Source organism: Eleutherodactylus coqui, chromosome 2, assembly GCF_035609145.1.
Source record: "Eleutherodactylus coqui strain aEleCoq1 chromosome 2, aEleCoq1.hap1, whole genome shotgun sequence".
Taxonomy (NCBI): domain Eukaryota; kingdom Metazoa; phylum Chordata; class Amphibia; order Anura; family Eleutherodactylidae; genus Eleutherodactylus; species Eleutherodactylus coqui.
Window position 1 is genome coordinate 102,803,959 of NC_089838.1, and position 72,089 is coordinate 102,876,047.

Below are 72,089 nucleotides of genomic sequence, written 5' to 3' on the forward strand. Positions count from 1 at the left end.
GGTAATTCACTTGTGGGTTTCCTATTTAATATAGTTTGCCCGCGCCCCTAGGACATGCCCCTGGTTACCCTTCGGGTGGGATACGGTAGAGCTACCATGACAAATGAACTGCTCTACCCATGCTGTCCCCTAGGCTGGAGCCCGCTTCGGGACGCTGCATAAGCAGCCCCCTAATATCTAGTAGGTGGGTGAATGGTTGCTTATCAGTATTTTTGCCCCTGTGCAATCTCCTCCTCTCCCTTCTTTTTTTAAAAAAAGGTTCTTCAGCAGCTGCAATGTGTACTGCACAGTACTGTGTCCTTGCTGTTACTAAACAATATACAGTAATATACAAGAGTTGGACTCTAAGAAAGGCAGACAGAAGGAGAATCGATGCATTCGAAATGTGGTGCTGGCAGAAATTATTAACAATACCATTGACAGCCAGGGTAACAAACTAAGAAGTTGGATTTCATAAAACCAGGGACATCGCTAGAAGATAAAGTCACTAGATTGCGACTAACTAACTTTGGCCACGCCATGCATGTAAGCTCACTAGAGAAGTCAATAATGTAGGAAATGACTAGTGGAACCAGAAGAAAGGGCCGATGAAGAACATGCTGGCTCGACAGCAGTTGGTGACCTCTATAAAACTAAGGGCCCTTTTACATGGTATGACTGTAGGCCTTTTTAGCACCTGACAGCTTTCCCAGCAATAATCACTCCTGTGTGTTGCAGTGGTTCTGGGATTGCTGCCTAGCTGATAAGTCTGGTGCTGGTTTTGGAGCTATTTCTACTCTTCTGGCTCAGGGCGTGTGCTACTTGGTGTGACGTGCTTAGTCGCACCTATTTAGCCTGCCCTGAGACTGAGCTGAACTGCGGTTGATTTTCAGTCTCTATCTGACTGGGCTGGCAGTCAGTAGTGTGCTCCTGCATTGCTCAGTTATTTGAAGTACTTCGTTTGTTTTTATTTCTAATTTTGGTTTTCTTGTGTTGGTTTGCCTTTCCCACATAGGGTCAACTAGGGGCCAAGGCATGCGGCCAGGGCCATCCTTATTGGGGCGATCGCATTCAGGCAGGACCCTTCCTAGTGTTTGGTTGTATAGGGACAGTGTTTCCCATATTTTGGTTCCTTTCTTATTTTGTCTTTATTTGTTTGCATTTGTGGGAGATCTGCTAGTGACAAATCCAGTGTGTCCAGGTTGGACATGACACTGTGCTTTCACAGGATCGCTTTCTGAACGTAGGCCCAGCTCCCCAGCCCACCCGCCTCCATTCCCAGTAAATAGGCCATCATCCATAAATGAATGATGGCCTGTTTATGGAGGCCGATCGTCATTTGATTTTTATGTCTGCAGAAACTGAACGACAAATGAAATATTGTTGGTCATTCAGTCACTATGGGCATTTACATGGCTCAATCATTGTTCAGATTCCCGCGAGCCAGTGAGAATCTGAACACTGATTGGGCTATGTAAAAGGCCCCAAGTCTATCTGGCCTATCAGGGCCTGAGATTATAAGGGCCCATTCACACTGGCGTATTTTCTGTTTCTATTCAGTCCGTATTTTTTACTGACTGATTACGGACTAGACACAGACCATTGAATGAAATCAGTGTATTCAGATGTGTATTTTTGACACAAATTGATGTTGTGTAGAAAAAAAAAATCGTAGCATGTCTTTTGGTCTGTATTCAAGAATTAAAAGTGTAAACTAACGTCTATGGGAGTGTTAAAAGATGCAATGAAAATGGATGTTACATACGTTACAAATGTTACATTTCTAAGATGAGTAAAAGCAGGGGGTGATTGACTTAATAGAGGGTGTCCAAGGAGGTCCAAATTCTAATCCTGAGTGTGATAAAGAGGACCAGGTAAATGAAAAAGCAAGTTTAGGGGCACTTACCATGAAGGGGGGGGGGGGGGGAGGGGAGATTGATTCTGTCTTTGGTTGACTTCCAAGCTCGATAATTCAGCAAAGCTGAATTTGTTCTTCAAAATGATTCAAAGCTACTGTGAGTGATAGAAGAAATGAGTGAAAGCAAAATGTCATGCACAAATAGAAGTAATTTATGATGGGTCAAGTTGATATCAATGCTGCAAATATTAGAATTATTGCGTATTTGGAAAGCTAAGGGTTCAAGTACCAAAACAAATATATGGGACAAGAATGAACCTTACCAGGTGCTACAAGTGATGGAAAAAGTGTTAGTTCATAGGTAGAGATGAGCGAGCGTACTCGGCCACGCCCCTTTTTCGCCCGAGCACCGCGATTTTCGAGTACTTCTGTACTCGGGTGAAAAGATTCGGGGGGCGCCGTGGGTGAGTGGGGGGTTGCAGCGGGGAGTGGGGGGGAGAGGGAGAGAGAGAGGGCTCCCCCCTGTTCCCCGCTGCTACCCCCCGCGCCATCACGCCTCCCCCCGCCCCCCGGCGCCCCCCGAATCTTTTCACCCGAGTACTGAAGTACTCAAAAATCGCGGTGCTCGATCGAGTAAATACTCGCAACGAGTATACTCGCTCATCTCTATTCATAGGTCATAGCCATTATAGTGGATAACTTCCTTAGGAGCACTACACAGGGTGGAAACTCACTAGTGGATTTCTAGGTGGACCTCCAGTGGGAAAGAAGAGTGAACAGGAAGGACCAAGACAGGGAATAAACAGTTTTTCTGCAAATCAACGAATACTAACATAGTGGGATTTTTCTTGATTTGCAGGCATGGTTTAGATGGGATAAATGGTTGAATGTTATTGGCCAATTGGCAACAAGGTATGAAGCTTGTCTGGTCCCTATCTATAGGGAATCCTAGAGCTCTGTTGAGTCTGGTAGTGATTATTTTTTCAGCAGTATGATGTTGATATTAGTGATGGAAATATGTTGGTAGTTAGACCACTGGGGTCAGATGTTTGTCAGGCTTGAGGGTCATACTGTAGATAACGCAGCTAGGAGTGTTGTGGGATTTGGGAGAGTGCTGGTTTTCAGTGTATTAAAGAATGAACGTTTTATAATATTTGGCTGTGTAGCCGTTTGGTGTAGGTCTTTTATTGACCTTAGAGATCCGACAGACCACTGGCAGGGAAGGAAGATGATTTGCATTCAGAAAATCTTCAATAGCCAGGATTTCAGGAGGAGATGACTGTGTATAAATTGGGCAAATGGGTGCAAAAGAAGTTATCTCTGGGTTATATTACCACTAGTTTTATATGAAGGGCTAGTTCATAGCTTTCCATGCTAGAAGTCACTATAATCAGTTAAAGAGAAAGAGGTTGTCACCATCGGAGGCACTATTAGCCAAGTCCAACTATTAGTCCATCATAGACTGGTAAACACAAAGCTTGAAGGTGATAACATAGTTGGGTCTTACTAGAATGGCAGATGCAGTGGCCAACTCAACCAACCTGTGAAAGAATAGTGTTCAACTCTCGAAGAGTGTGTGAAGAACAGACGTACTTACAGGGCTCATTTATAAAGTGTAGAGCAGTGATCGGAACTGGAGGCAAGGTTGGCTGGTTTGATGGCTTTTAAGGATCACAGGTACGGTTCTCCATCTGCTACAGCTAGAGAAATGGTGGTATAAAGGTTGAATCATAGTTATTGAAAACATTGCTTAGCATCATCCAGTGAGAGGTTGGCATATACTTATAAGTAGAGGTTAGCTTTAGGCCAAATGCACACAAATGGGTCGGATTCTGACTGTGAAATCTCGCAGTGGAATCCAACACTGTGCCCCGGTGGTGACCCCTGCGTACCTATCTGTTGTGTTCATATGCAGGCGGCTTCTTACTGCGGATGTTACGGCGGTCATGCTAGTGCACATGCGCAGAACAGATTGTGGAAATCTAGGAAATAATGCGAATACAGCAACCCTTCTGAAATGCTCATTACGGAAGGGCCGCGGGACGGACGGCTTCCATTGACTTCAATGGAAGCTGTCCCTGTGAGGCCCACACTAAAATAGAGGCGATTTTTCGCCCCGCGATCAGAAAATCGCAGTTGATTTCCGCTTGTGAGCAGGGAAAAGCAATTTTTCAATAGCATGTCTATGGGAGTATTTGCTGCGAGATCCGGAGTCAAACGCCTGCTCTGGATCCCGCAGTGCAAATATGCCCGTGTGCATTTGGCCTAAATGGGAAACCCCAGCTGTATTTAATGATCTTGGCTTGCAACACTTCTAAGTAAGGTTTAAAGGCTCTTTTCTTAGAAAGTATCATGTCTGTTAGAAAGGAAAGGGCATGTTTTGATCTAGGAAGTTGAAACAACTGTTTGTGGGTGCAGTTACTTCATTAGCTTTTATAGAATTATCTATGTAAAGTTCATCTTTAGAGATGAGCGAGCGTACTCGGTCCCGGTGTTTTTGCACTCGAGCACCGCTTTTTCCGAGTAACTGACTACTCGGACGAAAAAATTCGGGGGGCCCGGGGGGGGGGGGGGGGGGGCGGCGTGGTGGAGCGGGGATAGCAGTGGGGAACAGGGGGGAGCTCTCTCCGCCCCCCCCCACTCCCGTCTGCAACCCCCCGCTCACCCCCTGCGCTCCCCGAATCTTTTCGTCCAAGTAGTCAGTTACTCAGAAAAAGCGGTGCTCGAGTGCAAAAACACCCGAACCGAGTACGCTCGCTCATCTCTATTCATCTTTCATATATGTAGACATTTTTGAATAATCCCAGAAGTGAATGCGAATAACATGGCAGAAATGCTGAGAATTCCCTTGTTTCTTTCTGCTGACATGAATTTCCATAGCTTTAAATAGATCCACCTATAGAACATTATTCCTTGCGATCACACCTGTGTTCCGTCTCCAAATGCAGTCATGTGAATAGGCTATGATTATCATTCATTTGCATTTAATTTTCACTGTCATGATTTTAAATGTTGATGCTAACATCACAGTCACGTCTCCATACTACAACCTGTATCTCCATAACCTGCATATGCAGTAATATATTTCCTTTCCAACAGCTATGTATCTCATACATTGGATCAAAAGCAAGAAATAACCTAATCAAATCAGCGCACATTTGCAAGTCGTCTCCTCCAGCTGCGACTGTACATATCAGCTGCTGACTGTGAATAATCTTGTCCAGGGGATGGCTTGAGTGATGGGATCCCAATAGGTTACAGAAATCATCATCCCACTGCTTGGCAACCAAAGAACTCCGATTAGAAGACTGAAATGGCAGATGCAGTTATCAGGATGAAACAGCTAAACACACATCCGGGAGGAGAGCTTAAAAGTGTGTCACAGTATTTAGGCTAAAAGGATTTCAGCAAAAATACAACATATTTTATAGGAAGAGAGCCCGCTGCAATACGTGTGCATGGATTACATTACTTATACGGGCAAGGACTATATAGCGTATTAGGGTGATCATGGATGTTTAATCGATCAGTGATGATGCAGGAGTTGCATATTGCTAGGATGATATGTTCATAAGATCAGGGACCACCCCCCTAGTAAACTGTAATATTGTTGTACTACATATAGGACCTCGTGTGGCCCAGAGTGTTAAGTTAGCAGAAATGCAGTCCTAAGTTCTTGCTCATGACCTGAGGGTTGTGGGCTCAATCCCCATGCGGTTCAGGTAGCCGGCTCAAGGTTGACTCAGCCTTCCATCCTTCCGAGGTCGGTAAAATGAGTACCCAGCTTGGTGGGGGGTAATAAATAAATTACCTGAAAGCGCTGCGGAATAAGTTGGCGCTATACAAATAACAAGATTTTGTTTATATGAGGTCTCAGCTGAAGGTCTCCTTCACATGGGCGACAGTGATATCACCGCTGTGATATCTGCTGTGTACACACGATTTTGTAGTGTTAGTGATGCTTTTTCTTATGATAAATCTGACATTGTGTCTCTGCCACCCGCGATTTCATTACATGATTTTATTGTGAGAATCCACGGTTGGTGTCCACGCCACGAATCCACAACAAATACCGACCGTTACTTCCTATGGAGATCCGCTGCTTCCTACACACAAGCAGAAATCAATTGCGATTTCCGCTCGTGGAGGAAAAATCGCAGCATGCTCCATTTTCATGCGGCTCAACACAGACAGCTTCCATTGAATTCGGGATTCCGCATATGGAATCCAGCTCTGCTGTGTGCAGGCCGCCTTAATAGGAGTTTCTAACATTAAAAATGTATCACTTTGCTCGAAAATCACAAGTTCCTGCTATGCAATGAGAAACAAGGAGGCTCCATAGGGAAGCATGGCCTACAAAAAAGAGCACATCGCAGAAAGATAGAGCATGCCACAATTTTTTTTTCAAGCAACAGAGCATTTGTGAAAACATTGCTAATGTGAAGGGACCCATTGGAAAGCATGGGTTTCAAAAACATGCGTTTTATAGCGATGTCGCATCGCTGGAAAATCACACAATTTTGTAGCCCGTGTGCAAGCAGCCTAAAAGAAGTACTAGTAACTAGTATATCCTCGATGTCACAGATGAGCACAAAGACACTTTGGATTAACCAGCTTCCTGGACATAACACAACAGGAGTGGGATGAAAGACATACTCTACATCCGAGATCCTCCACCTTTTGTACCTTGTGAGCCACATTCAACTTTGAGGGATAGTCGAGAGCCACATTCAACTCAAAGATGGAAGAAAGACATATTAGCTCCTTCCCACTCCAGGGTGTACACAGTGAGAAACGATTTCCGCGAATGGGCATACACTTACATCATATGAATGACGCTGGCTCAAAAGCTATGCTATCTGCAGCAGGAGCCAGCTGTGACTGACAGCGGGCCTCCTACTGAAACAGCAGGAAATGGCGAGACGCCCAATTCCTGCTGTTAAACTCTTACATGCCACAATCAATGTTGATCATAACATGTTCAGAGATGGTTGGCACTCCTTCTGTGATGTTATTGCCCCCCCCCCCAATGTAATTGCAGAGGCCTGTTGTGTTGCCATGGTAATCAGACGCCAGTAAATGGTGTCCAGGTCTGCCATGGCCTCTGCTCGCTATGATAAAGATTGCATTATAGAAGTACTGTAGTGTATTATTAAAAAACCATAGTATCGCAGGTTCAAGTCCCCCAAAAAATTGTAAAAAAAACATGGAAAAAATATTCTCAAAAAACTTTTGTGCACTTTCCTCTCATTTTAAAATATAAAAAAAACCAAACACCATTTTTGGTATCAACACATCCATAACGACCTGTACAATAAATCAAACACACCTTTTAGTCTACATGACAAATGCTATAAAAAAAGCAAAAAAAATAAAGAGTACATTGCTTTCATAAGACCGCTCTTACACGGTAGCTTTTTACCGCAATTAGCACGGCGTCCCGAGGGCCTGCTGGTCTTGGTACAATGTTTCCATTGATTTTAATGGGGCCTTGCAGGCCTGCGCTCAAACGTGGAGTTTCTAACGCAGTCAATAGTTTCTTATACCATCAAAAGGCATTTGGAACCTGGAAGAAACTGACAGCAAAAAGGCTGGCAGACCAAAGGCCACTACAAAAATCAAATGGCAAGTCAACAGTTTGTGTGATTAACGCCTCACAGCGCAAAAGTTTCAAGCACAGCTTAATGCAGCAAAAAATAAACAAGTTTTTATTTTAACTCTGAAGAGAATACTTGTAGCTACCGGTTTGACAGGTAGTATCAGTAGGAAAACCGCTGCTAAGATTGCAAAATTAAAAAAAAAGAGAAAAAAAGACTTGCCCGGCCCAAACAGCATCTCTAGTGGATTACTGAAGAGTAGAAGATGATCTCATGGACTGATGAATCACAATTTGAAATCTTTGGTACATCATGCAGGATATTTGTACATCGTCCAGTAGTTGAAAGGATGGTTCCTGAGTGTGTGACAAGAAAGAAGCATAATGGTCTGGGGCTCTTTTGCTGGATCCAGAGTTGGCAACTTGTACAGGGTGACTGGCGCACTGGACAAAAAGGGCCACCACAACATTTTGATATGCCATGCAATACCCTCTGGTGTACACCTATTTGGTCAGGGGTTCATATTACAACGATACTTGTAAGTTATGTCAGAACTACTTAAGAAGACAAAAAGAAGTCAGTGGGCTTCAAATAATGTAATGGCCTGCACAGTCTCCCCATTCCACTGAAGTTTGTTGTAGGGGGTGGGCACGGAATTATTTGCCTGGCACCACACGCTTATAAAAGCTTTACAACCAATGATGATGATGATTGTGACACATAGCCTGTAGTTATATGATTCATACATGAGGGCAGAGTTGCTTTGATACCAAATGGCACCATTTCAGGCTAAGATGTGTATATTTTAGTTGGAGAAATCACAATACAAAAATGTCAGTTGCCAGTGCATATGGCCACAACTCAGAAATCCCATTGAGAGCCTCCCAGCAAGGGTTTACGAACTACATGTATCCTTTCTGAACCATTGATTGGAGATTACTGCTTTACAAAGAAAAATGGGCGCCATGGAAAAGGGGCTAAGTATGTTGGCTTAATCCTTAACCACCTCATGTTTTCTTGCTTTCCAGATGTACATTAGCAAGCCTTATGTGAAGAAATGTACAGACAGTCATTTTAAGAAGAGCAGTAGGTCTGCTTTTTTGACAGATACGTTGTACCAGTTTGCATCCATTTCTATCATTATCTGTTTTTTGTATTTTTATTCCCTAAGGTTTAATTTAAAATTCTGATTATTAAAAGTAAAACATATTTTAAAGTGGATGGTGCGATAGACAGAAAAATAAGGCAGTCTTATTTGTCTATCCTGTTGAAAAAAAAGCCCCTTGACAGACAGGAAGAGGAACTTCTAGAGGACTTGTCATTTGTATAGCGACAACTTATTCTGCAGTGTTTTCAGGTAATTTATTTATTACAGACAGAAACAAACAGTTTTAGGGCTTATTCAGCCGAGTACAATAAGTTCTGAAAAAAGTCAGAATTATTTGGATATGTAAAACCTTTACAAAATTATTCTCTATCACCAGACTTCCAAAATGTGGCTTGGTCCTTAAGGCACAAACAGGCGTGGTCTTGAAAGGGTTTAAAAAAATAAATAAGTAAAAAATCAAATAGTATAGACAAAAAGGATATGGACTGACTCTAAGGGCTTATTCAGACTAGCGTACATCGGTCAGGTTTTCACTAGAGATGAGCGAGCACACTCGTTTAAAGCTGATGCTCGAGCGGGCATCAGTCTTCTCCAGTAACTGATAACTTGTCTGAGCAAATGCGGGGGGGGGGGGGGGGGCGTCAGGGGGTGGTGCGGGGGGGAGTGAGAGATCTCTCTCTCCCCCCTGCCGCCCCCCCCCCCGCATTTGCTCAGATGAGTAATCAGTTACTCGAGAAGACCGATGCTCGCTCGAGCATCAGCCTTAAACGAGCATGCTCGCTCATCTCTAGTTTTCACGCCCGGCCGATATACGCTGCCCCTCTCTGCAAGGGGAGGGGGCGGGATGGGACGGGAGCTAGTGCACTGAGCTCCCGCCTCCTCTCCGCCCTCTCTCCGCCCCACGCCACTGTTTGCAATGGAAGGGGGTGAAACTTAGCTCTGCCGCTGTCCCAGCCGTCCCATTGCAAACAGTGGCGAGGGGTGGAGAGAGGGCTGAGAGGGGAGCAAAAGCTCAGTGCACTCGCTCCTGTCCCATCCTAGTTTTACACTTTTAAAATCTTAAAATTTTGTTTTTAGTTTACATTTAATTTAAAATGTTTACATAAGATCAAGAGACTGAAAACTGGTGGCTTGTCAAATCAAATTACTAGAATGATTAGGTTCAACTTCTCCTTTCTGTTACAGTACTGGTAGGGTGCACAGGTACGCACAGTGCGAGACTCCCTGACCCTCACCCACGCCAATGTCCCTTCCTGGAGGGATAAGTAACTTCAAAAGGAATTTATGAAACACCCTATGCATCCTCCAAGAACTCGGTAAATTCAACTCATAAGCTAGAGGATTAATGACTCGCGTTATGGCAAAGGGACCGATAAAACGCGGCGCAAGCTTTACCGAGAGGAGCTTCAATTTTAAATTCTTTGTGGACGGATAGACCTTCTAACCGACCTCAAATGGCTCCGACACAGTGGACCTTTTACAACTACATAGTTGCATACGACCACTTGCTTCCTCCAGATTCTTGTGCACACCATTCCAGACCTCCCGCAACTCACTAGTATCAACATAAACAGCGGGACAAGCTGTAGGTACTGGAAAGGAAGTCAGGAACTGTGGATGCCGATCGAACACTCAGAAGAAAGGTGACATCCCCGTCGCAGAACTGATATGATTATTTATGGCAAATTCGGCCAAAGGTAAAAACTCTACCCACAGACTGACCCTCTCGCCCACAAAAAGATGCAAGTATTGTACTAGGTCTTGATTTTAACGTTCTGTTTGCCCATTCGTCTGCAGATAAAACGCTGATGAGAAAGACAGAGATGTTCCCAAGTTGTTACAGAAGGCCCTCCAAAATTGGGCCATGAATTGCATCCCCCGATCCGAAACTATATTGAGCGGTATTCTGTGCAATCTTATAATCTATCTAATAAAAATCTTCGCTAATTCAGAGGCAGATGGTAATTTTTCCAAAGCAACAAAATGGGCCATTTTCGAGAGCCTGTCAACAACTACCAAAATGGTGGAACAACCTCGTGACAGAGGCAAGTCAGTGACAAAATCCATGGACACTTGCGATCATGGACTACCAGGTACTCACAGCGGCATTACTTGTCCCTGAGGGCTCTTACGGCAACTCTTACCACGTGCACAAGCTGAACACCGATTTACGAACTGCCATGCCGGGCCACCAGTAGAATCGGGAACATAGTTCAAGAGTCCCCTGGACCCCCGGATGCCCTGCAAAAACGGAGGAATGAGACTCTTCCAGAACCAACAACTGCAGAGACATTGGTACAAATAACTTCCCTGCCGGAACCCCCTCCGGGGCTTCTTGCTGATATTCCTGAAGCTGAGCCGGAAGGTTCCATGTCAGGGCTGCCACCATGACACCGGGCAGGAGGATGCCTTCCGGAGAAGAGTCCTTAACCTCCGGAGTCCCGAAACTGCGGGAGAGGGCGTCAGCTTTTACATTTTTATCTCCCGGCAGGTACGTGACTGTAAAATTGAATCTCGAGAAGAAAAGCACCCACCTGGCTTGCTGCACATTAAGACGCTTAGCATTCTCAAGATACACTAAGTTCTTGTGAACGGGGAAGACTATCACTTGGTGTCAAGCCCCCTCCAGAAGATGACGCCATTCCTTAAATGCCCATTTTATTGCCAACAGTTCCCTGTTCCTAACATCGTAGTTGCGCTCGGCACTTCTGAATTTACGGGAAAAGAAGGGACACGGACTATACCCTGAATGGCCCCCCAATTCCTGGGAGAGGACTGCCCCCACCCCAACCTCCGAAGCGTCTACCTCCACGAAAAAGGGCTTTTGAGGGTCCAGCTGAGCAAGCACTGGCACAGTGGAATAATCCCTCTTAAGTTTCTCAAACGCCTCTGAAGCTTCTGGAGACCATGACGTCACGTCCGCTCCTTTTTCATGAGATCAGTCAGCGGTTGTGCAATTACTGAAAAATTTCTGATAAATTTTCTGTAAAAGTTGGCAAACCCAAGAAAGTGCTAAAGAGCCTTTCAAATTATCTGGTTGAGCCCATTGTGCGATGGCCACAGCCTTGTCTGACTTCATACACACATCAGTTGGAGTAATGATATACTCAAGGAATGACACTCGTTTGACCCCAAATGAGCACTTCTCCAATTTAATATATAATTGGTACTCCCGTAGCCGCTCTAACACTAAATGGAGATGTCTGACATGCGTGTCCCAATCCGTACACCAAAATGTCGTCCAAATAGACAACCATAAAAACCCCTAGATAATCGTGGAAGACCGCGTTCATAAACCCCTGAAAAACTGCACGGGCATTGCATAACCCAAAGGGCACAACCAGAGACTTGAAGTGCCCCAACGGGGTGTTGAACGTGGTCTTCCACTTAATACGTATAAGATTATAAGCCCCCCGAAGGTCAAGCTTAGAGAACCAGCGTCCTCCCACCACCTGATTCAACATATCAGGGATCAGAGGGAGCGAGCACTGATTTTTTATGGTGATCTTGTTTAAAGCCCGATAGTTGACACAAGGCCGCAAAGACCCATCTTTCTTTTCAACAAAAAATAGGCCTGCTCCAGCTGGTGACTTTTATAGTCTGATATGTTCCTTGGCTAAAGCCTCTGAAATATAGGATTTAAGAGCCTCATGCTCCCCACCCAACAGATTAAATATGGCGCCCTTAGGGTTGGGACTATCTGGGACCAGATCAATCCTACAATCCCATTCGCGGTGCGGGGGTAATACCTCAGAAAGCTTCTTAGAGAACACATCTTGAAAATCCCGTAAATATTCGGGAATACTAATAGTATCGGTGGAGCACAATGTAACAGGCACTAGATGACCCTGACAGGACCCTCTCCCCCGAGCTAGCTCCAGAGTAGTCCAATTGAACTGAGAATTGCGCGTCCTTAGCCACAGCAATCCTAGAACGATATCCATGGACATCTTCTCTATGACCAGAAATGAAATAACCTCCAAATGTAATGCGCCCACGATGAACCGAAGTTCTGGTGTCCTCCAACACACTACCCCTGAGGACAGAGTGGTTGCATTGATACTGTAGAGTGGATCAGCCAACCTAACATGGTAAAACTTGATAACAGTGGTCTTACGAACTGCAAATGGATAAGGTTCGCGGCCAACCCAGAATCAATAAATGCCTGTCCCATCCTGTGAAAAGCCTTGTAAGACACACTACAAGGCACCAGTAATTTAGGGAGTACCTGACCTCCTAGATGACCCTCCCGACAGTCACCTAGGAGCTGAAGTTTTCCTTCTGCTTCCGTATCCGCCTTTCCTGACTAGAAGCAATGCGATGACCAGCCTTGCTGCAGTAGAAACAGAGTTGGTTTGAAACCCAGAACCGCCTCCGTTCTTCAGGACTCAACCGGTACAACTCCATACTACCATCAGCTCCGCGGGTTGACAATGTAGAAGTCGCCAGAGACTTAGCACCACGTTCTTGACGGTACTCTAGCTTAGCTTCTCTTCTAGGCCTAAGTCTACAAACAGCTCTGACTGCCAATTCCATAGCCTGATTCAAAGTAGAGAGTGACGGATGGGACAGCAATAGATCTTTTACTCCGTCAGACAGGCCTACCAAAAATAAATCTTTGAGCGCACAGTTGTTCCATGCAGATTCACCTGAATACTGCCTGAAACTAAAGGAATATTCTTCTGCTAACTGGCGCCCCTGGCATAGGTCCAACAACTTACTGACTGCATAACCTGCACGATCGGGTTCATCAAAAATATTCCCGAGCTACTGACTGCAGACAAGCGGATTCAGCCAGTAAAGAATAGGCCCATGACTGAGGCCCTTCTCTGAGCAGAGACATAACGAGGCTGCAAGCGAAAAAACAACTTACAAGCCTCCCGGAAGACGAAGATTTTTTTCCAGTCCCCCAAGAACACTTCGGGTAATGGGCATTTAGGTGCAGGTACTAGATCAGCGCTGCTCATGATAGCTGAGACGCCCCGACAGGTCCTGAACCATCCCGACCAGGTCACGAATCTGACTGGTAATCGTATTGTAGGACTCCATTTACACCGTGACTCCCACCTCAAAAAACCACAGGAAAATATTTTCTGGGCCAGTTATTATGTTACAGTACTAGTAGGGTGCACAGGTACGCACGGCTCGGGACTCCCTGACCCTCACCCATACCAATGTCCCTTCTTGGAGGTAGCCCCAAAGGTGGTCAGGTCCAGGCCGCCAACATTGACCCTACGCTGCCTAGTGGCTGGACAGGAAGGAACTGTCGTACCTATGCAGATGACAACTTACTAGTACCGCCAGGCTACGCCGATGGAATAAACCAACACGACAGGAAAACAACACAGGCAGAGCTTGAGCGAGACAAGGTAATTTTCACTGGAGCAGGACGGAAGTCAGACACACAGGGAACGGAACCAATAAATGGCAACTGCTATCAGCAGCTGGCAGACTATATCCAGGAGTCTCCGTCCCTTGGGCGGAGACCAATCAAGCCACCTGACTGGAGTTCTCAGCCATCCACTATAACTCGCACAGGTAGAGCACGCATGCCTCTCATAGCAAGCAAGCGCTGCGCCGACCCGACAGTGGGCGCAACACCATCCCAGAACGCTGTGGCGAACCGCGCCACTGCCACCCGTGATCCCTGACCGGCCTCATAGTAACACTTTATTTTATGATATAGACAACCAGCATTAAAATATGCGATGAAGGCGAAACCCCTTCATCAGTTCAGCTGGATTATATACTAGAAACAGACGATGATAGCTGAAGAATAATTTGATTGCTTCAAGCCACCTGTTTGTATGTCCATTCGCTCATGCCCACTTGTGTGGAGCAGTATCTGGTTGGCAGCACCTCCGTAATAACTTGGACCCTTCAAATGGCCCATATGGCCCTTGCCTTTTTTCTGTGCCACTGCTATCACACATGTTTTGCTCCACCTACTTTTTTATTTTGTATCTAGAATTTATAGAAAATGATATTGATGATTACATTGAATAATGTAATATCTAATTGATGTAATAAATTAATGTAAGGCTCCCACACACTTGCGATTGCGTTTTTTGTTAACGCGATTGTCAATGGGACTTTCTAATGTTAAAAACGCAACGCAACGCAATGCACCAAAAACGCAGTTGCGTGCGTTGCGTTTTTTACAATAGAAAGTCCCATTGACAATCGCGTTAAGAAAAAACGCATTCGCAATTTGTGGGAGCCCTAAGGGTATGTAGACATGTAGTAGAATTGGTGTGGATTTTCCACAGTGGATAATCCACACAAAAATTAGCGTCAAATTCCACATCAAAATCCACACCATTGGTGCAGATTTTGATTCCAATTTTCTCGCGGATTCACAGCAGACTTTATTCCTTCAATTGAAAAAGTGAAGTCAGTTGCGGATCCGCATCAAAAACTGCATAAAAGTCAACACCAAATGTATGTATTAATATACTCTATTAATGGGGATAAGTGATAGAAAGGGTTACCTTGGGGTCAATATGCTGCTTTACTGTAGGCTTAGTGCCATTTTAACACATGGGCTTGATAGGCACTTGCCTGTGGGCCCCACAAGCATAGGGGCCCTATGCTAATCTATGTATATTAACATTTTAATGCACCTTGTATTATATATGATAATGTTGTGTGGCGGGATATGAACTTGGCTCCAATCTGTCTATGCCATGTGTGAAGACTCTAATTTTGTCACTTTCTGTTTCACTTTCAAATTACCCATAATTCCTTTTGTAAATTAACCATAATTTCTATAATAAAAAAGAGAGATTTCCCGCCGACTAGATGTGTGGATCATCTTGTGAAGCTCAGTACATCGTCTTGTTACTTTCTAGTGTAAAGTAGCCTGGCACTATGAACAAACAGATGTCTACAGTGCAAGAGGGAAATGGACCCTAGAGACTTAGACTTCCGGCTCTCTGGGCTAGGTAGCCACTTACTAACTTGCTCGTCCGCTTTATTCCTGTGAGTAGTTGTCATAGGGGCCCCAGTTCACTGCTTTGCCCAGGGGCCCATAATGCTATTAAGATGACACTGCGTAAGCTATCCTTCTCTCTTCTCTGATCTTACAGGGACAGAAGACTGGGGTAGAGAGGGTTCTATAGGGCTCAAATGTTGGGAAAACTTGTTACTACAACAACTTTGCCATGTAGGTGCTCTGAGTAGCTGTCATTCTGGTTCTGAAATATGTGATAGAATTAACTCAGATATTCATTTCCCATCTTGAATTAAATGCAGAGCTTTAACCCTTTGCAATCCAATTTTGGATTCAGGGTTTCCTAGGGGGTTTTCTCCTGCCATTATACAATGGCGCCACCTGCTGGCTACAGTCAGTACTGCGGTATTGGACATGCTGGAGAGGCCCCCGACAACAGAGCAGCCAGTAATATACAGTAAGAATACCCTACCCGGACGTCTTCCAACTTCGGAAGCTGTACAGCCTTCAATCAGAATGTCTTTAGACGTCAGACAGTGGATTGGAAAGGGTTAAATTTATTGTCCAAGTTTCAAGAATGGAATGGACCAATCTCCAGTCAGGTTTTAGTGCTGTGAGCAGACTTCACGAGGGAAAGGGGAGGGGGGGGGGGTCGCACAATGGGAACCTTCGTAACAGCACCATAATTTAGTTTATTATGCTTTTTGGTGGTGACAGGTTCCATTTAAAAATTTCTTTTCTTTTGATCAATATTGAAAAATTCTTATATCTGCTATGATTAAATGTTGTTACACAATGCAACATGAAAAAATCCAACGGGGTGGGGGGTTTCCATAATGTCTTTATGTCTGTATCCCTATTAGTATATGAGCACAGGCTAATTTAAGATACTGCAGGGTCTGCAATGACATGCAGTCGACAACAAAGCTTCTCATTCATGGAAGGTCTATTTAATTGCTTAGTAGTCAAGTGTCTGGAGATTTAAAGCATCCCATCAATGTAAGGGCTGACCTAGGCCTACTGTTAGTAGAAGATCTCTGCTATCATTGAAAACAGGGAGATAAAAATTGTTTGATCTTTGCTCTTCAGTGATTGCTCAAGCACCAACAGAAAAAAACAACAGTGGAATTAGGACTGTGATGTACAAATCCCACTAATGGATTAAATAACCTTGCCTCTGCTACAGGCAATCTTATATTATGTGTCTGACAGCTGGACCTGATTGTTACAGTGCAGGATTATGTCTAATAAGAATGTGTAAAAAGAAGCAAGACTACAGTTTTTCATATAAAATTAGAAATTTAACACCATTTTGTCTTGAGAAGGAACACTGATTTAATATTGATCTGTGACTCCTATTATCTTAACTAGTAATTATTAGGAAATTATAGTACCATGTTGAAGAAGGATGCTTGAAGAAGACTCACTTACAGAGTCGCATGTACTTTTACTTGTATGAATAAAGCACCTGATACCATATGGGTGGCACCTCTAACTTCTTCCCTGTTGGATCTGGGTTGGATACTGTTTGGCTCTTCTGGATTAGGGGTGCATTCATCTGAGGCGTCCTTGTGAAGTGAGTTTTTCACAGTCTATGTAATTCTATTTGGAGCGCTGTTTTTTGAGGGGTTTTGACCTCCCTGTACCTTGTTGTCTTGTTCTATCTTCCGATACTGTCCAAATCAGTACCCCATTGATGCTGTCCTTCACCTGATGTCCTGAGGACCAGTGTATGTGAAATTTTATGTTCTGCACGCCAGGATCTTGGACGTACTAGTGCATCCTATCAAGGGTGACTCTGGTACACCTGGTGAGTCCATTTGTACAATATCATCCTGCTGTCTAGCACTATATCATCTGTGAGCCTTTTTATTCCACCATCCCTCTGGGGCACTCCCGTACTGATTTACTACCTTTTAACAAACTGCACAATGGCTCCTCCCACAGCAGTGATGTCACCGCAGGTCCTTTAGTCCACCAGATCTCTGTGGTGGCAGTAGGTCGGTGTCTTCTGTCAGGACCGCTGAATTGTGTCTGAGATAATAACGGCTTAGTTATATTCTCATTTTGTTATTTTTGTCCTCACCTTCAAAGAGCCCTAACGTTTGAGCTGTTGTTGTTCTGTCGGTCAGACTCTGTTTTATATATGTTGTAGGACCTGCGATAAGGTCACCAGGGGCGGAGCGATGACATTACCAGGAGCATGAGAAGCACCCACACACAAACATACATACTGACAGTCAAGTGGTTGTTGGTAGTTTGATTATATATGACACGGGTATCAGCAACTTATTCTGATTTCCATATCCAATCAAATATTAATCTAAAAAAATAAACATAAAGTGGAATGAATTGGCCACAACAGCCAATTTTATTTTCTTTAACATATAAACAAAACATCCATTGGTCGAACTTCCATAACCCAGACAATATGAGTCTTAGAAGCCTCAAAATTTGGCTTAGCCGACCCCTAATGGCTTATGCTCACCACCAATTAACCCCCCAGGGTCATTAGACCAATAAACAGGAGGTCCCAAGTAGTCAAACAAGATCATTCATGACAACTGGGGAGTCCAGAATCATTTTGGTTCTCTCTCTCAAACTCCATTAACACTCATGCTGCCATGGCAAGTTTAAATTATACCACTGTGCCGACTTGTACTACTTCCCCCTTTCTATTAAACATCTACCTAACCAACAAAAATGCACCACTGCATCAACCACCAAAAACACCTTAGCCCAGATAAGTCTCCTCATCAGAGGTGTAACTTGAAGCTACTGGGCCCCAGTTCAAAATCTGGAACTGGGCCCCCAACTAGAAAGCTTCATTGATAGTAATGGTTTGCAATATGGGGAAGAGGGACTTTATGGGCCCCCTAGGGCTCCTGGGCCCAGGTGCGACTGCACTCCCTATAGTTACGCCTGTGCTCCTCACATTTAAAAAGGTGGGTGGGAGATTGCACCTTTGTGGGGTATCATAAAATGGCTGACTCCCCACCCCAGACCACTCCATAAATATCCCACCTGAATGAAAACTTCCTCCATTTCCAACCAAACCTGGCATGCTTGACTCACCTTAGGCCTTACTGCTCCCAGTACGGCTCAACTTGTATTGTTTTCTGGGTACTGTTACATGTACAAGTTTTATTTCGATTTTGTATGCAGTTTTTGAAGCCAAAACCAGGAGTGGATTACAAAAACAGAAATAGTATGTTTTTTAGGCCAGTTTCACATGAGCTTCAACCGTAATATGGGTAAGTCCACTGGTCAGTCTACTGACCTGAACTCAGATTTGCCAAAGTAAATAAATTGGCATTTAATAGATACAGAGCAAGAGAGATAGAAGATTCTAACATATGCATGCTGAGAACCCTGATACTCTAGCAATTGGGAATATAGCAAATTGGACCCACTGATACACTAATCTATGCCCCCCCTCCGCTCAATGGTGCATACTCCTGCTCTCCTTCCTCAGGCCCTACTTGCCATTAGAACTACAAACATTTTGACCCATAAACTCACAAAAGATGCAGATATGATGGGGAAAACTTTAAAATATACTTTTATACACAGTTATCAGTTTAAGATTACTGGTCACAAAAAATCCAGCATAATTAAACAAAATTCGATCAAAACTGTCAAGGACAAATTCTGGCCTTGTTTTCCAAACCAACCAGCTTTTTGTGCATTTTAGAAAATGATAGCAGAGCTCTGATTGGTTGATATGGTCAAGAAGACCACCAGATTGCCTCTAAGGCTAAGTTTACACCGTCGAATCCTATGCTAAATTTTCCATCTGGATTGCGCCTGTAAAACAGCAGCAGAAATACAGATTTAGCCCTGTCAATGGAAAAATGTGTGTGCCTAATTTTGTTGCTTTTCCACGTGGATTAAAATATCACTTCTTGAAACCGTAGGATAGCCGTGGATTTCAGCTGCAGTTTTCCAGGAGGAATCGACATGGAAAGTTTCGTGGCAAATTCCGCTGTGTCACATAGCCTAAGGATGCCTTCACACATGGCGGATTTGGTGTGGGTTTTCAGCAGCGGAAAATCCCCACTAAAATTTGTGTCAAATTCCATGTAGATTTTGGCCACTGATAGGGCAAATTCTGCGAGCGAATCCGCATCAAAAACCGCAACAGAAAGCCGTAGATTTTTGACACATTTTTTAAAAGTCAAATTCATGCAGAAAATTCTGTGGTGTACTCTGGCATGTAAACATACCCTAAGGCTGCATTCAAAAAAATGTGCACCAAAATCTGCAAATTGTTGTTGCAAATTTCACCCATAGTAAATCCACAGCAGAATCTGCTGCAAATTTGTTGCAAAATACATATATAGGACATGTAGATTTTGTTGTAGATTTCCATATGATGGAATTTTCTGCCCTATGTGAAAGTACCCAGAGGCCCAGGTGACCAGACATCCTGATTTAGGCGAGACATTTCCCCAGTGTCCCAAGCGGGACAGCCATTTCAACCACTTTCAGTACATCTGTTCTTCTTTTGTCTCACTTTCAGGATGCAGGTTCACCATGAAGGTGATTACCAGCTGAGGAGCTCCCAGGCTGGTAATCACTCACTGGGGCTGCTGCGGGATGTACACACTGATGTCAGTGTGTGCACCCAGGATCCTCTTTTCCTGACCTCTCGTCGTTGGTTCCTCAGTAGGAGAGAAGAGGGGAGGAGGAGTCCAGGCGCACATATGTCTGCCTGTAGCAGCGCAGAGTGATGGAACAGCGGCGCTCTGAAGACCAGGAGAAGGGTGAGTATATTGGTTTCAGGGGGGGGGGGGGCTCTATTACTACTTGGGCTACTGTGGGGCTCAATGTTACTACAAGGGTCAATATAGGGCACACTATTAGTAATAGTGCCCCCTATATCAGCCCCAGTAGTAATAGTATTACTACTGTGGCCACTGTAGGGGTCACTATTACTACTGGGGCCACTGTGGGGGCCACTGTTACTACTGAGGCCACTGTGGGGGTCACTATGAATACTGGGGCCACTGTGGGGAACACTAGTTACTACTGAGGCCACTGTGGGGACGCTATTACTACTGAGGTCACTAAGGGGGTCACTATTACTACTGGGATCACTGTGGAGGACACTATTATTACAGAAGCCACTGTGGGGCTCACTTTTACTACTGAGGCTGATATAAAGGACACTATTACTACTGACGCCATAGCGGGGGTCACTATGGCCACAGAGAGAGCTCTGAGTGCCCCCTTTGGCATGATGTGCCATAGGTTCGCCACCACGGGAGTACACAGTCTTACAATGCACCAGATTTATCACTGCATGTATTTGAACTTTAACCCCTTAATGCTAAAGTTACGTGCTGCAGGTTCGGAGTATGTATGGAGGGGGATCGTGGGTCGATCCTGCTGCATACAATGTGGGTGCTGGCTGTTTCTTACAGCTGACACCCGCATGCGACAGCTCTGATAAGCCACGCTGCTTACCAGAGCTGTTAACCCTTTAAATGCCGTCAATTCTACAGTGGCAGTTAAATGCTCTGACCGATATTCAAGGGTCCTGCACTGCCCCCCATAGTAAGATCGCAGGTTGCCTTGAGGTTTCAATGGCAGCCAGGGGCCTTCTGGAAGCTACATCATACTGCAGGAGTGATCAAACCATTGCAGTTTTTTTTTCCCACAAAAAATGAGTCCTTGCATAACTATGTGGCCGGAAAAATAACGTTTTGGTTGCCAGAAAATGGCGACAAAAAATAATTTTTAAAAAATTGGGGGGGAGGAATAGAAGTAGTACAGCAAAAAAAAAATTATATATAAATTTGGTATTATAGTAATCGTACTGACCCATAGAATAAAGTTATCAGGTAATTTTTGTTGCAGTTTGTGTGCTCTCCACTTGAAATGTTTTAAAAGTTTTTCAGTACATTATATGGTACATTTTATACTAGCATTGAAAAATACAACTCTTCCCGCAATAAACAAGCCCTCAGACATCTATGTCTATGGTTAAATAAAAGAGTTATGATATTTTAAATGCGGGAGAAAAAAAACGAAAATGGAAAAAAAAGGCAGTGTCCTTAAGGGATTAAAGACTGCCTGGTCTAAGATTAGATGCCCCATTACTTGGCTTAGTTTCCATCAAACTTTGTGCCAAAATTTTGGAGCAATTTGCATCAATTTGTCACATTTTTTCTGAAAATGTCTAATTTGCGCCAGAAAAATGTCATATTTTGAAAAATAAATAAGTCCCAGTGAGTGTTAGTCAGTTTTGATGAATGAGGCACATGTCAATATCTATTATATACTACCATACTTGTCTCTGGTAAATCAATCTGATACATTACATTTCAGGATGGATTTAGGAGCTGTTCCTTGCTTGCTCAGCCAATGTTTGCGCTCCCAGTAATGGTACTATGTCTTATATTATATTTGTGTGTTTACTTTTGCAATTCCAGGCATATTATCACATTCTAGTGCACATGCCCAAATGTGGTTCTGGCTTCTTTTACAGCACGGGGATTAGAAGCCCCTTATTTGTATCTTCTGACTTCTGCCTAACAAGCTACTGCTTTGCAATGTGCTGCCTTCTGCTCTAACAAGGGAAGCTTTAACCAGGTTTCATTATTATGCAGACATAATTACTGCGGCTCTGAACAGATGGCAGCGGTTTAATAATGTTATGTGTGTACAAAGAGGTAGCCTGAGCTAGCACGCTGCAATATCTCTCATGTTTTGTTGCAGCTCTGGTTGTATAGGATGGAAGCTGCTCGTTGATGACAAGTCATATAGGATCTGCCTTTTCCGCTACTGGATAATAGTCATTAGGATTACAGAGCTATCCTGATAGTGTAATGATTTATTTTTGTGGCATCATGTTAAAGAAAGGCCTAAGTGACTTGACTATGCAGCAGTAGAGAGTGGGTTTATTTCATGCACCTCTCCCACGCTTCTGTGCCAGAATGACATATCAGTCCCAGGAGTACTCTGTCTCTAGCTCTCCAGTTTTTGTGCCATGTATTCATAGGCATCTTGCAAGCTTCAGCAGTTTCTGGCATTGCTGAATGAATTTCCTGACCTTGCTGCTGTAGTGACGTGGCCCTAATTCTACATGCAGGAAAGCAAGAAATCAAGTCTGTCAGGTTCTACTTATCTTTTGGCTTATTTTTTTTGCTTGGCCATTGTATTAACACCTACAACAGATTAGGATAGATTAGATAGTTTCTCATATTCTTAATATGTTGAGTCTAGGATCTTGTGAAACAAGGTGGAGGTTGGGAGCCAACTTGCTAGAGTCAGGAATTTCTTGAAGGACTACTCGACCAGGTCTGCTTGCCCAGCTAGAAGATTGCCTGTCTTCCCGGTTTAGGAGCTCCTAGATCTATTTCCCTTAAGACAGGAACTGTGTAACTCTGCTCTCTGGCCAAAGTATGCTCAGATGGTGGGTGAGTCTGGAAAAATACCCTACCACAGGCAAAGTGCTTTGCCAAGGAGGCAGTTAAAATAGTTCCACATGACGTGGCCTACTGTTTGCATTACTTCAGAGAACTTAGTATCAGCAACTGAAGTTGACGTGAACAGTAGGTGGCAGTTGGCTGTGGAGAACTGGGGATAAAAAAGTATCTAAAGTTTTCCTGCGTGCCTAATGAGATATACTGGACTCTTCTCGGGAGCCCTTTACTAAAGCACATGGTGACAGTTCCTTCACAGTGCCCCTTCTACACCTAACAAGTCCAAGCTAAATTTCGAACGTCTTGCCTCTTCACTTGGTAGTGCCAACTGTGCCACTAACATGACATCCATCTTAGTTCCTGTTGCGGTCCCCGGACCACCTGAACCAGCACTGATTTAAAGCAAAATAGCATACGATAATAAATTAACTTGGACAGTAAAAGTAATATAAGGGAAGACTCCATTACACATTCATCATCAGACCGAAGAATAGATCCTTTTATAAGCTATTAAATGAATATTGTTAAATATGGTTAAAAAAATTATTTAAAGGTTATGTACAATAATAGTTAATTGTGTAACTACAACTGCTATGCAGACAACCTACCCTGTATGGAGTCTGATCCTACAGTCAGAATATTAACTAAACTCCCTCTGCCCATTCTCACTTGTTATCTAGACTGTACGAATATTTGCAGCTGTATGTCATATGGTGTCCATTCATTTCCAGTACAAGAAAGTATACAGTGCTTTCAATACAGTAATAAAGTATACCGACTCATACCCCTGATCATACGCCAAAATGATACTTTTTAGCATACGTTGGGCCCTTTATAATCTATGGATGTTTAATATATATGTGGAGAGTATTTTTCTGTGTTTATGCTGGACAAGTATGGTGTAAACCAATTATGGTGTAATTTGCCAAGCCTTTACATGGGGCACTCCAAGTTGATCAGCTATTTTTATGAATCTGACGTGTGTCTACATTGGCTCCTTTTTCCCTCATCTCTGAAGATAATCATCTGCCCATATTTGGATTCATCTTGGGCATCAATAACAATACTTCTTTGACAATTACATAGTTACAAGGTTGAAAAAAAGACAAATTACCAACGGTAGTTCAATCCATTTAAGGCAAATAACAGAAAAAAAAAATCCAGACAAACATGGTCATCAGGCAGACAATCTAATTATGTTAAACAACGTCCAATAATGGAAAGTTAAATCATCATTTTACTCTTATTCAAGGATAGCGAAACCTTCTTTCCTTGAAATGTAAGTGAATATGCAGCAAGCGGGATGTTGGGAATCAGCTTGGGTTCACAGTAGCTACAAATCCTGATTTCCATCCGCTCGACTACAAGGGAAAAGGGGAAAATAGGGGATGATTGTACTTTGTGACACCAGTCCGCAGCAGACCGGAGTGAGGGGCAGCCAGATGGTTGCACTGCTACCCAGTCGTACTCAACAAAGATTTGGTTGTTGGGGGTTGTAGTCCCTTTACCTGGAGGGCGGTGTAGTATGTGGCATAGTGCAGGTATTTCTAGTGAGAAGGAACTCCAGGAGTCAGGGTAAGGGTGAAACTCTCACTTTTTTTTGAAGACTCGGTGAAATGTGACAACGTCCAATACAGTCCAATTCCCATCCACGGCAATCCGGAGTTTGGGGACTGGAGATATGACACATTGTTCCGAGGGTGGTATCTATCATTTGAGATACTTGCGTCTTACCTGGCACCTTCTCTCAGACTCGGGGAATGGCTCTGTCACTAACTGTCCTGCTTTCCAGCTTTCCTTTAGATCTTCTTTTCTTTCTTTTATAATCTTCCTTCTTTCTCTTTCCTTATAATGTTCTTTCTTCTTAACTACACTTTTCCTTCTAACTGCTCTATCAACTATACTCTGTAACTCTGTACTTGCTTCCCTCTTCTTCTCAATAACAATTGAACTCTCTAGAACAGTGGTGGTGAACCTTTTAGAGACCGATTGCCCAAACTGCAACCTAAAACCCACTTATTTATCGCAAAGTGCCAACACGTCAGAGGGCGGGGCTTATCACGACGTATGCATTTTACCCCCGTCGTCCTAAAAAGGACACGGCAGCTTCAAAATAGACAGCGTACAGATTTTGACTGCTTTTTGGATGTGGAAATACTGCAGAATATCCTCAGCGGAAATTTCTGTGGAAAATTCTGCAGCATTTCCGCATCCAAAAAGTAGTCAAAATCTGCACCCTGTCTATTTTGAAACAGCCTCGCCCATTTCCGCCACATGCAAACATACCCCAACGGTAATAGTGACACCCGCCCCAGCAGCCCCAGCGGTAATAGTGACCCCCACATCACAGCGGCCCCAGCGGTAATAGTGCCCCCCCACAGCGATAATAGTGACCCCCACCACACAGCAGCCCCAGCGGTAATAGTGACACCCCCCCAGCAGACCCAGGGTTAATAGTGACCCTCACCACACAGCAGCCCCAGCGGTAATAGTGACACCCCCCCAGCAGCCCCAGGGTTATTAGTGACCCCCACCCCACAGCGGCCCCAGCGGTAATAGTGACCCCCACCCCACAGCGGCCCCAGCGGTAATAGTGACACCCCCCCCCAGCAGACCCTAAGGTTAATAGTGACCCTCACCACACAGCAGCCCCAGCGGTAATAGTGACACCCCCCCCCCCCAGCAGCCCCAGGGTTAATAGTGAACCCCACCCCACAGCGGCCCCAGCGGTAATAGTGACCCCCACCCCACAGTGGTCCCAGCGGTAATAGTGATCCCCCCAGAGCGATAATAGTGACCCCCACCACACAGCAGCCCTAGCGGTAATAGTGATCCCCACGCCCCAGCAGTAATAGTGACCCCCACCCCCCAGCAATACTAGTGACCCCCACATCACAGCGGCCCCAGCGGTGATAGTGACCCCCACAGCGGCCCCAGCGGTGATAGTGACCCCCACCCCACAGCGGCTCCAGCGGTGATAGTGACCCCCCACCCCACAGCGGCCCTAGCGGTAATAGTGTCCCCCCCTGCACAACGATAATAGTGACCCCCCCAGCAGCCCCCAGTGCATTAGGAACATCCCCCAGCGGCCTCCAGTGCATTAGGGACACCCCCCAGTGGCCCCCCAGTGCATTAGGGACACCCCCCAGCGGCCCCCCAGTGCAGTAGTGACAGCCCCCAGCGGCCCACCAGTGCAGTAGTGACACCCCCCAGTGCAGTAGTGACACCCCCCAGTGGCCCTCCATTGCAGTAGTGACACCCCCCAATGGCCCTCCATTGCAGTAGTGACACCCCCCCAGCGGCCCCCAGTGCATTAGGGACACCCCCAGCGGCCTCCAGTGCATTAGGGACACCCTCCAGCGGCCCCCCAGTGCAGTAGGGACACCCCATGTGCAGTAGTGACACCCCCTCAGCGCAGTAGTGACACCCCCCCAGCGGCCCCCCAGTGCAGTAGTGACACCCCCCCAGCGGCCCCCCAGTGCAGTAGTGACTCCCCACAGAGCCCCTCCCGAGACCCACATACTTACCTCCTCCTCCTCCTGGAAGCTCAGCTCCTCTTCTGGTCAGCGATGGTCCTTACCCACGTCTGCCTCTCTGCCTCAATAGGTAATTCCCAGCAACCTGATTGGTTGTTTGGTGAATCAGCCAACCCAAACAACCAATCAGGTTGCTGGGAATTGCTGATTGCTGCAGAAGTGGGGAAGAAAGTGTTAATATGCTCCCGGCACACACTCTGACACACACGCTGCTGGACGCCTCCCCCCTCCCGGCGGAACCAAGTAGTAGGAGACGTCAGGGCAGTGGGGAGAGGGATTCCAGCTGCACACTAAAGTCAGTGTGTGCCGGGATCAGTGCGGCTAGCAATGCCGTTTGTGAATGCCGGCAGGAGAGCCGCGGCCCCTGCTGGTATTCACAAGGGGTGAGCAGCCGATGGGGCGCGTGCCAGTAGGGAGGGCTTTGCGTGCCACCTCTGGCACGCGTGCCATAGGTTCGCCACCACTGCTGTAGAATCTGGGAGGAGTATATATAGGCTCTAGATCCTCCCCGAGCATAGAGCTCAGGGGCTAGACATGGGCCTAGTCTATCTTCTAATTGGGAGTTATTGGTCTTCCAATCACCATATCCGTTCTAGCTCCTGCATAATTAAAGTAACATACACACATTTAAATAAAATATATACATTAACAAAGTAAACCTAAATATTTAAAGAAACCATATACACTCTTTATGTAGTGACAAGTCTGGGTCACTACAATTATACCACTGTGGGAAGAATCCAAGAGAGCCTGGCTGGCTTACCCGCTGTGCAAATTGTATTTGGCCTTTTATGCTCCATGGTTCTGTATTTTTTTAAAAAACTGCTTGGAAGGGGAGCACCTTACTGCCAAAGTTGACAAGCAGATTGCTGTTTTCCCTTTTCACCCATTGGTTGGATTTTGGACTATCTGGGAAGGCAACACCTGAGGTACCTCAGTTTTCACCCTTGACTTTCCCCCCTCTAAGTAGTATTTGCTCTTCACTGCAGGGTCACCAAGCTGTTACTTGCACAGATATTCCACAGATATGACACAGTAACAAAAATAAATCCAGCATGGTCAATTATTTACATCATTTGTTACACCTCGGACTGCCCAGTCTACGGTTACCACTGATTGGCTTGTGTGGGCTAGCTGCACATTATATGTCAAGCTACAAGTTCTGTAGGCACTGATTCGAATAGATAGCCTGCTGCATATGTGAAGGTAATCAACGTAATGCTTACACTATAGACAATAGTAACTGAATTGATATGACAGCTTCACGTCATTACATGCTATGCGGACCGCTGATCGGCTGGATGGGCCAGCTACACATAGTAGGCACCCACTGTATGTCAGGCTACCAACTGTATTAACACCAGTGATTAGATTTAGGCCTCATGTCCACGGGGAAAATCAGGCCCGCCGCGGATTCTTCACGCAGAATCCTGCAGCGGGTCCCTCCTTTCCTGCAGACATGAGGCCTAAACAAAAGAATTACTTACCTGTCCGGACGCTGCAGATCTTCCCTCCGTTGAGGTCGGATCTTCTTTCTTCGGCCCGGCGGATGTGCTCCCGCAATGGAGAGCAGAAATTCAGCTGAGGGTGTGCCGTGGATCCGGACGGCTTCCATAGGCTTCAATAGAAGCCTGCGGGAGCCGTCCACGCAGGAGTCCCGCACTAAAATGGAGCATGCTGCAAGTGTTTTCCCGCACACGGAATCCGCGCCTCAGGGGAAAATGACATCTGCAGGTATTTAATTATCTGTGGGTGTCCAATGCATCCCTATGGGGTGCGGATCACGCTGCGGGTGATACGCTGCGGATTTTAAATGTTATTTTAGCCAAGGGCTACACATGTCGGGCGTGGCTGGGTACACAAAGGGTGAATTTTCAGTAGCAACAAAGTGGATGAAATTTTGAAAATCTCGTCCACGAGCTGCAGAAAACGTCAGCACAAAACCCGTGCAGAAATTGACATGCGGTGCACAATTTAACTCCGCAGCATGTCAATTTTATTGTCATTTCCGCTGAGGAATTCGCCTCTTCTCAATGAGGGCATGAATACCGCACAAAAATATTTTTTAATTAAACCCGCAGGAAATGGTTTTCAGGCAAACTTACCGCTGCTGATCTGCTGCTGAATGTCCGCTGCTGCGGCAAATCATATGGACCCACACCTACACTCTATGGGTACTGCTGATTGGCTGGATGGGTCAGCTTTACATCACACCTCAGGGTGCCTACTCTATGGGTATTACTGATTGTATTGATGAGCCAGACATAGCGCAGGCTGCAATTCAAGATTATCAAGAGTTACCATGAATTGGGGAAATTCATATCTTGGAGAATCTAGACATGATTTCTCAGAAGTCTTAAAAACTGTAGGGTGCCGCACGAAAATAAATACAGCTATATGCAATTAAGTATTGCTTGGTGTCTATACGATTCTTCATAGCAGAGATACTACATTTCTACAGGATGCTGTTTTGCCATAAAAATAAAAAGGTATTTCTAAGCCCGCAGACATTGGTGCAGTTGACGTACCGTACCCGGCGTTGCACTGCAGTGTCTTATAGCACAGCTTGTACAGCCTCAGGAAAAGTCATAGATCAGAACATCTCCTTAAGGTTTGCTCTTGAGCGGTGTGACAGCAAAGAATCAGATGGAAGCCAGGGAGCTCTGTGAAAGATAGGAGACATTTATATTTTAGAAGGTGATTTTATTGACTTGGCCACTCTGAAATAATTTATAAGCTCCAATGTTCCCTGACCTTGAATATCCTCCGTTCCAGCTGAGGCCGGTGGGAAAGGGTGATGCTTTTCTGAGTGTCATTGTGGCTAGTTAAAACCTGTACTTTACTGGAAGGACATTACCACGCTAGTAAAATAAATCTCATCAAGGAACCGTGACGCATAAAAATGTCAGCCGTGTGACGGATTTCCAGTACATACATCAGCATTATATTATCTCCGCGCCGTGCGCGATATATCTATTATTAGCCCACTGCAGTCTTCGACCTACTATAAAAAGGAACTACAGATCATTGAAATATGATTGTGCAATATATTTCAGGTGCTTCCTAGATAACCAGGAATCGCTTTATTATCCAAGAAAGCTAAAAGATAACTGTCAGTACATGTATTCTGTAGTTATATTATTTATAATGGATATTATATATATACACTATTTCACCATTCATCTTCTATCTGTCTAGTCTGTATAAGCAAGATCATAACTATTGCAGTAGAAGCCGAGGCAGCACAACTTGAGGCTCTTGACCCCAGTGTAGAGTCTACATTATGATCCCCCATCTATACTGTGAATATAAGAAAAATGAAAAAAGATCCAGCGCTCCAGAAAAACCTTTCTGACTCAGATTAGTCAAAGGCTCCTTGAATATGCATACATACTTTTATTGAAAATATATCCAAATATGTCCGACGCGTTTCGTCGCCTAACAGCGACTTTTTCAAGGACGTGGAGGTGTTTGGTGGGGGTCACACACCAGGCCCACCCACCTACACCGGGTAAGTCCCATTTATATATTTGCCACACTAACAATATACTACAGTGAGAGGAGCGCTGTCTCACAATAGTCTTTTTGTCCCATCTATACTGTGCCATTCATAATATAGTGTCTTCTTATACAGCAGAACAGCCTTTGGACCCCCATCACAAACTGGGGTCCAAGTGCAACGAGTGTCTCTGTACCACCTCTTATAGTTAAACCTAGCATTGCCACCTTTGTCACCAAAAAATACCAGTCAATGTAAAAGGAGCATCGTGTAGGGCATGGTTTAACACACCATGCCATCTTACCTTTGTTATTCTACCTGGAGATGTATGAATAAACTGACAACTAGTTGTTATCGTTCTTATATTGTGGCGCCCTTTTCTGGAGCCCCTTGTACTAGGGTGCCAGCACCAATACCTTGTGCATTGTGTAACAAGCTGGTAATGGCTCCTTAAAGAGGTGCCAGCCACATGCACCCTTCAGATAGGCACACCCCCTGTTAATGTCACACTCACTTATCTCTGCACATTCTTCTCATCCTACCACTACCCATTAGTATACTTAATAGTAATAGAGTTCCCCCCTCTGTGACCCCATTTTATATAACTCCGCCCATTTACACATAGCCCCCCCCTCCACCTCTGTGGTCCAACTTACATTCAGTTCCCCCTTTGTGGTCCCGTTTTCATATAGCTATCCCCCTCTGTTGCCCCATTTACATTTAGCTGTTCTATTCTATGACCTCTTAGATATGATGTTCCCCCTCATAAATCTCAGGCAGCAGTAGAAAATACTAATGCTGTCTGTCCCTATTACCACTGTTTGCTGATCTGCACTACATATCCCGAATCCCACCCAGTCTGCTGCGCACAGTATACTCTGGGGGACAATTCGGGATATGTACTGCAGACCAGCATCCGTTAGCAGCAGTGTATTGTCTAACAGGCGATATGAGAAACTTCTACCGCTGCCTTTGATTTATGAGTATAACGCAGCGAATCAATAGTAGGGTTGCCACGCAGCAGGCTATAGGAGCAAGTTGGATATTTTACGAGAAATTTACATGGCTGGTGAAAACTAAATACTAGCTCCAGCCTCCAGACCTAATTACCTGGCTGAGTTGGCAGTTTACTGGCTGGCTGGCTGGCAACCCTAGCTACACCCTTGGGAGTCTATAAATTCACAGGACTATGGCAGCTCAGAATTGGCACACATTTCATTAGTAGTATAGCAAAAGAAAACCTATCTGCATTTGTGCCAGGCAGCGTCATGGCATGTGTATCCCTGCTGGGTGGATTGAGTTTAGGCTATGCTTGGAGTTATAATATAAACCAAGTATGGAAGGCTCTGCTCACACTGCCAAAATAGCATATTCTATCCAATGCTCAAAATAAATACCTGAGGGACCCAGTTGATGGGATCTATTAAAGAATAGGATTCTAGGGCAGCACAGTGGTTCAGTGGTTAGCCTTGCAGCATTGGAGTCCTAAGCAGGGGCGTAACTAAAGGCTCAGGGGCCCTGATGCAAAAGGTGAGCTGGGGCTCCCCCTCTATCTGTATCTGTACCCGTACCCATACCTAAACCATGCTGCACAGAGGCATAACTTGAAGCTTCTGGGCCCCAATGCAAAACTTGTAACAGGGCCCCCAACTATAATGCTTTATTCATAGTACTGGGCTCCTTATATGGAGAAGAGAGGCCTTATGGGCCCTCTAAGGCTCCTGGGCCCGGGTGCAACCGCATCCCATGCACCCTCTATAGTTACTCCCCTCGTCCTAAGTTAAAATCAGACCAAGAACAACATCTGCATGGAGTTTGTATGGGTTTCCTCCCACACTCCATAAACATACTAAGAGTTGAACTTAAGCTGTGAGTCCTAATGAGGACAATATGCAGCATGTACCAAGCTACAGAATATGTATGTACTATATAAATGAGTAATAAATAAGACCAATCATAATTAAATTATTTCACAATCTAAAAAAAATGTTGCATCTTTGCTTCCTCAACTTAAAAAAAAAAAAATTCTACTATGTATGCCGGGTGCAAATAATTGTTTTAACTAATCTGATTAATGCCTTATTTTTATATGCTTATCAAACTTTAATTTTATTAAGGGATTTTTGAAAGAAGGCATGATGACATGAATACTGATTTTTAAAATGCAGACAGCAGCCTCCCCGTGTGGTCGTTTTGTGTATTGCATGCATGTACTCCTTGACTAATTAACTTGGAGCAAAGTCAGCTTTAAATTCAAGGTTCTGCATTAAACATTTTCTGTTTCAGAAGATGTTCTCCATGGACGCCTGTGCTGATCACTGGAGCAACTTAGAAATGTTTAGATCCCTGAGTCTGTCGATGTAATCTCCCATTAATTGCAGTAGGGCTGTAATGTGCATAATTAAAAATATCAGGAATAATAATAATAATCTTTATTTATATAGCACCAATATATTCTGCAGCACTTACAAAACAGGGGGAACAGATACAAAAACCAAAGATACAAAAACCACAGTTACATGAAGTAAACAATTGATTAAACAGTAGGGGTGAGGGTCCTGCTCCAACGAGCTTACATGCTACAAATAATGGGGTATACAGAAGTTAAATGGGCTGGAGATGTGCACGGTATGGCGTGAGGGATGCTAAGCACACAGACAATGGTCAGACCTAAGCCATATAGTGGCTAAATCAGCATAACTGCAGGGGGCGGTTGATTACGGCTAACAGGGATTGCAGTTAGTAGTACAGGGAGAATGTTATCAGGTGGAGTAAAGAAGGGTTTGGCTGAGGAGATATGGTATGCCGTTTTTAGAGCACGCCTGAAGTTTTGTGTGTCAGGGATTGCCCGGATAGTTTTGGGTAATGCGTTCCAGAGTACTGGTGCTGCTCTGGAGAAATCTTGAAGGCGGAAATAAGAGGTTTGAATTAAAAGGGCACTTAATCTGATTTCCTTAGCGCAGCGAAGGGCGCAGATTCAATTGTGGATTGAGATGAGGGAGGCAATGTAGGGTGGCATGATGCTATTGAGAGTTTTATGGGGTGAAGGTAGTGAATTTGAATTGAATTCTATACTTGACGGGCAGCCAGTGCAGTGACTGGCACAGGGCTGAGGCATCCGAGTAGCGGCTGGACAAGAAGATGAGCCTGGCTGCTGCATTCAGGACAGACTGGAGAGGGGAGAGACTGATGCAGGAAAGGCCGATCAGCAGCGAGTTGCAAATTGAGCCGAGAGGGATGAGGGCAACAGTGAGTGTTTTTAGCGTGTCCATGGTGAAATAGAGGTGGATTTTTGTGATGTTCTTGAGTGAAGTCGACATGTTCGGGCGAGAGATTGGATGTTGGGGTAAAGGAGTGATCCGAGTCGAATGTAAGCCCAAGACAGTGGGCGTGCTGTCTGGGAGTTATGGTGGTGCCACACACTGAGATGGAGATGTCAGGATGAGATCGATTAGCAAAGGTGGAAACACGAGTAGATCAGTTTTTGAGAGGTTCAGTTTTAGGTAGAGAGAGGACATAGTGTTAGAGACAGCAAACAGACAGTCGGTGGCGTCCTGGAGGTATGGTGCTGTGATGTCATGGTAAGAGGTGTATAACTGATTGCCATCAGCATAGAGATGGTACTGAAAGCCAAATTTCCTGATTTCCTGGTTTGTCCAATAGGGGCAGTGCAGATGGAGAAGAGGAGGGGTACAAGGACCGAGCCTGGGGGACCCCAACAGCAGGGGGAAGAGGAGGAGAGGCAGAGTCAGCAAAGGAGACGCTGAAGGTAGGAGGAGAACCAGAAGAAAGCAGTGTCCTTTAGTCCTATGGAGCAAAGCATGTTGAGGAGGAGTTTGTGGTCAACAATATCAAATGCTGCGGAGAGGCCAAGGAGGATCATTAGGGAGTAGTCACACCTCGATTTGTCTGTCAGGAGGTCACTTAACACTTTTGTAAGAGACTCCGAGAGCCACTAGTTCTGACAGCCGGATGTCGTTGATTTTTTTTTTTGAAGTAAGCAGCCAGCTCTTCAGCACCGAGATCCGTCACCAGGGACTGCAGTTTAGAGCTGAGAAGGAAGTGAAAAGTGTTAAAGAGTCATTTAGGGTTGTGAGATAGTGAGGAGACAAGAGAGGTGAAATAGACTTGTTTGGCATGGTGGAAAGCTAGGTTGTGGGTTCTGAGCATGAATTAGAAGTGGAGAAAGTCTGCGGACTTTTGAGACTTTCTGCACTTCTGTTCAATACATCTAGAGCACTGCCAGATGAAATGCGACTAAGGCATGAGCCCGGGTTGCCGAGGTCTGCATCGGATGGCTTGGGTCATGGGGGGGCGCTGCTTCATCCAGGGCATGTTTGAGAGTGGTGTTGTAATGTGCGGCAGCCAGGTTGGGGCAGGAGAGAACAGAGATAGGGGTCAGAGAAGACTGTAGGGACTCAACATGGTTTTGAGTGTGAACAGCCTGAAGGTTCCTGTACGTACATGCGTACGGTAGGTGGGTCTGGAGAGATGCTGGGGAGCTTTACAGAGAAAGAGAGGAGGTTATGGTCCAAGAGTTGGAGAGGGGAGTTAGTGAAGTGGGAAGCAGAGCAGAGATGGAGGAAGACCAGATCAAGAGTATTGCCATCTCTGTGGCTGGGAGAGGCTGTGCGTTATGAGAGACCAAGAGAGGAAGTGAGCAATAGAAGCTGAGAGGCAGATGGGGAGATGAGGTCATTGGTGGGGATGTTAAAGTTGCCTAAGATGTGGGTTGGGATTTCGCAGGAGAAGAAGTGGGGGAGCTAGGTGGTAAAGTGATCCAGAAACAGGCAAGGAGGACCTGGGAGGCATGGACAGTGGACAGAAAAGTCATAGGATATGTACCTCAAATGATGGGAAGGTGAATGAAGTTATGGGGGGATAACCTGGAAGGTGCATTGCAGAGAGAGAGGAGCACCTACTCCTCCAACATGCCTGTTTTCCGGTCTTGGAGTATGAGGGAACTGCAGGCCATTGTAAGATAATGCAGCAGGGGAGGTAGTGCCAGACTGCTGTATCCACGTTTCTGTGAGAGCTAGCAGATTTAGACATTTAACCGTGAAAAAGTTGTGGAAAGTTTGTTGCATGCACACTGCAATTCCAGAGCGCACATTTAAAGGAGACAGAAGAGGGTATGCCTGGGCTAGTAGTTGGGCTTGAAGGGTGTCTAAGTGAGGCAGGTAGGGGGTAATAGGAGCACTAGAGCTTGGACCAGGATTGGGAGAGATATCCCCTGCTGTTGGTAGCAGCAGGATAGCAAGGGTGAGCAGTTGATTAGGAGATTTATGAGGGCGGTTGTTATGTTCCTCAGTGGCATTAGGGAGTTTGAGACTTAGTAAGAAAGTCAACAGTGCATTAGAACTGTGCATGGGTAAGGAAAGGAGAGAGGGACTGATGTGAATAGAATGCACCAGAGGTGGGCTTGGGAAATAGGTTTTAAAGCTAACAGCAAAAATGAGGATAGAGGTTACAGTATTAGTGATGGTGGTGAAGTGCAAGGCATTTAGGCAGTATTTGTGGCCTACCTGTCTTCTGCCCTGTCGATCTGCCATGTATAACTAAATGGAACACTTAATCCAGCTCACACTTCATACAGCTCACACATGCTTGTCTGACAACTCGTGGCAATGATGGTAACACTGATTTTATAATACAAGTTAGGAGGCAGCAAAAATACAGCTAGGAGTGGCTACTTAGAATACATTAACTAGGCAGCTGAAGCTAGCATTGCATGGCTACTGACCAAAAGGAGGAAGGGGGAAGATTTATTGCTCTCCTTAGATAAGCAAACATCACCAGCAACACTAAGAGAAGATGCTATTAGGGGAGGTGTATGGCAGATAATAGTAAAAGAGAAAAATTTCATTTAGCCAGTGGGACATACCATGTACAAACAGTTAACAAATAGAGCAAGTAAAGTTCAGCAGCACAGAGGATAGCAGCAGGGTAATTGCAGGAATGAATCTAATACGTACATAAGCTGAAAAACTTAAGTATGATATGATGAACTTTATGCTAGAGGAAGTAATTTTTTTCAAACATATTACTATGAACCAAAGATCACCATGGTGCACAGTGGGCGGCTGCTACAATCACAGGACTTTTCCTCATTTTGCATTTCCCACTATGCACCATGCCAAACAAGAAGAATTAGAAGACTAGCAGGAATGGGGCAAAGCAGAATTCCTAGGCTCAAGAAGTTTATGTAGATTCCGAAAAAAAACCTTTAGATGTGTTTTTGGACCCTAAAATTTTTTTTTAAAGCCAATATTTTTTTTTACCTGGCACATGCATTTTCTTGAACCCCCCCCCCCCCCAAAAAAAAAAAAATAGCCAAAGCTCCAGCCTATTGCAATTGCAAAAAACAACTCTGACCAATAGAAACCATGACAAGTAGAAAAATTGGTACTAAAAAAATATCACTGATTGTTGTGTGTTTCATTTTTCCCTATTGACCTACAGCTAGCATACATCTGGCCACAGCATTTTTTTAGCTGCATTGAAAGTGGAAATTAAGGCCTCCTTCACACAGGCAACAAAGTGGCACGATTTTGTCGCTTTGCTACAATGCTACAAATTACATGTATGGGAAGCCCATGCTTTCCTATGGGTTACTTCACACTTGCGATGTTTTGTAGCATGCGACAACCCAACACAAAGTCCTCGCAGGTCCGGCGATATGCCCGCGACTCGTGAGGTTTTGTAGCCCATGTTTCCCTATGGAGCCTCCCTCTCTGTTGCATCGCATCACATGAAAACGCGATTTTTGTGCGGTGCGATGCAACTTGGACAGTAGGAAATCCTACTGTCAAAGGCAAATCTAAGCCCTAGCTGCAGAAAAAATGTTTTAAAAACACATGTATCACCTTATAAGCACTGTCAGCCGTCGCCGCAGCTTCTGCCCAGCACTGCTTCTCTTCTTCATCTTCTGCCCGGGGATTGAAAAATCGCTGCCATCTGGAAGCACCAGCTGTGATTGGCTAAGCGTCAGCCAATCACAGCCAGCACTTGATGAGTGGCTGTGATTGAACAGATCACAGCCATTCATCAAGCACTGGCTATAATTGGCTAAGAGTTAGCCAATGACAGCCAGCGCTTCCAGGAGCCGGGAATTTTTCAATCCCAGGTCAGAAGATGAAGAAGAGAAGCAGTGCTGGGACCCAGGGAGCAGCTGCAGCGGCGCTCCGGACAGCGCAGGAGAGGTGATGTATACTTTTTTTTTCTTCAGCTACAGCTTATTTTCAGGGTAAGGCTTATATTTCAAGCTTACCCCCCTCCCGCCTCCTGAAAATCCCTGCATGTGATCCTACAAAGTTACGCGACTTTGTAGCATCACATGTGACTTTGTAGCGCTACAAAATCGCGGTATTGCCGCGAGAAGACGCAGCGATATTGCACGGACCAGCGATGCGATATCGCTGCGATTTTCTTGCAGCTATGTCATGTCGCCCGTATAAAGGAGGCCTTACACTCAGAAAAACTCAACTAGAAACTGTCGTACCCGTCGCTCCAGTTTGTCCCACAAGTGCTCGATCGGATGAATGCTTAGTTATTACAAAATGAGCAGCTTTTCATTTTACCCATGTCATTTTCTGCACTGCCCAAATACTTTTGTCCATATAGTGTATATGTATGTATGCTTCTTTAGATCTATTCCATTAAGCCTACAGAAGAACCCTAAGTGAAACCTTGCTATAACATCAATTGTTTTTCTATAAATAGATTTATGACAGTTTTATTGTTTTTCACTTTTAATCACTATTGATGTGTTGCTATAGTCACAGTCTGACATCTGCTTTAAGTAGAGGTCATGATGTACGAGGTGCATTCAAGTTTAAGGCCTCATTCACACGGGGGACAACGTTGCGTGATTTTCTCGCATTGCTACAAATCGCTGTATGTGAAGCCCATGTGAAGCCCTATGGGTTAATTCACACGTCGATGTTTTGCAGTGTGCGCTATCCCGTCAGAAAAACCTTGCGGGTCATGTGACATGCACGAGACTCGTGAGGTTTTGTAGCTCATGTTTCCCTATGGAGCCTTCCTCTCTTTTGCATCGCACAAGAAAGGGGATTTTCGTGCGGTGCAACTTTGACAGTAGGAAATCCTACTGTCAAAGCCATAAGCTAAGCCCTAACTGCAGAAAAAAATGTATACATCACCCTCCGAAAATCCTCGCATTTAGTGTTACAAAGTCACGTGACTTTGTAGCACCACATGCAACTTTGTAGTGCTACAAAATCGCGGTACTTTTTTATCTCGAATAGGAGCCGATAGAAACATGGAACAACCTTCAGAAAACATGGGCATTCTTCAGGATGAGGGACAGATGGCAGCATCATCCAGTGCACAGAACCCATGTGACAGCAGCTCAAGTTAGAAGCATATTCAATATAATAGCAACATGCATATACCAAGGACACCATGTAATTATCTATATTCTTCACTTGTGTAGAATGATATCAATCGACATTCATCATCTGTTGAGTGAAACAAGGTGAAGGTGTCTTAAACATGAAAAATATGCGTTTATTATTGCGGCAGTTCAAAGGCGGCAACTGTTGTGTGGGAACGAAAAAAAGGAGGGTTACACCAGGTGGTGTGACAGCATAACTGCTTTTCTTGATTGATATTCTTTATGAAAATAACTTTGAAGTGGCTCCTTATGCTCCCTACTAACCTGACATTGCGCCTAGCACTTTTTCTAATTATGAAAAATGCTGTAGCCATTTTGGGCATTGGGTTGGAGCCTCAGATGTAGTACCCGCAGGCTACTACACCTGCTAGACAAAATTTTGGACTCGACAATTCATAGAGGTTAAGTTGGACCCTCACCGGTGTAGGATGTAGCTTGCTTCTTCGCGAAAAGGTGTTGTCTTGCAACGCTTTGAGCAAGAATACGTGAAAGACAGGACAGGACAGGCTGTCTGGGAGCTTTAAGCAGAAAGGTATCTTGCTGACACTTGCGGTGATCTGGAAGGGTCCAATAAATTTTTGCCCAAGCTTGAGAGAGGGTACATGGGCCTTTAGGTTCTTGGTTAACAACCATACTTTATCAAACCTGGAAAATAGGGGCCGCTTTGTGATATCTGTGTGCTGCTCTCTTGTAGGCATCCTGGGTTTCTTGCAAGGTCTCCTTTAGTTTCCTTTGAGTTTCAGCCAACTCTGTCAGTCTGTGATTGACCATTGGGACAGAAGTGCTGATAGGAAGGCCCGGAATAAAGACAGGATGTTTCCCGTAGTTAGCATAGAATGAGCTCTGGGCAGTTGAGCTGTGTGGGGCATTGTTGTAGGTGAACTCTGCTGTCAATAAATAATCCACCCAATTGTCCTGGAGGTGGGAGATGAAGTAGCAGAGATACTGCTCCAGAGTCTGGTTTGTTCTTTCGGTCTAGCTGTTAGACTGAGGGTGAAAGGCAGATAAGAGATTCACAGTAGTTCTCAGGGCTTTGCAGAAGTGTTTCCGAGACCACATCATCAGGAATTCCATGTAGAGGAAAAACTTCCCAGATCATTAACTCCATGGTGTGCTCGGCGGTGGAAATCATTTTTAGGGCGCCCACCCACTGGCGTTTTTTTTTCCCTGCGAAATTCGCCGCTTTTTTTTTCTGCAGGGGTCTATGGGACTTGTAATGTTAAAATCGCGATCGCGCAAAACATTACAAGTCCCATAGACCCCTGCAGAAAAAAAATGCTGCGAATTTCGCAGGGAAAAAAAAACGCCAGTGGGTGGGCGCCCTTATGGGGATGAAGTGAGCCATCTTCATGAGTCGGTCCACAACAACAAGGATGGTAGTCATTCCTTTTGAGGGTGACACCTCCACTATAAAGTCCATAGATATAGAACCCATGGCCTGGATGGGACTGGAAGAGGTTGTAGGAAACCCAGAGGGCAATGTCATGGTCCAAGCACCTACTCCAAAGAGCTGACATACCTCTTCACATCCCTTCTGCAGTCAGGCCACCAGAAGGAACAAAGCAAGAGTTCCAAAGTCTTTGTGACCACAGGGTGTCTGGCAAGCTTGGAATCATGGACCAGTTTAAAGACTTTGAGCCGACCAGCCTCAGGAACATATAGTTGGTATTCTCACCTCCAAAGTCCATCTTTGAAAGAAAGCTTCACATCCTTAGAAGGACGACTTAGGAAAGGGTCATTTTTGTATCCTGCCTTAAGCTTTGTTTGAAGGTCTTCAGAGTGCAGGATACCTAAAAAAGTGAGTTGTGTAGTCTATGTCTGACCCCTCTTCAAGCTTCTGGACAACGTATCTGCCCTGCCATTTTTGGAACCAGGGCAGGTGGACACGAAAAAATTAAACCTGGAGAAGAACAGGGCCCATCATGCTTGTCTTGCTGATAACCTCTTGGCAGAACGGTTAAATTCTAAATTCTTATGGTCAGTAAGAACTGTTACTGGATGATGAGCTCCTTCCAAGAGGTGCCTCCATTTGATGAAAGCCACCTTGATGGCCAGAAGCTCCTTGTTCCTGATGTCATAGTTTTTCTCCATGGGTGGTAAGGTGTAGGACAGAAATGTACAAGGATGTAGTTGCATCTTATCTCTGACTCATTGTGACAGGATAGCTCCCACTGCGGATTCGGAGGCATTGGTGGATCAGTAGTGGTGCTGAAATAAACAGTGTTTAGTTTCTCAAAAGCGATTTGTACCTCCGCGGACCAGGAAAACGTGTGTGCTTTCTTTGTGAGGGAGGTGACGGGAGAGATGACCTTTGAGAAGTCCTTGATAAATCTTCTGTAAAAGTTCGCAAAACTGATCAGGCACTGTATTTTCTTCAAAATTTTTTGGAATGAGCAACTCCAGGATGGCTTTAATTTTGCTGGGGTACATACTTAGGTTATCTGGGCAGATAATGTATCCAAGGAATTGCATTTTGGTCTCTTCAAAATCGCACTTCTCTAGTTTGATGTAGATATGATTCTTTTGGAGTTGTTCCAAGACCACCCCAACATGACTGCGATGTTCCTCCAAGTTATCAAAGAAGATAAGAATATCGTTGAGATATGCAACTACAAATTAGTCGAACAGGTCTTGAAATACGTCATTGATAAAGTGCTGGAAGGTTGCAGGACATTGCAAAGGCCAAACGGCATCACTAGGTATTCTAAATGACCGTATCTTGTCCTAATAGCACTCTTCCATTCGTCAACTGGGAGAATCCATATAAGGTTATAGGACCCTCTTAGATATAGTTTAGTGAAGATCTTGGCAGAGCAGAGTCTCTCTAATAATTATCAGGGGAAAGGGATAGCGATTCTTGGCCGTAGTTTCACTTAACTGTCTGTAATCGATACATGCTTGACAAAGACCTTCTACAGGTCGAAACGTTGCAGCTTTTAAATGCTGGAATAAAGGTTTATTTTAATCTACTCAAGAAAAGTCCTGGAGTGCTGACTTCACCACAATACATTCTCTGGTAATTATATCCTTTTGGGGTCATTAAGCCCAGACCCAGCACTGAAGTTGTACATTAACTTCTGTGAGGCTCCCTCACTTTGTAGTTTTTGTTGAAGTGTGCTGCCGCCCATCTATTTATATTTGGGTGTAATCGATACATGGTCACATGGGTGAGTCACTCTTTTCCACGAAAAATATGGGCGCCCCCACCAGGGAAGAGGAAGGTTAAACAAACCCCTTTTTCAAATTTGCGTCCAAGTATTCTCAGAGTACCTTCAACTCCTGTTCTGAACGGTTGGGCAATCATAGGGCCAATGAGGTGGCAGCTGGTCAGCTTTCTTCTTGCTGCAGACATTCCTGAACATCTGGTATTGAACCGATAACTTCACAAAGACCTGTTGACCATCCTTGGGGTGTTGCACTGGTTTAGGGGTAGATGGTGCTATTTTGCAGTTCTCTTTACAGTACTCTAAAGGGAAGGTAATGCTCCTTGCTTCCCAGTTGATAGAAGGATTATGGGTAGAGAACCAGGGGATCACGAGAATTACTGGAAATTTAGGGTACGAGATGAGGTGGAAGCTGATAATTTTTTTGGTGGTCAGGTTTCATGCAGAGGCCGGCTTCCATTGTCTCCTGTGTGACTGCTCCCGAGGACAAGGGTGACAGGGTGATGGTTTCCATATCAATACGGACTTAGGACTGGTTGTAATGTTTTTCTCAAAAGCCAATCTTAAGTCCATGAAGTTTCCTCTTGCTCCTGAATCGAACATTGCAAAGAACTGCATCCTTTAATTTCCCTTTAAGATCTCTATTGGGAGGACAAAATAGTGGAGCAGAGGAAGGATTTTCACACCGTCTTGAACTACCAGTGCAAAGGTGTGCTTGTGGCATTCCCTTGTTTTGTTCCGCCTTATACTCTGCAACAGAGCATTGCCCTTGTCATAGGTTATGTAACCTCCATTTGACTGTGGCACAGCGGTTCAGATTGTCAAAGATTTGACTCATAGAGGTCGTGAAGGCATTGATGCTATCAAGATGATTACTGTTAATCTCTACATATGGCGATGCCCAGGCAAGCGCCTCATCAGTGAGGAGGTTGATGATAAAGAATACCTTTTACCAGTCACCGGTAAACAAGGCATGCTGCATCTAAAAATAGATTCGGCATTGATATAGAAAACCTCTGTATTGGCGACAATCTCCTGCAAATTTTGCTGGCAGGTGCATGCAGACGTCTGCCGCTGAATTGCGCATCTCCAGGAGATGCCTCTGTAATCCCTAAATCTCTCGTTGCATACTGGCAACCTTTTCCTGGTAGGAAATTCCTGGAGTACCGTAATCTGTTTTCTCAGAGTGGCCACTATGGGCTCCATGTTTGGGTGTCATTATTTTGTAGCAGTTTCGGGCACTGGGTTGGAGGCTCAGGTGTAGTAGCGGCAGGTCTGAAGAGTAGTCAAGGAAGAGCCAGGAGTCAGCAATGGGAGGTCTCAGTTTGCAGTACAGATGGATGATGTGGGTAGCATAGTCAGAAGGGAAGCCATGGGTCAGCAACAGGACGTCTGAGTTTGCAGTACAGATGGATGAGGCAGGTAGCATATTTAGAAGGGAAGCTAGGGGTCAGTATCAGAAGGTCTCAGTAGAATCACAGAGTAGCAGGCAGAAATAAAGCTTGATCAATGCTTGGGGCACAATAATCACGCAATGTATGAAGGGCCAGGTTCATATAGAGAGCTTAATTAGTGGCAGAGAGTGGCCAGGACAGGGAGGCAGGAACTAAACTAGAAGGAACATAGAACAAGGCTAGGTATGCAGGAGAATTTGTCCAAAGACCTGGATGGCTCAGCAGAGTGAGTTGTCAACCTTAGAGCAGGAGGTCCTGGGTTCAAGTCCCAACAGATGCTCTTTGTGGTCATACATTTTCCTGTACTGCCACTCTTGCAGCAGCAGTTTTGAAATAGGTAAAACAGACCCCTAAGAAAAAACGTTCACAGCAGTCATGTCATTATGGCATTAACATTGTGGAAAATGTTTATGCCAAGAAGGAGATTATGTTGAGAAATGACAATAGTTTTAGCTTTTAGAGTAAATAGTTTTGTGAAAAAAAAATCAAGAGAACACGAATGCACATCTTACAGACTGTGTGGGCGTCTCGAAGAAGCTTGTTACAATGCAAAATGGCTGTTGCCATCTATTACAATCATATACCTTCCCTTCTTAAATTGTCCAGTTCCACCATATATTGTGTATTCTGGTTATCAAAATGCAATTTTTGGTGATTATTTCAAAGAAATATGATTTTGGGCTCACACTCAGGGCTCCTGCACACTTGCGTTTTTTTGCGCATTTTTTTCACGCGATATCGCTGCATTTTTTTCATCCAATTGTCAATAAGACTTTCTAATGCTAAAAATGCATCGCAAGTTGGTGCTTTGCAATTTTTGTGCGATGCGTTTTTAACATTAGAAAGTCCCATTGACAATTGCATTAAAAAAATGCAGCGATATCGCGTGAAAAAAACGTGCAAGGAAAACGCAAGTGTGCAGGAGTCCTCACTTGCGATAGCTTTTTTGCGATGTTGCGAGGCTACGTTTTTTTGTATGACATTGAAATGCATTGAGTCTAATGTGGCTATGCTCATTTGCGATGTTTTCACGTCTGCGAGGTTGCGTTTTTTTCTTGTGTGCTATGGTCCTATTTATTGGCAATGTGCTATTTTCTTTTCACCCCTGTAAGTCAATGGAGTGCTGTAATATGCATTGCAAAATGCATAATGCGTGCGAGAATGCGATGCAATGGTGCTATTCTTTCTGTCACCAAGTTTGGACAAATGCAAGACCATAAAAAAACGTCATTAAATACTCCTACCATGAGAACAAAAACGCATTGCAAATTGCACAAAAAAAGCAAGTTCGCACCTGCGATATCGCTGCAATTTTTTTCTAGCAAAAACGCTATCGCAAATGAGTGTGCGCCCTTACAGCTATTTATTTATGGTTTGGCATGCTAAGCAGTCAGCCCTCAGGTGATAGATTGATAGAAAGCTGCCAACCATCCAGAAATTCCTGGACAGTCCAGAAAAGCAGTGTACTTTTTTTTACACTGTCCATGAAAAATATGAAATCCATGCATAACTTTTTGGGGGCTAGTGGTACTTGGGCAGATTAGGATGCTTTCACATCTGTGCTGGGAATTCCGCTTTCTTGCTCTGTTCGGGGAGCAGGAAAGGGGAATCCCTGCAGAATGGCTTTCTCTGGAAGGAAGCGAATAGTGTCGAGCTGGCCTCATTGACTATAATTGGGTCTACCCAATTTCCACCCTGCTGTCCAACTTCTGGACGGAAGAAAAAGCACTCTTCCAGTATTTCCAGCCACATCTGTGATGGAACCTTCGGCTGGAGGTTCCGATGCGGATGTGAAACCGGCTGTTAGGTTGTGCTTCTGGGACCTCAAGTACTACGGGTTTCCAGGAGCACACCTTTACAGGTGGGGAATAATTGTGCTGGCTGCGTGTGGATTTCTCCAGCCAGCCAATCTTCACTGGTCTGCTGCATATATATACCAGTCTCTCTGCAAGAGGAAGCTGGTATCCCTTCACTCTGGGGTTTGGTTTTCTTGCATGCCTGTTATGTGTTGTGTGTGTGTGTAGGTGTGAACAGTGTAATATTCAGTGTCTGTGCAGGTGGCTGGATAACAGGTGTGAACAGGCATGTTCAGTGTATATGTGTTTGAGCCTGTGATGGTCGCCAGACATGTGATGTGAACAGTTCTGTTCTGTGTTTCATGCAATCCCTGGTGTGTTGGTGAGAACTGCGTCCTGTCCTGCTTTGGTTCATTTACCACCTCTGGGCTAGTTAGGTTCTTAGGTTCCAGCGTGGGGCTGTCCTTATCGGAACGATCACCCTGCTTGCAGGTAGGTGGCATGTGGAAGTTGTCTCATTAGAGTAGACAGTGAGCGAGACAGTGAGCATCCATGATGTGGGCTTGCGGGCTTAAGTGTCTTGGCCAAGACAAGAATTAATACCTCGTACATTCTATAGTTATTTCCTCTGGCTATGCATGCAGGTATGTTTGCTTAGTGTCTTGAGCATTTGTCAGTTGTTGTTTTATGTCTGTCCAGGGGTCCAGTATGCAGTTCACTGTGCCTTGGTGTTCCATGTGCGCATTTGCGCAGTATTTTCGGTTTCAGAACTTGTATGTCTGTGCTGAGGCATGGAGTGCCCAGCGGACGTAATACTAGCCTTATTATGACAGTAATTTTACATCTCACAGTAAATGCTGGTAATAAGTTCATATCAGTTTCTAACCTATAGAGATGTATTACTTATAAACTCTATCATTCAGTATGATTTTCTAATGTGTCTGTACAAAATGTTAGCTGTCCATTATTTTTGGAAAAGCAGTCCAGGGATATTAAAATCTCAGGTTGGCATCTGGATAGACAGATATTGTAAGAAACCACTCGTACTGTATTTTCTCCTACAGAAATCATTTGGAACAGTTATGTCCAGTAGAGGGTGTTCTTACCTTAATTTACAAGATTGCAACTACAGTCCTAGTCTATCAATAGTGTCATTTAACACTGAACGCCCTGAGAATACAGCATATGTAAGAACATGTCATAGGACAGTTTATAAACCTTTTAGAACTTATTAAAGCCTCTAGCCTCTTGTACACATATTTATCCATATTTTTTCTATTTACAGTTACTTAAATGTCTCCAATATATACTGAAGAGCTGTGAACTGGTTTTAATCCTCAGTTCTGTATACCTTTATTTACTGCAGTGGTTTATTCTGCTTTATACTAGTATGTACGAATATTTTTATACAATGTTTATTACATCACTATGGATGAAATATCCCACTGTGGACCCGTAGAGGCCAAATTTTAGAAGTAGTTATATTACAAAATGTATCTTCCTATGTGAAGTGAAGTTTTGGGGTTGATGGGGTTCCAATTGTTAAAAAGCCTCTCTAATGTAAAGGCTCTCTTTACCTAAAATCAGCAGATGAGTTTGTGTGCTGAATATAAAACACATTGCTCTTTTTCTATTTCATTTCCATGGTCCTAAGGACTTCACTGCTACTGTTACTAGGAAGTTTAATTGTTCATGTATTTTTTAGATGAGCCTCCAAAAAATATCATGCATTAAAATTTGCTCTTAAAAGGAAGAAGGCTTGTTTGAGACAACTTCTACTTATGCAACATAAATTTGAGGCTGTGACATTTAAAGGTGTAGCTCCACTTTGAAAAGTGAGTGGCTTTGTGTTTTAAATAGGAATATGCTTCCAATATAAAAAGATGAATGTGTCTATATAACAGTATTACAAAATTGCCTGGGAACCCTTACTGATAATACTTGTAGCCATATTTAAAAAACTGTGTATAATGATAGGAGGATGTTGTCACAAGACCACTGGATGCAGTTTTCCATAGAAAAACTGCATTTTCATAAAACCGCTTCTTTAAAAACAAAGGTCACTGCAAAAACACTCATTACTATAAAGCTGTTTTTGAGATCTCTGGTGTCAGTCACTAAGAGCATTTTTGTCACTTTCTACTCTGGATTCAGGATTTCCTAGGGTTTTTTCTCTTTCTGCAATTATACAATGGTGCCATCTGCTGGCTAGAGCCAGTACTGTGGCATGGGACATGCTGCAGAGGCCTCCGAGGACAGAGCAGCCAGTAATATATAGTAAGAATACCCTGTTGGACGTCCTCCGACATCAGAGCTGTACAGGCTTCAATCAGAATGTCTTCAGACGTCAGACAGTGGCTTGGAAAGGGTTAAGGCTGGGTTTACACAGGACGGAATTGCCGTGGAATTTCCGTGCAGCAATTCCGCCTGCGGATCCTAATCCCGGGATTAGCCAGCCATGTAGGCGAGATTTTGCAGAAATCTCATACACAAGGGGCCACCAATCCGTTGTGGCAAAGCCGGGCGGAAATGGACATGCGGAGCGGAATTCAATTCTGCGGCATGTCAATTCTTTTTTTTTTCCACTGCGACCTTACTCCTCTCTATGGGGAGAGAAAGCTACAGCGGATTGCCAGCGGCTGAACTGCTCCAAAACCCGCGGCGAAATACCACGGGTTTTGAAGCTGTGGCTCTCCCGCAGAAATCTCCGGTGCAACCTAGCCGCGAGATTTCCACTGGATTTCCCTCCTGTGTGAACCCAGTTTAAAAGTACACTAAGCAGAATTATACCAGAATTGAACTAGAAGAGAAATAAATTGTAAAGAACTTCTGTTGTTCAAATCTGTCTATACCTGATTACTATGGCTCTCCATCTGCATTCAGCAAATCATTTTCACAATGTTCATTTCTTCTATTTTCATTTTAGCTGCTATTTGCTTTCAAACAAGGTGCACAACGCGCGCTGTGAAGCTTCTTGGAGTGAAGATGGCAGGTATTATCGGCTGCTATCTTCTGGACAAATGCTGTACAATAGCTCAACTTGATATCAGCATGCTGCAGTTTATTGAACATCTGGTGTCATCTCTTCTAACCCTGGTCCACCTTCTTTTACTGTCAACTTCAACTTCTTAGGCTTTTTTCACATTACATTTTTCTGTCTACTTCTTTGATTTCAGTCTTCTAAACATAAAGCTGCATAGGGTCAGAAATATGAGGTTCTATAAGCGAGACAGAGAGCTCTTGTCTGTTTCCTTTCAGTCCTTCTATCCAGCTAAAAAGGCTGAAAGGGCAGAACCCTTTTGAAATGTAGACCAAAGAAGGCTCCATGCCACCTATTGAACCTTATGGTAACATTCTATTTGATGGAAACTTGGGACGGAAGCAGCATTGGACAGAAAAATTGAAACGTTCCCCTCATTTGAAGTATACACCCTTAGACTCATCTTCATTTCTATCTTTGACCCTCTCCCTAAGCCTTAAACAAGTCACTGGTTGAAAATGGGGAATCATTTGATCTCGTCTTCTTCCAGCTTCTGCTTAGTTTCTGACTTTATTAACTCTCCTCTCCCGCTCTGAGCATAACCTTCTCTCCTTTACTATCACAAATTTTCATCCTTCTCAAAACCTATAATTCTACCCTTCACCATGCCAAACAAGTCTATCTCACCTCTCTGATCTCCACATTAATAAGCCAAAATGATTTTGATATCTTTCATTCGCCCCTTAACCTTAACATGCAGCCAGCTATGACAGATCTCAGTGCTGAAGACCTGGCCAACTATTTCAAACTTATAATTGACAACATCCAGCAGGAAATAATCTCCCAACTCCTGAGTATCTTTGATCCCCTTCCTTCTCGCACCTCCTCTTCTTCACTCTCAACATTTGTGCAGCAACGGAAAAAGTCTCCAGGCTCCTCTTTTCTTATTACCCTAATACCTACATTAGTGACCCTATTCCCTCACACCTCATCCAGTCTCGCTCCCCAGCTGTCAGTTGTCACCTAAGTAAAATATTTAACCTCGCTCTTTTGGTGTCTTTCCCCCTTTCTTTAAACATGCTATTATATCCCCATTACTGAAAAAAAAAAACATTCATTGACCTGACTTGTGCCAATTACTGACCTGTCTCTAAAACTAAATTTTATCTCCAAACTCCTGGAACACTTGATCTACTATCACCTAATTAGCTATATCTCTGATAACCCTTTTGTCCACTCCTTAAAATCCAGTTTCTACACTCTACAGTTTTCATAATCTGCCTGTTACGTTCATGCAGAGTTTATCTACCTGGTCTGCATGACGAAACTAAGAAAGAGGTCATACCGAGACATAATGGTCCAAGTAGGACCACAATGACAAATATTGGGGGGTGGAAACCCTGCCTACAAGCAGGGCGATCGTTGTGACAAGAATGGCCCTACATCTCGTACCTAAGGGCCTAGTCTGTCACTAGGTGGAAAATAGGAAAGAGGACAGAACTAGACATATGTAAAATAAGCCATGTAGGTACTCGACACACAGATGTCACATACATACCCAACACACCAAACAAGGCATGGATTCAGGAGTCCGCACACCATAAGGGATACATTCAGACCAGACCAGGCATCCACACAGCAACAATCAGAGGGGGGTTCAGGTGTCCACACACCAATGGACAGAGGGGCACAAACACCACCAAACAGGACATGAATTCTAATCTGGATCCAGGAAACTACCAAGAGAACAGAGTGAAACCAGGATACCAAACAGACTACATCCATCTGCCATAATAGAGCTAGACTCACACACCAAACTGGATCCAGACAAAGAGCTGCATAGCACAAAAAGAGCTAGACTACAGAATGAACCACACCCAAGTGTGGGTGTTACCAGGTTAAATACACTTACACCATGGCTGATTAGCCAACCAGGTAAACATCTACCTGGTAAATAATCAGTCAATACACCATAGGAGATATTACAGAACAGTGGAGAGAAAGGCCCCACTGAAAAATTCCCAACAGACAAACTTAAAGGAACTTTTTGCAGCGACAGATAAGAGACAAACAGCAGAGCTCATGCCATAAGTACATGGACCAGGTTGATTTAATAACACCACTGTGGTTCCACAGCCTGTAATGGATGGCACACTATAGCACTGCCCTTAATGTTTGCAATGATCACCTGATGGCTAAATGTAAATACAACTATTCTTTCTTGATTCTTCTGGATATTTCTGTGGTGTTTGACACTGTAGATCACCAACTCCTCCTCAGTATTCTCCAATCAGTTGGCCTTAAGGATACTGCTCTCTCTTGGTTCTCTTTTTACTTCTGATCACTCATTTAGGGCATCGTTTTCTGATTATACGTCTCCTCTTCCTCTTACTGTTGGGGTTCCTTATGGTTCAGTTCCATTTCAGGTCCTCTCATTTTCCATCTACACTGCCCCTGTTGGCCAAAATTACAGCAGATCAACTGAAGGCATAAATAAATGGGCACAAATAACTTTTTCAAAGGTCTTGCTCTCAAAGGAGCAAGATCTTGAGCCTTCTTTATTAAATTCTCTACGTCCAGTGAAAGAGTTGATATCACCTTCCCCACATCCAAAAGTGGAGCCGGAGGCTCCTTGGATGGCTGGATGACAAACCTTCTGGATAAGGCATCTGTCTTAATAACATTTTTACTACCTGGATGAAAGGTGACCACAAAATAGAAACAGGAAAAAAACAATGACCACCAGGTCTACCTAGCATGCAACCTTTTAGCTGACTCCCGATATCCTAGGTTTTTGTGATCCGTATTGGCAGTAACTTTGCGTAAAGCCACATCCAGGAAATGTCTCCATTCTTAGAATGTCCATTTGATTGCCAACAATTCACAATCCCCTATATCATAAGTTTTGCTACGTAGACACAAACTTTATAAAAAAGAATACACATGGTTGTAAATTAGTAAAGTTACTTGACCCTCAAGAGAGCACCGTCCCCAATCGCAGATGCATCTACCTCAACTATGAATGACTTAGATAAATCTGGTTGAACTAAAACAGGCAGAGATTCAAAGGCCTTTTTCAGTAAATTGAATACTTTCCTTGCAGTGTGAGACCAATTAGAGAGATCAGCTCCCTTTTTATTCAGGTCCATAAGTGGCTTCACTATTTTAGAAAATCTACGAATACATTTTCTAAAGTAATTCACACATCTGAGAAACCTTTGAAATGCCTTTGAATTCACTGGATGAACACAGTCTAGAACTGCCTGGACCTTTACTGGATCCATTTCAAAACCTTGCTGAGAAATAATGCACCCTAAGAAGGAAATATCTTGTGCCACAATAAGGCATTTTTCTGTTTTGGTACACAAAAAAATTCTCTCTCCAGATCTATAAAACTTGTAGTAAACGATTCTTGTGAGAATCCAAATCCAGTGAATAAATTAAGATATCGTCCACGTTGACAACAAAACATCCAACATACATTTATCATTAATAAATGCTTGAAAAACCGTGGGAGCATTAGTTAATCCAAATGGTATGACCAAGTTTTCATAATGCCCCTCAGGGGTATTAAATTCTCCACTCATCCCCTTCCCTCATACATATAAGGTTGTATGTTCCTCTTAAATTCACTTTGGAAAACCACTGTACCCAGGGGCGTAACTATAGAGGGGGCTCATAAGGCCTCTCTTCTCCATATAGGGAGCCCAGTACTATGAGTAAAGCATTATAGTTAGGGGCCCTGTTACAAGTTTTGCATCGCGGCCCGGGAGCTTTAAGTTACGCCTTTGACTGTACCCCTACCAATTGGTAAAACAGATAAGGAATGAGTTGAAGCGGAAGCGGCCTTTTCACAGTAATCTTAATTCCCCAAAGTCTAAACAAGGATATAACCCCTAAGAAAAGCAGCAGCCATTGTCAAATTTGAGTGACAAATATGTCCTTTCTGTAAACTCTCTGTAATATACTCCTTCAGAGCTACTCGTTCTGGGCCCGTGAGATTGAATATACGACTCTTTGGCAGTTTACTGCTTGGAACTAGCGCAATCATATTCTCTATGTGGTGGTAATTTTTCAGCAATTACTTTAGCGTAATCTGCAATATAATTGGGAAAAGGGTCAGTCTCATTTGTGGCGATGTTACTTGGAATATACCCATCAAAACAGCTCTCCCCAGACATCACCGGACTCCCAGTCAATGACTGGATTATATAACCTTAACCAAAGCATTCGTAGCACAACTTGCACTGGGAAAGAATAAAAATTTATATGAAATTGTCTCTCCTGTTGATGGAATAACCCTATATTCAAACACGCCCCTTGAGCATAGAACGTAAGGTATTTGTTATAATGGTAAGAAATCAACTGAAAACACTGGTATAGATGTATTGAAAGAAATCATAGATGGACCCATCTGCTTAGTAAATTGCGGATCAATTCAATTTACTCCCGACACACTATCAATGAATACTGGGATAGGAATTAGATGACCATAAATAGTCAATTCAGCCGAGATGATTGGCTTGGAGGTTTCAAACCTAGCTACTTGCTGACCTAGAGGACTATTATCAACTTCCCTCAGGCCAATTAGTTTTCTTGTGGCTGAAGCTTAAATAATGGTGTAAAAAATGTCCATTTTGTTCACAATATAAACATAAACCTCTAGCCATTCATTGTTCACAATGCTCCCCACAGCTCCTATCTGCATAGATTTCTCTGACACCTCAGGAGAGCAAGACAGTGTGTATACAATAGATTTATATTGTGCTGACTCTTGTACTCTATCACAAATTTTCCCGTCAATTCTTATGGCTAGAGTCGTAGCCTCCTCTAAAGAATGAGGTGAAGGACAGTGGATTATATTTTTAACTTGACTAGCTAATCTGAAACAAAATTGACTCTGAAGTTCTGGGTGTCATGTGACCAGCACCTAAACTCAGTATGATAATTCTCCACAGGGCCTGTACCCTGATGGAGACCACGGATCTTGCTCTCGGCTAAGGGTAACCAGTTTGTCATACAATAGATTGTGAAAAAATGATCTACTGAGGTTAATGCATCCATAGTAGGGGGAGGGAGAAAGCCCCGGCCTAAGGATCTTCCTGTAGCCGAGAGATAATTATTACCACCATCTGGGTCTCATTACCAAACTACTGTGATCTTACCCTGAAATAAAGATTACAGGACTCTGAGAAGGTTACAAAATCCTTCCCTGAAAAATAATCTGGGAGATTGAGCTTAGGTTTCTTAGACACAGAACTGGTCAGACCAGACCATGCGAATAACAAAGCCTTTTTAGGCTCATCCTGCTGTTTGGTATCTGTCGCTTCAGTTGGCAATGCCTGTAATGGTTTGGCTAATGCTTAAACCGGATCCAAAGCCAAACAATATTTTTTAACTTCGCTAGTTATAATGTGATGTCTGCTACAAACTGCAGGTGACTAATAGTCATACAACTGAGTAACTAGAAATGGAGACCTACAAGAACCAGAGTAACCCAAACCAGACCGGACCCTCAAGCAGAGCAGCCGTCCTGAGAAGGACGGCCCCACTATGATAAAGACCAGAACTGATCCAAATATATCTGATAATAATTCCACTGATAATAAAACCTTAACGCTAATTCTCCTAAATAAGCAAAGCTGACTGAAACTAAACTAATACACTGAAACTGTGAGAACTATGGCATGATTCACTGGTAGTATGGCCAGTCCACAAACAGTATAACCAGCAGGGTGTGTTCAGAAAGGCTTGAATAAATAGCACCAGAAATACCCAGATTGACTGACTGGTTGAGCTATCAATCATCCCAGACAGTCCAATAGCAAAACCAAACTAATCAAGTAGCTGACTGGCTGAGTTGTCTGCTAAGGCTTAGGGAAACAGCAAGCACAATACTAAATCAGAAGTGATGGGCAACAACGCCATGATGCTCTCACTAAAGGCGTCTGGTAGCATTGTATTCCCATATCCCTATTACAATAAACATGCATCCTCGAAAAACAATGAAATTTGTCTATTTTGGAGGAGTTTCTGGTTTGGCTGAAGTAAGTTTTCTTCCTTCTGGAGGAGAGAAATTTGCATTCCGGCTATTAAGTCTGCATGCGCCAGCTAATACATAAATTTGGCTAATACATCTTATATTAAAAGTAATGCTTCACAGCTATCTTGTTTTAGTTTCATCGATACTAATAATAATGGAAAAGAAGACAGAACTGTGAGTTTATCCACCTGGATGAAGAACACAGTTCTATTGAGATGGCATATCTCACATTCTAGTAAAACTTATCACAAGACACTCACAGAAAATGTATGTTTAAAGCAGTGGGATTATTATGTCAGACACACTTTAATAAAAGAAACCCCCATTCTGCACTGAGGAGTTATACTTTTTTCCCTAACTGATGGGTCTCATAAGTGCTTACTATATGTTATAGAATTTTTTCTAATATAGTTTACTTTTTCTCCTGTCCTCCAATCTTTCTATGAAAATACTTATAGGGAATATATAATCTGTTTTTCTATGTGATTATCTGCATAAAAAGTTTGAACTTTTTTCCACTGGCCACTAGAGGAGTCACAATAAGCTTGCATTTCCTGTTCTATGTAGCTCACTTTTCAGCACAAGATAAGGAAAATCATCTCCTTATCATTAGAGGGTGATTGAGTAATGTTCCTTTTCCATGGGAAGACAGTCGGCTAAACGATTGCATAAGTGCTGATGTCACCATTAAGGTCGTTAGCGCGCATGCAGAGCATTTACTTTGACAAACTTCACGGCTGAATCGTTGGGTTCAAGCTGGCTGCTCGTTCAGCGCTTTATTTTCTATTTAAAGTGCTGAGCGGGTAGCATTTACACGGAACGAGAAGCCAGCAATCGAGCAATTTTTTTTTATGCTGACTGAAAGTCAGCGATAATGACTTGTGAACAAATAGTAAGCATTTTTTTTACACTAACACTGAGTGATTATCGCTCAAATTTGTTCATTTGAATGAATTTTGAGCGATAATTATCGTTACGTGTAAATGAGCCATTAATGACAGATCTGTTGTACTCTGTACACACAGATTAGGCTCTGTATACCGCCTGCTTTCTGGAAGAGGAAGTTGCAGTTCTTTACTTTCTAGAAACTATAATTACCTTTGGCATTTCACTGTTAAGGCCCTTGTACATGCAGTAATTATCGCTTACAATTCGTTCAAATGGCTGAAAATAAGCAATAATTGTTACATGTAAATGCGGGCATCGTGCACTTTGTTGTTTAAACAATGATTTTAAGGTTAAATTAAAATTAATTGTTCAGCCACTGTGAGATAAAGCAAACACATTTATCTCTCAATAGACCACAGGCTGGTCTCTCCACGGCAGAATAATGCAGATGTGTAGCTGTGTGTGTAAACACATGCTGGGATCTGCAAACAGCTACTGGAGGCCCTTTTACATGCAAATGAAGATGATAACTAGAGATGAGCGAACGTACTCGGATAGGCACTACTCGTCCGAGTAATGTGCCTTATCCGAGTACCGCTGTGCTCGTGCTCAAAGATTCGGGACGCGCTGCGGAGCGGGGAGCTGCAGGGGAGAGCGGGGAGGAACGGAGGGGAGATCTTTCTCTCCTTCTCTCCCGCCCGCTCTGCCCCGCTCCCCGCTCCGACTCACCTGTCAGCAGCGGAGCACCCCGAATCTTTGAGCACGAGTACAGCGGTACTCGGATAAGGCACATTACTCAGACGAGTAGTGCCTATCCGAGTACGTTCGCTCATCTCTAATGATAACGTGTTAATGGCCATTAACACTTTATGCAAATACATTGCTAAATCTTTCAGTCCTATAAAAGATCATCTTTACATGTAAAAGGGTCTTTAATTGACTCCCATTCACTTCAGCTGCCATAAAGTGCACAGACTGTCATAAAATGCACATTCACGCACCATAAAATCGCATGAATAAAGATTAGCCACGATGAAGTCCCGATCTTTAGCCACCTATTTTCTGCCGTTCACACAGGTGGCTGCAGTGTATTGGCGAAAAAAATACGCTGCAGCGACGAAATTCCTCGATCAGCAGAAATCCTCGGAATGACTGCTAATGCTTAAATGGAGCCAGCTGTCTTCTTTTCCCAGCATTGGACGCCGAGTAACTTCCTCCTCTCCCTTTTTTTCCAGTTCCCATAGAAGTCTATGGGCGATTCCAGCATATCTCGGCCAAAGATAAGGCAAGACCTATCTTTGGACGCAGCGTATAAAATCGGCAACCGAAAATGGTCGCCAATGTGCTATTTTTGTCAGCATGATTTTTTTATGCACTTAAAAATCGCTCATCTGAATGAATGCATTGGAATCCAATGCTTCAGGTGGTCGCGATTTGTGCCCAATTTTTGGTCGCAACTAAATAGCTGAATATATACGGTCGTGTGAGTAAGGCCTAAGTCTGTGCAGGAAATAGAGGAATAAAGTGTTGTCCTTAATTATTAAAAAAAGAAAAACCTGCAACATAAAAAGCAAACAAACATATTTTGATCATCTATATACATAAACCGAATTAATTAAATTACAATGAAATACTTTGCACCGTCCCTTAAAAGGGAAACTGAAATTCATAGTTTTCCATGATTGCTAACTTGAAATCATGATTTTCTCTGTTATTGCCCCTTATAGGCTAAAATATTGGGCAGAGTGTACCCAAGAATGTCTCATCCACAAATATTAGCCCTGTGCTTCCTATAGAAAATGTAAGGATATTGCCAACCAATCATCTCTGCCCTCCATACTGGTACAGTGAGCAGGATTTTACATATAGCGTGTGACATGCATGCTGCTACAGTCTATAGCCTTTCCTGTGTGCTTTTCTCTGCCTAGTTGCATATGTTGTTCTCTAGCATCTTGCTCACATATGGTGTGTATGTGAGGGGGGTCTAAATTGTGTGAACAACCCCAGGCCCATGGTCCCTTTAATCTAGCACTGGTAACTGCTGTCTCTAGACCCGACAATAGTTATACCCTTGATTGACAAAGGTCCATATGGTACATAGCTAGCAGAGCTACTGCTCACAGACACACTAAACCTGGATTATTATATTCTCACTTTGACATAGGGCCTCGTGTGGTGCAGAGTGTTAAGGGAGCAGAATGCAGTCCTAAACTCTCACTAACGACCTGAAGGTTGTGGGTTTAATCCCCGCTTGGTTCAGGTAGTGGGCTCAAGGTTGACTCAGCCTTCCATCCTTCCGAGATCAGTAAAATGACTATACATTGCTGGGGGGTAATAAACAAATTACCTGAAAGTGCTGTGGAATAAATTGGTGCTATACAAATAACTAATCCCTTCCCATACTAACACATGAGCCAGTGTTTTTTTTTACTATTCAAACTCTGTGCTATTGCGCGCAAGTTTGAAAAAAAACCAAACAGGAAGATAGGTCCTGCCCTATCTTTCTCGCACGTAGAAAAACTAGTGATACTACATAGTAATAATGCGCGGGAATACCGATAGTGAAAACGAAGCCATTGAAATCAATGGTTTAGTTTTGTCCCTATTTTGCAATTGTGATTTTCATCCCCGCAAAAGAAGACAAAAATACGCCCATGGGTTTAAGCCCTTAGTAGCAAGTTAGAGGTAGCATGGTAAATGGAAGATTATCATATGAGTTAAATTAGAAGGCACATTCTTGAACATTGTTCCCTATATATCTAGTAAGGGAGTAGTATGGTAGGTCAATAATAAAAACAAGAAACAAAGAAAGAAAGAAAGTTTAATTGACCACCGTCATGCTGGGTCCTGCTTCAGGATCCCCTTGCAAACAGCTGATTTTGCTGGCAAAAAACATGGCCAGCAGTAGTCTCTGCAGGGGAACTGTAGTATTACATAACATCCACTCAGATGACTGACTCTCCTATAATACAAGGACGACTCAGGTCTACGAGAATGGGAGTTGGTGCTAAAGAGTGCTTTCGCACTCTGGATCATACAAAGGGGTCCTGAGCAGGAAGTGCCAATCTATGATGTTTTTATGCCCTAAGATTCCCTCACACTTGTGAAGGCGATATCGGGCCATGATTCATGTGAAAACAGCCTCCCATCACTGCGGGGAATCCCTTCATCCCCACAGCAGCTGAAGGGATTTCCCTGTTGCATCTAAAGGGATTACCCATGGGGCTAAACGAATCCCCAGCCACAGCAGAGGATTGCAATGTTCTCCCAGTGAAAACAATGGGCGATATCACAAAAAGAAAGGACATGCTGCTTTTTATTAAAGAAGCATTGCAGGAGTGAAAACATCGCAAATGAGAATGAAACCATTGAAAATCATTGGTCTCATAATCACGCATTTTCACTCACTCTCGCATCGCCAGTGTGAAAACCCCCTAATAGGTCATTGATTGGAAAGGGAGAGTGATTGTGTAGCCAAACCGGGATAAATCATAAAGTAATACTGTCAGATCTAACACTGGATGTTGGCTATGGCCTTAAAAGTGCATTTAATATAATCACCATCAAAAGAGCAGGGATGGTTAGTGTAGATAGGAAGCCTGTATGTTCTTGCTCATTAAAGTAGGCAGTAGCACTAGTGAGCGTTCATACCATAGATGTACTAGACTATGTATGCACGCACTGACAAGTATCAGACATATAGATGCAAGATTTGAGTTCTGTAAGCCACCTTCGTTACATCAGTTTTAAGCAGTATGCTATATGTAAGTAATAGTAAAGAAAAGAAAATAGAAGACATCAAGGAACCATCTGCAGTCTTTCTCATACAGTATATTGGCTCACATTTACTGTCCACCCTCCAGTATCTGCTCTAAACAAGTATATCAGCACAACTGCCAAGTTTGTAAGTGTCTACTTCAGGGGCTCATGCCAAACTATTATCATATGGTATTCATTAGAGTGACTGCACCATGATGTGGATTCCAGTGGGTGATATGTTTACGGGATTTTTAGATCAGATAATGAATATTATCCAAAATCCATCCAAGGAACAAAAGCAAAAATTAGTTTTCACATGTGTTGGCGTTTGTGCAACCACAACTTCCAGCAGATGAAAGCAAACATCACTTTTTTTTATTTACAAACCAGACTATTACTTGTGTAGAGTATTAATATAACAACAGTTGCTCATCTAAATGCTGATAGGACACTCCATTGCTTACAGGAGTTGCTGAAAATTAGAAAAACATGATTACCTTCTTCCAAAAACAGTGCCACACCTGTTCATTGGTTGTCTGTGGCATTGCAGCTCAGCTGTGCTCCTTTCAATTGAGGTGTGGTGCTCTTTCTTGAAGAAGACAACCATTGTATTCGTGTATCTTGACGCCACCGGAAGCTAGGGGTTTTACAGGAGGAACGCCCCTCTCACACCCCCAGGTCCCGATAGGGCCAAGTGCTGTAGGTCCTAGAAGGTGCTAATCATAATATCTGTGACAGAGCAGCTGTGCGCAGCTTAGCGGCAGTCCCCCGTCCCCGGCACTGTGGTCTCCCAGCTGTCGTGGTCCTGCTGTATGCGCCAGCAGGCCTTTTTCTTCTGTGTCGTTCATTCCTGTAGGCTCTCAGCTCTCCTCCTGGAGTGTGCGGGGTACGCATATTAGGGAGTGCAGCGGCCCGATGCCGCCTCCCTGTTGCGCTCCTGCTGTCTGTGGAGGGCGTCTGTGACTTCCAGGCCCCCTACTGGTGTGTCCTCCCTGCTTTCAAGCGCAATATTCAAGGCAGCTGTGGGGAGGGTGCAGCGCCTTCTGCGGTGCCGCTGCCAAAGGCGCTCCATGAAAATTTGCCCTCGGTCATGCCCTGCACTTCTACACAGAGCGGGGTGCTTGCTTCTAAGCCGCCGCGTGCGGGGTGCTGTCTTCTGAGCCGCCGCCGCCACCACGGAAGGGACTTAGAGGTTGCCACAGACCAACAGCACCTTAAATGGCAAGCTCTTGCAGCTGCTGCGTTATGTTACTAGCCTGCCAGGACCTCCTGACAACCCTACTTTGCAGCCAATCATGGACAGGGGGCGTTACCCCCTTGTCAATCTTGACTTCACCAGGACTTCCTGGTGGCGTCAAGATACACATACTAACAGCCATGTTTTTCTAATCCTTGGTAACCCATTTAACCTAACACATTCTATTGGCGATAATTGAGAATGGCAATCCCTAATGCCAGTAGACATTCTAGAACTCATAAGATTATTAGGGAAACACTTAGGGCTCCCACCCACTGGCGATTTTTTTTCCTTTGTGTTTTGCGTTTTTTCTCAAGAGCAATTAGTATAGAATGTGTTCCTGTCCACTGGCGTTTTTTTTTTTTCGGTCCGTTGCAATTTTTAACATAGGAACTGTCAGTTGCATATGTGTCCTTATTTTTCTCTTAATGCACCCATGAATGTCAATGGAAATTAACGGAAAAGGCGCGAAAAAGCCGCGAAAATGCCGCAAAAAACGCGCGGAAAACGCTGCATTTTTCACGCACGAAAATCGCAAACGCCAGTGGGTGGGCGCCCTTATAATTATTATTATCCTAAAGGAGTTTTACCAAGAATTTTGTTTATCATCTATCCATAGGGTAGGTGACAAAAGTTTGATTGGTGGGGAGCTCACTGCTGAAACCTCTATTGATCCCTAGGACAGGGCTTTTGTGTCCCTCTCTCCTTCTCACTGCAGACTCTCTGCCCCCCTGCACAGGAGACTGAATGAAGCGGCACTCATGCATATGCTGTTCCCATCCATTTATCTTCAATGGTGATGCCAGAGATAGCCGAGCTCTTGTACACGGGTACTTCCATCAGTTCCATTTAAATGAATGGAGCAGTGCGACCAATCTCCACGTCACTGTGGGCGGGTGAAGTGAGCCCGCAATGATGAGAAGTAAGGTTCATGGGACCCCCTTTCTTGTGATCAATGAGGGCCTCAGTGGTGAGACCCCACCATTGAGACTTTTATCACTTATCCTATGGATAGGTGATAAAAGTCAATCTTGGAACAATCCCTTTAAGTCTTTCAGATAATGTTTAACACAATTTGTTTTGTGTATATTTAAAACTATCCATACACGTAGCATAGCTGCATGTGTGACAGCTATGTGACGTGTATGTCACACATGGAGCTATGCTAATATACGGGTGTTAGATGACAAAACGTTCAGGATACAATGCGGACACCGGTCTACAAAAATATAGGTTTTTATTTTAACTGGTAACAAGTAGATATGTTTGAATGAGTTAAAGAAAAGATTGATAACTGTAAAGCCCCATTTACACTGGACAATTGTTGGGCAAAGATGCCCAACTTGTCCCTGTGTGTACTCGCTCCTGTGCTGTTACGCAGGAGCGAGTATCACTGTCTGTCTGACAGAGCAGCTAGCAGGGGGCCCGGGTGGCTGGAGGAGATTTCTCTCCTCGCTCTCCCCCTGCCCCTCTCCATTCACTTTACACAGCGGCCTTTAATACTGAACGGCTGCTGTTTACACTGAACGATCATCTTTCAGGATTTTATGCAGCCTAAACGATTAAAGATGATCTGAACGCTAATCGTTCAGTGTAAACAGAAGCAATTCAGTACTGAACACCCGCTATGTTAAGTAAATGGAGAGGGGTGGGCGAACGAGGATAGAAATCTCCTCCAGCCTCCCCGCTGCGAGCCAGTGATACTCGCTCCTGTGCAACAGCATGGGAGCGAGTACATGCAGGGACGAGTGTCGGGCATCGTTTGCCTGACAGTCGTACCATGTAAGTAGGGCTTTATGCAACACTTTAATGTTCAGTGATAAGGCCTCACTATTACTACCTAATGATCGCAACCTATGGCAGATACGGTAAACAATGTACAGCTGATGCACACCTTACAGAAGATTACTCATACAATGGGAAAGTCTTGTCATCCTTTCTTGAGGGATAGTTCAATAAAGATAGTGGCTCTCCGCACTCAGTCAATATTTACTGAAGAGGTGTCTGAAGAGCTGAGGCACAAGAAGGGAAAAGATAAGTTCCTTTCAACACAAAGCTCCAGTGATGAGTAAAATGACGTATATCAAAGTCTCTACTTAGCAGGCTTGCTTACGGTCTGTCTCTATCTGTGTGCACACACCTTATTTTTACTGAGGTACTTTCCTCACTTACAAACTTTATCTTTCTCATAGTGATGTGGGTACAGAGTTGTCCAATGTCCATGGCCAGTCTCCAAAGTGTGCAACTGTAGAAGAAAGGATCAGCCTCTCTAACGGCTCCCACAGCCTCCCTATGACTGTGGCCTTAGTGGATTTGCAGTCCAAACTCCTGCAGCAATACAGACTAGCACTCATTCACAGCCCAGCACTTAAAGGGCTACTCAAGCGAAAGCACATTTTTTCATTGTTGCCCCCTTACCTTACTGTCTGTCACACTCTGGAGGTATTCTCTATGTATTACGGACGCTTGAATGCAGTGCAGCCTCCTTTCTGGTGCTTATCAGGCACCATCTTGATGTTGATGTTGCTTTCACTTTCACATCAATCTCTTGATGCATCAGCACAGCATCAGCTACAGGCTGTACCCTTTCTGCCTACTGGGGGACAGCATAATTAATTATCATTACCCTCTATGTTCACCTAAAGAAGCTGCAGATCATAAATATACAGTTGTAGTGGATATACCCAATATCTATAATTCAGTGACAATGGATATGCACTTTCATATAACTGTAGCGGACATTCTCATTCATATATGCTTTATATACATCTATTATATACTATACATCTATTATATACTACACATTGTTTATCTTCTATATACCTATGAAAGTATTTTTCAATCCCTTGTTTACTATTACACATATATATCTTTTGATATCTTTATATACCCACTTCCTCATACAAGAATATTCAGTGAAACTCTCTGTTTCCCGATTCCTAGCAGATTTTAGCAGAAGCCAGCCAGATACACGAAACCGCAGTCTTAACATCACCGCTTTTAGCAACCGCACTAGTCAGCATAAGCAGTTTACTCGAAACATATGCAAATAATTACGGGAAACATATGCAAATAATCTGTGTACTAAGTCGTAAACTTCGGTCATATTGGACCATCCACACGTGGTACCTAAGCATCATTTGACAACAACTTGCTCATCCCATCTTGCCCCCCGACTGATACCATGGGACGGGCAAGGCCAAGAAACAACAGATGACCGGAGGCAGGAAGAATCTCAAGAAGCTCATCCAATAAGCTATCAATACGTTTTAACTACGCAATCTTTGGCATGCCCATATAGGGCAGATATGTTAAACTCTATAACAGAGGCTACGTACCCACACATAAAGCAGAAATGAGAAAGTTTTCATATGCTGAACTTGTGTCAGTGTGATTGCTTCAGGCTGTGCGCACAGCCTCATAAAATTAATTTGGAAGGGTGCAAACATTCCAATTGATCATGTTGTGGACCCCAAAAGGTCATCCATCACACAGTCAGGAGCAGGAGCTGTGATCTCCTCTATTATAACTGTATGACAGAAGCTGTGTGATCATCATCAGTAACTGTGACTGGAGAGTGTGTGTTCGTCCTCTAGGCAGTTTATGTAGTACAGTTCGTGTAATGGCATCACACAAACTGAGAAATTGACTAGAAACTGAACACAAAACCCCAAGTAGATCTAAGCTGGCCAGAATTTAGATCACATGACTATCTGCTTAGAAATAGGCCAGGAGTTTCAGATAGAAAGGCATAATTAACCAATGTAGTACTAGCCAACTTACATATATACTGTGGGATAGCTATATAATGAATGAAAACAAAAAACACCAGAGTGGCCTTTTAAGAAGTAAACATGAATCTTCTGTTTGTTGATTCCCAATTACTAGGTTACATCTGCTTCAGACTGCTGGTCACATGACATGTGATCTGGCTGCTAGTGCTAGATTTGTTCATCATTGCCCCACTGCACAGGAGACTGAATGAAGCGGCACTCATGCACATGCTGTTCTCCTCCATTCATCTTCAATGGTGATGCCGGAGATAGCTGAGCTCTTGTACACGGGTACTTCCATCATTTCCATTGAAATGAATGGAACAGTGCGACCAATCTCCACGTCACTGTGGGCGGGTGAAGTGAGCCCGCAGTGATGAGAAGTAGGAGTCATGGGACAAGCTTTCTTGTGATCAATGAGGGTCTCAGTGGTGAAACCCGCCATTCAGACTTTTATCACTTATCCTATGGATAGGTGATAAAAGTCAATCTTGGAACAATCCCTTTAAGTCTTTCAGATAATGTTTAACACAATTTGTATTGTGTATATTTAAAACTATCCATACACGTAGCATAGCTGCATGTGTGACAGCTATGTGACGTGTATGTCACACATGAAGCTATGCTACTATAAGGGTGTTAGATGACAAAAAGTTCAGGATACAATGCGGACACCGGTCTACAAAAATATAGGTTTTTTATTCTAACTGGTAACAAGTAGATATGTTTGAATGAGTTAAAGAAAAGATTGATAACTGTAAAGCCTCATCGTCCCTTTGTGTAATCGCTCCCGTGCTGTTACGCAGGAGCGAGTATCGCTGGCTTTCTGACAGAACAGCCAGCAGGGGGCTGGGACGGCTGGAAGAGATTTCTCTCCTCGCTCCCCCCCCCCCCCCCCACTCTTCTCCATTCACTTAACACAGTCACTTAACACAGCGGCAGTTCAATACTGAACGGCTGCTGTTTACACTGAACGATCATCATTCAGGATTTTATGTAGCCTAAACGATGAAAGATGATCTAAACCTGATCATTCAGTGTAAACAGAAGCAATTCAGTACTGAACACCCGTTATGTTAAGTGAATGGAGAGAGGTGGGCGAACGAGGATAGAAATCTCCTCCAGCCTCCCCACTGCGAGCCAGTGATACTCGCTCCTGTGCAACAGCATGGGAGCGAGTACATGCAGGGATGAGTGTCGGGCATCATTTGCCTGACAGTCGTCCCATGTAAGTAGGGCTTTATGCAACACTTTAATGTTCAGTGATAAGGCCTCACTATTACTACCTAATGATCGCAACCTATGGTAGATACGGTACACAATGTACAGCTGATGCACGCCTTACAGAAGATTACTCATACAATGGGAAAATCACGTCATCCTTTCTTGAGGGATAGTTCAATAAAGATAGTGGCTCTCCGCACTCAGTCAATATTTACTGAAGAGGTGTCTGAAGAGCTGAGGCACAAGAAGGGAAAAGATAAGTTCCTTTCAACACAAAGCTCCAGTGATGAGTAAAATGACGTATATCAAAGTCTCTACTTAGCAGGCTTGCTTACGGTCTGTCTCTATCTGTGTGCACACACCCTTGATGCATCAGCACAGCATCAGCTACAGGCTGTACCCTTTCTGCCTACTGGGGACAGCGTAATTATCATTACCCTCTATGTTCACCTTAACCCTTTGCAATCCAATTTTGAATTCAAGGTTTCCTAGGTTTTTTTTTCTTTCTGCCATTATACAATGGCGCCATCTGCTGGCTAGAGCCAGTACTGTGGTATGGGACATGCTGGAGAGGCCCCCAATAACAGAGCGGCCAGTAATATACAGTAAGAATACCCTGCCAGACTTCTTCCGACATTGGAGCTGCAGAGCCTTCAATCAGAATGTCTTCAGACGTCAGACAGTGGATTGGAAAGGGTTAATAAGCTGCAGATCATAAGTATACAGTCAGGAGGATGAGCTGTGATCTCCTCTATTATAACTGTATGACAGAAGCTGTGTGATCATTATCAGTAACTGTGACAGGAGAGTCTGTGTTCCCCCTCTAGGCACTTTATGTAGTACAGTTCATGTAATGGCATCACACAAACTGAGAAATTGACTAGAAACTGAACACAAAACCCCAAGTAGATCTGAGCTGGCCAAAATTTAGATCACATGACTATCTGCTTAGAAATAGGCCAGGAGTTTCAGATAGAAAGGCATAATTAACAAATGTAATACTAGCCAACTTACATATATACTGTGGGATAGCTATATAATGAATGAAAACAAAAAGACCAGAGTGGCCTTTTAAGAAGTGAACATGAATCTTTTGTTTGTTGATTCCCAATTAGTAGGTTACATCTGCTTCAGACTTCTGGTCACATGACATGTGATCTGGTTGTTGGTGCTTGATTTGTTTATCATTGCATTTGCTGGAGCATGGGCACCATGCTTCTGTGTAACAGCAAGTGATCGAGTACATACAGGGACAAGTACACATCGACTACACACAGGGACATCATTGCATTTGCTGGACCATGGGCACCATACTCGCTCCTGTGTAACAGCGAGCGATTGAGTACACACAGGGGAATCTTTGCCAAACATTCGTCTTGTGTAAATGGGGCTTTACAGTTATTAATCTTTTCTATGATGCCACTGATTACTCTGGGAGTAATCCATGAATCTAATGATGAACATACCTTTAGGGACCTTTCACGCAGGACACAGTGCAGATGCGGATTCTGTCAATTAGTGCGGATTTTGTTCTTAACTGTGGAATGCCTTCTGTGGAACGTCTTGCGGAATTTCTACAGTTTTTTTTTCATAGACTTTAATTACAGATTTACATCTCCTGTATGTTAAAATTCCGCAAGACGTTCTTAATCCGACAGCAGAAAGCTATTCCGCTGCAAAACTTAATCTTGCAGTTTTGTAGTAAAGACACAGATTTTAATTGATGCAGAATTCAAGCTCCATAGGAATAACATTGTACCACAGAAATATCCGTGTGGACTAATTTCGTCCCGTGCAAAAGATCCCATAGGCAGTTTTGATAAATCTGCCTCAGTATGATTTTCATTCATTATAGACTTAAAGGGGTTTTGTCATTAAAAAAAATTATCTAAACTTACCTATCCCTTCCCTGTTTGTCTCCTTATCACATCTTCTCCTGGTTGAGCTTCTCCAGTGCCCCAGATCAGCTCACTGCAGGCTGGGCCCAGCTTGTTATGAAGGCTGGTTATCACAAACTCCTTCCTGCTAGGTCAGTGAAGGTCACATCCCTGTGCTGTAGCTTCATTGCCTAGGAAGGAATTGTAATCTATTTCAGAGACAGCTCGCTTGAGCAATCTCTGAAGAAGATAGGCAATTGTCCTGCTGACCTGTGACGTAATGTACATTGGCAGACTGCCAACCTAGTAACCTCACAGGAAGAAGCAGAATCAGGCAAGTGGAGGTGAAGTGAGCCCCCGGACTGCAGGAGACAGGAGAAGATAAGGGAGGTGAAGATCTGGTAAGTAGACTGATGGGGGAGGAATAGATAAGTATAGCATTTTTCTTTTTTAGTGACAGAACATCTTTAAGGATTTATACTATAGCCAAAGGCCAGTGTCTCCGTTCCGATGATTATTGATAATGATTTATGTAAATTTACACTCACAGAAAAATCACAATCTGAAAAAAAACACCACTTTTCCTATACAAATGCAAATTTATGGCAGTCATAACTTAGGCCGCCTGCACACGGGCGGAAATGCCGCGGCGGGATTATCCGCGGGATTTCCGCCACTGAAAGCCTGCATAGGAGTGCATTACAATACGCACTCCTATGCAGACGGCCGCGGTTTGGCCGCGCGAAATGACGCGCGGCAAACAAACCGCGACATGTCCTATTTGTGTGCGGGGCTCGCAGAGCCTCGCACAGAAACGTCACTCACCCGGCCGCCGACCCCGGTCTGCGCATGCGTCGGCTGCCTGGCAGCCGGCACATGAAAGAGCCGGGGCCACCAAGCACGGGTGAGTACGCGCTTGTCCCTGCAGGTGCTGGGGTCGGGTCCCGCGGCGAGAATTCTCGCCGCCAGATCCGACCCGCCCGTCTGCAGGCGGCCTTACTGTGGTATTACAAAGCATTATTTGTGTTTTTCCTTCTGCATCCGTATAACATATAGAATTGCTATGCTATGCAATACAAATGATACAATGTAGTTGCCTGCTACAACTGTCTACTATATTACTGAATACTTTCTGCTTTTGCTTCACTTTGCACATGAACGTGGCAATGTGAGACATTTATTTCACTTTATATTACTGTCTTACAGTTGGCAGCTGTACCAGACGAGTCTCTACGGAAGGTAGTGATCCAAAGCACAGTATAAATAAGTCCTTCACTTAAAAGGCTGAAAACTGGTTCAAAGATTATATTAAAGCTGTTGGCCTAGTCGTGATAAAATAAAACTGCAAATGTGTTGGCACAAAAGCCTTAGGCAAAGTATAACTTTGCAAGGTTTCATTTTTACACGTAGAGTCAAGTGTAAGGCCTCATTCACACAGGCGTATCGGCGCTGTGTATTACGTGCATATTTTTTATGCACAGAATATGCATTGAAACCCCATTGATTTGCATTGGGGTATTCAGACCTGCATTTATCACACACGTGAAAAAAAATCACAGCATGTCTTGTTTTGGACCATTATACGGGATTGTGTCAAAGGACTCAGACGAGTGTGTGTGTATTTCTCCCCTTATGCGGCCATGATAATCGCGGCTGCATACCGGGACAAAACGAAACCACTAATTAATTGTACAGCTGAGAAAAGATAGGACTTGCCCTAACTTTCCCGCACGTAGTGAATACTACATGTGGGGAAGATTGGGTGACACCTATCTTCTTGCGGCTTTGTGGCAAAAACAGGGTGAAATGGAGCTAGTGAAAACAAAACCACCGAAATCCTATTGGGATCAGTGATTTTGGTTTGTCCCATTATGCGGCCACGATTATCCACAAGAAATCCATAGATGAATCCACATACTGTATGTGAATATGCAAAGGATTTTGGTGCAGATTCCCAGAAATCCACAGCAAAAATCCACACCGCATGTCAGTTTACACTGCAGATTGTGTTTTGCTGCATGTGCATGAGATTTGGAAAAATAGTATCCATTCTGCAGCTACTATAAATCTACTTAACTTCAGCTAGTTCATCGACTCTCCTTAAACGGTACATTATTAGATAGACTTTTTTGCCGTTGACCTGGCCAACCTCACCTCTGAACTCTTTACTTGTATTCTGGTTGGACATTCAATAGGCCTTTTCCAGGAAATCAAATACCAGGATAGCTTAGGGCATAAAAGTCCTGGGGGCAGCTGAATATTTTGACCCAAACTGCAGTTGTGAGAATGATAACCCTTATAGGAAAATGGTTCTATCAGGATTGGTTCTTTTCTGAAAATCACAGGAACTAGACCATTACACTTATGGTGACCTTTGGTCATAATGCTGTAGCCAAATTGCGGCCATGCTCCTTCAAATTACACTATCAGCTGGTTCTCAGACAATCATTGTAACTTCAAGATATTATAACTTGAGACTTTAGTCTTATGGGAAAGTAGTAATTAGGTTGAAAAGCCCCTAAAATATCCTCCCAAAATAATTGAGTCATCAATTACTGACCATAGGAATAGTGTGTCCTGGCATAAGTAGATAGAATGTTAGTAATTATAGTATTTAATTGGACGGTAGATCAGTGCTCCTAAATAGCCAATCACAGATGCCCAGATGGCCCCTACCCACCATCAGGGCAGGAGGCTACACAACTCTCTCTATGCATTAGCCTAACAGAAAAACTCTCTCTATTTAGCGCTCATATTTTAGCCTAGATATCTAGTTAATGCGGTCATCACTATTTGACCCGGTTTTGAGCTAGTCTAGCCAGCTGGGTGATTGATTATTTATACAGATCTAGACCTAGGCTAAGGGGTATTGTCCCCTGTTTCATGTTGAGTTCTGATAGTGTTTGGCTTTGATATCAGGGCAATGAGGTCATGCTAAATGGACCCTGCCTTAGTTAGCGATTTTATTAAATCGCCTTGACCAATCTCTAGCCATCAGGAGACGGGTCATACAATTTGACTGATATTTGCCAAACTACAGGGAGATGTAATCACTACTGAGTATGTATCAACTATCTAGACAAGTCTATCTTGATACTACTAAGCATACGTCTGTCAAATTGATATATAGACAGACCTATGAATATACTCTAGACCATTGACCATACGGTTCTTGAAAAGTCGAAGGTCCGACAGAAATGCATCGAACCTTGTACTCTGAATCTTGAATTTTGTAATGATCTAGCTGTTGATTAAATTTATGAAGGTTTGGAACTTTTTGCTCATTTAGGCTAACCCTTGCAAAATTGTTGGTCAGTCCACCAAGTTGAACAAATAAATGAAAGTTTTCTATCAAATCGACAAATAGACTGGGATAAGACACTGTACTGAGATGTGATCTCAAACAATCACACTATAAACACCCCAGCTCTATATGAGATACGATTTGAGACACCGACTTCCCGGGAAGTTTTTCACAAGAAGAGATTCATGTAGTCATAATATAGACGCATGAATACAGTCTCACTTTGAAACCTCCCCTGTGCGGTAATACTGTGATATATATGGGCACTCATGTTTTGTATGTTGTCTTGTCCTTGTCCTTTCATCAGTTGATGATCGAGCCCAATGTGTGTGTGTGTCTTTTAAGATATTGGAATAAAATATTATAGTTTTAAGGGATCTTCTGTGATTCGGGCTAAATAGCATTCTATCCCTGAAATGTGCATGCTGAATGGCTGTTTTTTTTTTTTAGTTAATCACTAGTCATGTAACGGGTGTACACCCACTATGCCAGTGACTGATTTAACTTTGGGCTACTCTTGAAGTTGGCTCCTATGAGTCCCTGGTTTTCATATTTTAATCTCTCCACTTGGGATCTGGCTGCAGGAGCCCCCATGGCCATTACCCCAAGAGTAGTGTCGGTGCAGTAGGCGTTGACATGGACTAGTCAGAAGCACTGTAATGTGGTATTGGAGGGGCAAAAAGAAATTACACAGAACGGGGTCATAACAGGCATAATTCTTGTCTGTCAGGCAGGGCAGGCAGCAATAAGACAAATCATGGTTGAGGTACGAGCTGAGGTCAGGCCAGGAGAAGATGGGAAAGCTGTGTGAATCCGCTACAGGTCAAACCAAGAGTCCATCACAAACTACAGCACCTTTGCAGAACCTAATGGAACATGTTGCTCAGGCACCCTGCAGACAATGTCTTAAGGCCCATTTACACGAGCAGATAATCGCTCAAAGATTGCTCAAACGACAGCTTGAGCGACAGCTTTGAGCGATCATTTTGCAAAAAAATTAATTGGTATTTAAGTAGCTACTCAGATACTTAAATATCAATTATTTATGCAAAAGAAGCCTTCGCTGAACGCAGCTAATAGCCCCAGGCTATTATCTGCTCTCAGATCCTTTGTTCTCCACGGGGAAACAATGCTATCAGCACTACCCCTGGAGAACGTCTGATAAAAATGAGCGACGATTTTTATGTTAGACTGATTTTAACGATCACCCGAAAAGCTGACGATGAGTGCACATTTACACGCACCGATTATCGCTAAAACGATCGCCAATTTTTTAGCGATAATTGTCCAGTGTAAATGGGCCTTTAGTCTTTGTTAGATGCATTTGCTTTGCTCTACCTACATCCTACACTCATGTTTTCCCTGCTTTTAAATGCCTGAAGTCAAACCCAGCAGATTTCTTGTAGAAAGTTTTGTGACTGTCCCATCATTCTGAATTAGGATTTTCAAACACCATGTACTTTCTGCCAAAATAGATCCAATACAGACAAATATAACTGATTGTCTGCAGCATATGAATTTACCTTAAAACTGAGAAATGGAGGGCAATTGAGAAAAGGGGCTTCAGTTAAGATTTTCTGATTTTCTAAGATGGTTTACACATTTTTGAGGAGATTCATTCCAAAAAAACTCAGTGAATCAATCAAGAAAGAGTAAAAGCCTAATCCCACATCCAAAATCCTGTTTGTTATTAGAAAAGAGGAACAGAAACATTTGAGAAAAATTAGAGGTAAAAAAGAGTCAAGCGGAGTAATTTGAAATTCAGCAGATGAATCTGGGGGTGTTATTTACAATGTGGTGATTGTATTCTAAAGTTTAGATACAACACTTAATTTATTTCATTTTTCCTTCTTAGTTTGGCTCTCTTCAGATACTGGAGATTTCAGTGACTGTTTATTCCTCTTTAACCACTTGAAATCTTGGGAGTCTTGCCTTTATATTGCATACATCCAAGCTTTTCAGCAATTTACAAAACTCTTACCCATAAACAATATTGTAGATATTGTACAGATGGATTATTTTCTTCTGTTATTTTTAGAACAGAATGTAGTTGTTGAAATATGTCTTAGGGTTCAAGCACGATTATGACTCCATACAAGCTGTGAGTTGTAAGGAAGTTTTATATAGTACCCATAACCAGCGGCGTAACTTGAAGCTTCTGGGCCCCAATGCAAAACCTGTAGCAGGGCCCCCAAATATAATGCTTTATTCATAG